Source organism: Medicago truncatula, chromosome 4, assembly GCF_003473485.1.
Source record: "Medicago truncatula cultivar Jemalong A17 chromosome 4, MtrunA17r5.0-ANR, whole genome shotgun sequence".
NCBI classification, from domain to species: Eukaryota; Viridiplantae; Streptophyta; class Magnoliopsida; order Fabales; family Fabaceae; genus Medicago; species Medicago truncatula.
The window spans coordinates 1,591,622-1,645,398 of NC_053045.1; the positions used below are offsets into that span (position 1 = coordinate 1,591,622).

At 31.9% G+C, this 53,777-nt stretch overlaps 4 protein-coding genes and 1 long non-coding RNA gene across 5 annotated transcripts; 3 read left to right on the forward strand and 2 right to left on the reverse strand.

Moving 5' to 3' along the window:
* Positions 1-205: 205 nt before the first annotated feature.
* Positions 206-4,149, reverse strand: LOC120575842 (GATA transcription factor 28). The gene is made up of 5 exons (XM_039833861.1): positions 3,675-4,149; positions 2,866-3,033; positions 1,373-1,504; positions 1,090-1,195; positions 206-612 (listed from the first exon to the last, which is right to left on the reverse strand). The coding sequence occupies exons 2-5, from the start codon at positions 3,030-3,032 to the stop codon at positions 586-588; spliced, it is 432 nt and encodes a 143-aa protein (XP_039689795.1). The 5' UTR covers position 3,033; positions 3,675-4,149; the 3' UTR covers positions 206-585.
* A 3,660-nt stretch (positions 4,150-7,809) lies between these two features.
* LOC25491237 (KH domain-containing protein HEN4) lies at positions 7,810-12,125 on the forward strand. The gene is made up of 7 exons (XM_013599120.3): positions 7,810-8,363; positions 9,494-9,880; positions 10,445-10,693; positions 10,827-11,222; positions 11,351-11,424; positions 11,539-11,653; positions 11,734-12,125. The coding sequence occupies exons 1-7, from the start codon at positions 7,911-7,913 to the stop codon at positions 11,875-11,877; spliced, it is 1,818 nt and encodes a 605-aa protein (XP_013454574.1). The 5' UTR covers positions 7,810-7,910; the 3' UTR covers positions 11,878-12,125.
* Positions 12,126-12,209: 84 nt separating this feature from the next.
* LOC112421184 (uncharacterized) lies at positions 12,210-14,218 on the reverse strand. Its single transcript, XR_005645965.1, has 5 exons — positions 13,902-14,218; positions 13,686-13,822; positions 13,267-13,357; positions 12,633-12,701; positions 12,210-12,539 (listed from the first exon to the last, which is right to left on the reverse strand). It is a non-coding gene; the product is annotated as an uncharacterized lncRNA (long non-coding RNA).
* Positions 14,219-26,872: 12,654 nt separating this feature from the next.
* On the forward strand, positions 26,873-33,808 carry LOC25491240 (mannosyl-oligosaccharide 1,2-alpha-mannosidase MNS1). The gene is made up of 14 exons (XM_013599123.3): positions 26,873-27,398; positions 28,467-28,514; positions 28,875-29,063; positions 29,300-29,412; positions 29,876-29,941; positions 30,072-30,243; positions 31,023-31,112; positions 31,216-31,340; positions 31,489-31,554; positions 31,839-31,947; positions 32,048-32,146; positions 32,582-32,662; positions 32,736-32,906; positions 33,122-33,808. Exons 1-14 carry the CDS (start codon positions 27,234-27,236, stop codon positions 33,359-33,361), a joined length of 1,734 nt encoding a protein of 577 aa, XP_013454577.1. The 5' UTR covers positions 26,873-27,233; the 3' UTR covers positions 33,362-33,808.
* Positions 33,809-35,101: 1,293 nt separating this feature from the next.
* LOC25491241 (metal tolerance protein C4) lies at positions 35,102-40,315 on the forward strand. The gene is made up of 13 exons (XM_013599124.3): positions 35,102-35,555; positions 35,654-35,711; positions 36,534-36,666; positions 36,949-37,004; positions 37,362-37,476; positions 37,616-37,673; positions 37,764-37,882; positions 38,406-38,525; positions 38,610-38,711; positions 38,792-38,864; positions 39,512-39,579; positions 39,929-39,989; positions 40,068-40,315. The coding sequence occupies exons 1-13, from the start codon at positions 35,333-35,335 to the stop codon at positions 40,196-40,198; spliced, it is 1,317 nt and encodes a 438-aa protein (XP_013454578.1). The 5' UTR covers positions 35,102-35,332; the 3' UTR covers positions 40,199-40,315.
* The last annotated feature ends 13,462 nt before the right edge of the window (positions 40,316-53,777 follow it).

The following is a 53,777-nucleotide window of genomic DNA, read 5'->3' on the forward strand; positions in this document are numbered from 1 at the left end:
AAGGAAAATGCTCGAAAGAAGATTCAAGGGAAATGCTACCTTCTATTGTTGAGTTGCTGAAGTTCAACATATTGGTTGAGTAATGACATAATTTCAATTTTTTGTTTACTTTGTTCTAGTAAAAATAGTCTCATCTTTAACATATTGCAGTAAATGGTTCAATTATTTTGTGCTACATAATCTTATAGAAAGAGGATCAATTCAGTGCTACAGAAATTGTTTCATAACCATGGCATAAACTTATGTTTATGGTATTCTGTGTCATCATCGTCAAAACAATTATAAAAAAGAGGATCAATTCATAACCTTAATTCTTGTTCGAATTGTTACAGCTTGCAAACACATAACATAAACTTTCATTCAATCAACACTAGAATTATGTAACATATAACTTACATAACTCACAACAAATTACATTGAATTGTAAAAATCCAAGACATCATCAAAGCCATCCATCATGAGTAAGTTCTTATTTTCCCTCTCCAACTTCATTGGATGGAATTGTATTTATTCCATTAACAACGTCAAATTCATCATCCCAACCAACAACTTATGCATATAACCTTAGGTTGTACGGCCAGTCTTCTAGTACCTCCCATTTTTCCTGCAAATCTGTAAAGAAGGCATGAAACATAAGCCCAATCAATAGTTACGAACAGAAATCGTTAACATTAGCCATACGATTCAGTAGAAGATGAAGCAGAAACGCGATGACGATGAAGCAAAAAATGTGAAGATGCATAAACAGGGTTTGAAGTAGAGATGAGAAGAAACAATGAAGGAGAAGATGAATGATCGAACCTAAACCAAGAGGAAGAATAAGAATGCCAGGTGGAATTAATAAAAACATAAAATAATGATATATTCCAAATCAGTATGCCACTTTAACACATTCATAATGACAGATAAATGAGGGGAAAAAAGTGGAGAAATGAAATCTAAATTTTTTATTTTATACAGACCAAAACCGAATTGGCTCAATATTACAGGGACCAAAATCATGATTAACCCGTGGTAATTGTATGGAGCAACATTGGAAAAACAAAAGGATAACAATTGACATGAATAATTAACATAGTTCCCATTTACCTTATTTGCCCACATAAGTCCACAAGCATTGCAGAGGGTTCTTGGCCCTTCAGGTCCACGCCGCATCATTGGCGTGCACTTCTCACTGATGTTACATTGCCTACAACTGATATGAGTTGAAAGAAAGACCATTTATCAAATAATATAAAGAACAATTTCAGTATAGGTTGAAATCTTTCCAAATAAGACTTTATTTTCAAGCTATCAAATCAAATATAATATATAGATTAGAATACTCATTCAGTTATTCTTCCCTTGTTCAAAAATAAACCAGTCTGCTTACACATTATCTTGCTGTTGGGATCCATCGTTGTCTGCCATCAAACCTTCACTTGTTCCGCAATTCATTTCAGCCGATGCAGACTCATCATTCTTGGACTTGGCAGATGTAAATCGGCCTTTATTTCTTTGCATCCTAAAGAAGTTACTTGTATATGTTAGCAAGTGTTGCACATAAAACAAAATAATGTCGGTCAGAACATGGATTTATACATACAAAAGTACACACAGACATCATCAACTCAGCATATAAACTTGACAGGTAGCATATATTCACTACATATAGACTATTACACTGCTTTAAGAAAGGCAGAGCTAGAAGATTATCATTAAGTACGGTGTTAAGACAGAACTCCATTTGAGTGTTAGGGTCTGTTAACTTTCGAGGTTTCCTGTTTTCATTTCTACTTCAACTAATAAATACAACAGAATATAGATTCAATATTTCCCTCGCCATTCTCGTTTATTTCATAAAACAGATCTAGCATTTTTAGAAGCTTTGAAAATGTCAAAACACTTTTTCATTGTTTCTGAAAATGCGTTCGTTGACTTCTTTCTAGTTTGTTTTCTATCTTCTCTCTTCACATATGTTTGCTACATAAGTTTCCATTTCCTTGTTAGGAATTTAAAATTAGCACAAATTTTAGAACATAAAATCTAAATGTTTTCAGAAAGAAAACAAGCCCAATGTATCTATCAAAATCACCACTTTAAATTTGTGAAGTTATATCATTCTTTATGGCATAAGGAAATTTATAGATGCAATATATCAGTTAAGCTTTAGATGGTCTCGTCAGCGAAAAAAGATCCAAGTCCTCGACTAATATGAACGGAAATTGAAACAACCTATAGTTCATTGATTTTGAATGAACCAGAAATTTCCCCAAAAGAAACACTGAGTCTGAGTCTCCTTTTAAATCTATGATTGCAGACTGGTCAATGAACTGCCACTATGGACTCGTTTGGATTGAATTATTTTTGAGCTTATGAAAAATAACTTATGCAAATAATTAAGCTTTTATGTACGAAAATTGTATCTTCATAAGCTGTTTTTTTCATAAACTACCATGAGAAGCTTATGAATCATGCATAAAAACTTATTTATTTGCATAAGTTTTTTTGCATAAGCTCAAAAATAAGCCAATCCAAATGGGTCAGTGTTCTGTTAGGATTGGCTTAATTGAGCTTATCTACTAGCATAAATTTTGTGATTCTGTTTGGGAGAATATATGAAAACAACTTATGACAATATTCATAAATTATTTTCAACTTATTTTCATAAAATCTCCAATATAACTTATAACATATACAAAAATAAATGTAAGCAGGAAACATTGAAAGTAAACAATGTTAGGGAATATTTGTTTGCTTTTCAACTATAAAAATAGCTTATGCAAGTTTATACATAAACACTCGTGCTATAAGATGTTTATCCAAACAAGCCAGTGAACATACTGATTTGATTTCAACACAAGCAAATATTCCCTCGAAACATACCTTAATGCTACCTCTCTACGAACATTATACCGAACTCTCTTGTTTTGAACACCATTTTGAAAACCATCTGCAGATTCTTCACTCTTTACCTCGCAACTCATTTCAGCCGATGCAGACTCGTCAAGGTTGGACTTGGTAGATGTAAATCGGCCTCTACTTCTTTGCATCCTAAAGAAGTTAGGTGTATTTGTTAGCAAGTGTTGCACAGATAATAAATAATGTTGGTCAGAACATAGATTTATACATATAAAAGTACGCAACATCAGCAGATAAACTTGAGAGGTATCATATATTCACTACATATAGATTATTACACTGCTTTAAGAAAGGCAGAGCTAGAAGATTATCATTACATACGTGTTAAGACAGAACTCCACTCGAGGTTTCCTGTTTTCATTTGTACTTCAACTAATAAATATAACAGAATATAGATACAATACTTCCCTCATCATTTTTGTTTACAATTTCTTAAAACAGATCTAGCATTTTTAGAAGCTTTGAAAATGTCAAAACACTTCTTCATTGTTTCTGAAAATGCGTTCTTCCTAGTTTGTTTTCTATCTTCTCTCTATCACATATGTTTGCTACATAAATCTGTTCTATCAAAGATTCATTGAAAAAAGATTTTTGTTATCAATCTGTAGTATAAAAAAAAAAAAGACTTTTTTTATCAGTAGCATCAGAACTAAAAAAGATTCATCTACAAAAAAAAATTTACATCTCTAGAAATAAAACAAAATCACATCCAATTTCATATTTGTATTGTTGTTGTTGCATGTAATGGAAACAAAATATGTAAAGAACTTGACCTTGATGAAGACAACAGCCCAGTTTTAAGTGTTTGTGTAAAAATTCTGACCCAGATCGGGATGAAAACACGTAAGCTCTTTCCCGGGGCGGTGGTTGCAAGCTCCGGCGTGGTGGTCACCGGCGAAGGTTGTCCGTTCCTGATATTTTTAAATGGGTTTTGTAGAGAAGATGGAGGAGACTCTTTTTATGGTGATGGATTTTCAAAAGCTTGTACGTGGATGTCAAGATCTAGCCGAAAAGATGGTCGTAGGGAAATTTAAAATCATCTTTGACTTGAAATAAATTTGATAGAGTATAATTACAGATGAAAAGGAGAGGATGAAGATGGTGGAGCAATGTAACGACCGCCGGAGACACACTGAGGGAGGGAGGAGGCGGCGGCTAGGGTTTGTTTGAGAATGAGAGAGTTTTCCAGATTTCTTTGGTGAAGAGAGAGAAAATTAACTTTGAAATAAATATGGTGTGTGTGGAATAAAGTTAAATGACAAAAATAGGTGGCATCTAGCATGCAAAAGTGCATATTCTTGTGTATGGTGCAAAAATGAGTTTTTTACCATTGATTTATTATTAAACTATTCAATGGTTAAGATTAAAGAAGGGCTACTTGAATAGCAGGTTTTTTGTTATAATTTGGTATTTTCAACAAGAGTATTTCACAATAAACAATTGCAATTCTTTATTTTTAGAAAAATAAAAACTTAGGAATCAATCTTTATCACTTTTTGCACAAACCAACTACAAAAGAAAATCCAAATGAAAGATAGGATTGCATTTTTTTCTTCTTTTCTCTACCCGCCACCTCTCTCTTTCCATTGTTCTTCTTCTTACTATTATTCTTTGATTTATCTACCTTACCGTCAATATCGATGTTTCCGTCTCCGTTCTCAACTCCGGTTGTGAAGTTTAGATAGTGTTATGTACAACATCGATTTGTGAGGTTGATCCTAGTATTTTCTTGTTGTTGTTGAGGTGGATTTATTTGAACGATGAAAGAAAATAAAAAAATCAGATCTAGTTTTGTTTTTTTTTTTTTTTGAGCAAAGATCTAGTTTTTTCTTCTCAAATCCAGATCTGGTTTATTATCAAAAAATTAACAAAAATATATCCAAGTCAATCCTGAGAATATTCAGCTATCGTGGTTCTTTGAAATTTTGCAATGATGTTTTTGGATGTTTTCCAATTTATGTTTTAATAAATAATTTACTCATTTAATTAAATAATATGATTGTATACAATAATAATGTTTTAATTTGTTTAAAGACGTAAATTGTTAGAAATTTTGCAACGAAGCTTTCTGGATTTGAGTTTAAGCTTCAATATCGATGAAGAATAGAGCACGATCTGGTGTTAAATTGATAAATTAACGGGGCTAATCATTTGGGTCATAACATAATAAATGATATAATAAATAGCTGGTGGTATATTTGATATTTCTAACAATAATATTTAACTTTGGTAAAAAAAAAAAACAATACTACTCCCTTCATCCTTCAATAAATGACGTAGTTGACTATGACACACATACCAATGCATATGTTTTATCTTTGATATCTTCAATTCTCTACTAAAAAAAATTATAAAAATTTTATATTTTAAAAATACTCATCGAGACGAATCCAACAACATCTTACATGATATTATTTATATTTGTGAATTAGTATAAAAGTATGTCAAAGTATGTCAAGTCAATAATGTATATTGTCAACTGGATCATTTATTAAGGGACAGAGGGAGTAATATTTAACTTGGTGGATATATTTAAATATTTATAACATTACCTAGAAAACCTGTGACGGTTGAAAAAAGAGTAGCAAGAACTGTTTGCAAATATTAGATTGCGACAGTCTTTCTTGAACGATGCAAATCCAGTGGTGCAAAATTGCAAAATTTAGTAAGGGTTTGTCTAACACGTGCAATATTACACATGTTAAAGTAATTAAAAGTAGTACTCCCTTTGTCCCGCAATAAACGACCTATTTGAAAATTTGCAATTTTGACCTATCTTACTTTGACCATATTTTTCTACTAATATACATAGATAAATAATAGGCTTAATTGCACTTTTGAACCCCTATCTTTCCAAAAGTTGCGGTTATGGACCCCTAACTAATTTAAATACAAAACAGCCCCCCTATGTTTTGATTCTTTGGCAGTTTTGGACCCCCAGTCCATTAGTGAGGTGCCACGTGACCCCCTAAATAATACACGTGGCACCTCGCTAATGGATTGGGGGTCCAAAACTGCCAAAGAATCAAAACATAGGGGGCTGTTTTGTATTTAAATTAGTTAGGGGGTCATAACCGCAACTTTTGAAAAGATAGGGGTCCTAAAGTGCAATTTAGCCTAAATAATATCATATAAAATGTCGTTAGATTCATCTCAATAAGTATTTTTAAAATATCAAATTTTCATGGTTTTTTCTAACATATTATTCAAGATATTTAAGCTCAAAATTATGCATTGGAATGCGTAATGGAGTCAACTGTGTCATGTATTAAGGGATGGAGGGAGTAATTTGTTATTGAAAACATCAATTATTTATTAAAATGTTATATATTTAATATTAAATGTACAAGTTTCAAGATAAATTTACCATTTTAAATTTCTTAACATGTGCAAATTGCACCTGATAGAAAAACTCATTTAGTAATATGATTCTGCCAAAAAATAATTAAAGTTAAATTAAATTATTTTAGTTAATATTCAATTCGTTAAATTTACTCGAAAAAGAAAATCATTCCCTTATTATTTATTTTTTTTAAAAAATCACACCCTTTTATTAGTTAATATTCTCGTTTCACATAATAAATAACAGTAAGTCTAACGTATTTGCATTTACATTTCACGTAAACAAATTTTTCTATAATAATATTATATTATTGTTTTTATTAAAAAAATATCAACTTCAGCGACGAGAACAAGGCTAGGGCACAAACGAAGACAAATATAATTAATTGGATGAACTATCCCCTCAGAACCGCAACAAATATAATCAACTTAAGAACTAGTTTACTCCGGGTACCTAAATGTGGCTATAATCTGAACGGCAACAAGTACAGTCAATCTGACCGTTCAAAATGATCTTTTTAGACCTAAAAGGATATAAGAACCGGAATTGCTCAGATCGGGTTCCCGGAGGTATGCCGATTGGATGAACTATCCCCCCATAAACTAGTCAACTTAGGAAGTAGTTTACTCCGGGGACCTAAACGTGGCTTGAATCTGAACGGCAACAAGTACAATCAATCTGACCGTTCAAAATGACCTTCCTAGACCTAAAAGGATATAGGAACCAGAATTCCTCAGATCGGGTTCCCGGAGGTAAGCCGATCGGATGAACTATCCCCTCAGAAACTAATTAACTAAGGAACTAATTTACTCCGGGGACCTAAATGTAGCTAAAATTTGAACGGCAACAAGGAAAACCAATCAGACCGTTTAAAACGACCTTAGTAGACTAAGAAGGATACATGAACTGGAATTTCTCAGATCGGATTCCCGGAGGTTAGTCGATCGAACGAACTATCCACTCAGAAACTAGTCAACTCAGGAACTTTACTCCTATGGGGGCTGAAACGTGGCTAGAATCTAAATGATGACAAGGAAAACCAATCAGACCGTTCAAAATGACCTTAGTAGAACAATAAGGATACAAGAACTGAAATTTCTCAGATCGGATTCGCGGAGGTTAGTCGATCGGACGAACTATCCCCTAAAAAACTAGTCAACTTAGGAACTACACTCTTCCGGGGATTGAAACATGGTTAGAATTTTAACGGCAACAAATACAATCAATTAGACCGTGACCTTAATAGACCATTAAAGATTTATGAAATGGAATTTCTCAGATCGAATTCTCGAAAATATGTCGATCTTACAAACTATCCCCTCTGAATTTCGTGTTCGTACTTCGTTCTTAATCTTCTTTGGTCTTATTCAACATTTGAATTATTTATATAGAAGGGAAATATTTAGTTGTACACAACCCCAAATAAAAAAAATTATGTCACACGCCCACACAACAATGATAATAAAATTAAAAATAAAATAAAATTAGTGTGGTGCAAGCTTATCACATCTGGGAACAACAATTCTCAAAACAAAAAAGATAAAAATTTGATGTAATTAACACTGTGTACTTTGTAACTAAACTAATCGTGAGAAGTGTCTGCGTTCGTTTGAGTTGGAAGTGTAACTAAGCAAGTAGTTTACACTGACATCATACAACGTGCGTGATGTCAAACAACAACAAGCGACGCTATCATGTTCCTCCGACACAACCCGACACCGTTTTCCGCATTCTCTGTCCCGCCGCTAAATCCGATTCTCTACTCTCCCTCTCCGGTGACGGCGTCAAGATTCTAATTGACGACTTCGCCGGAGATGTCACTTCCTCCGATGAGCGTATCGTTGTTATTATCTCCGCCGCGGCCGAGGAATCCGCTGCACAGCTTGCTTTGATTAGGGTTTTTGAGAGAATAGTGGAGAAAGATAATAATGAGGAGAATAATAAGAAATCGAATTCTTCGGTTGGGTGTAGATTGTTAGCTCCTAGTTATCAGGTTGGGTGTGTGCTTGGTAGAGGTGGTAAGATTGTTGAAAAGATTAGGCAAGAAAGTGGTGCTCAGGTTAGGATTTTGCCTAAAGATCATTCTCCTATTCCTCCTCCTGGTGATGAGTTCATTCAGGTATTATTCTCTTCTTTTCTCTTCTTTTTAAGCTAATATATATTATTAATTGGATGTTGCATTGGATGTGTTGTTAGACCTGACACGATAGAATTAGAATGGACAACATTAGAGAGAGAGTTGGGATAACACCTACCGTAGAAAACATGATAGAAACTCGGCTTAGGTGGTTTGGGCACGTAGAGAGAAAACCTGTAGATTTTGTAGTAAGGACAGTAGATTAGATAGAGTGTAGTTAAATTACTAGAGGTATAGGAAGACTTGGGAAATTTGCAAGAGAAACCATCAAAAAAGATTTAGAGATTAATGAGTTGGTTAGGAACATGGTATATGATGATAAAACATTATGACTTTGTTTGATCCATGTAGCCGACCTCACTTAGTGGGATAAGGCAAGGCTTGGTTGTTGCTGTTGTTGATGGGATGGAGTGTTGGGTAGTAATGAACTCAATGTAGCATACATAAGATTAATGTTGCATTGAGTTGAATGAGAGGAAATACTAGACAAGATAGGATTGGGCATGATATTATTAGTGAGAGAGATGGTGTAGCACCTATTGTAGAAAAGAGGGTTCAATTTGGATTAGATGTGAGAAAGCATCTAAGCCAAAATTGATCCCTCTTTGGCTTAGATGGGTAGTAAAAACCAACACGAGAATAATCTCAATGTAGCAGATACTAGAATCTTGCTGAATTAGTGGAAATATTAGACATGATAGTATTGAGAATGATATTACTTATTGTAACAAAAGAATGGTATTACTAAAGAGAATCAACATAGTGCCTATTGTAGAAATGAGGGCTAAGTTTTGACTTAGGTGGCTTGGGCATACGGGGATGAGATTTGTTAATTCTGTAGTAAAGAGGGTAGATTAGATTGGAGAGAAGTCCAGTTGCTAAAGATACGGGAAGGCTAAGAAAAATCACATGTAAAAATATGAAGAAAAATTTGGAGGCTGATAGTTTGGCTATCGACATCATTGATGATATAACATTATGATGTCGTTTGATCTATTTAGCCAACACAACATAGTGGACTAAGATTTGGTTGTTGTTGTAAATTGTAGCGGTCTTACTCTATTTTTTGCTGAGCCATGGGAAACTAATGTTGAGGTTTATGGTGTATTCAGATAACCGGAAATTTTAACGCAGTAAAGAAAGCACTTCTCGCAGTTTCAAGCTGTCTTCAGGATAATGTAGGCAATTCTGGTGGTTTTAAATCGTCTGGCGGTGCTCAAGTTGAACCTTATCCTCAACGGGGTCCTCATCCTCCTGATCATCATTCCAGAGGTTATTCTTCTTTTCCGGGTTCTGAGAACGCTAGACCTGCTCATAGAATGTTTGTGGAAGAGGAAGTTGTCTATAAGATGCTGTGTCAGCAAGATAAAGTTGGTAGTCTTATTGGGAAAGGTGGTTCTGTGGTGCGGGCTTTACAAAACGAAACTGGTGCATCTATACAAATAGTTGATGCTGGACCCGATTCAGATGAGCGTGTGGTCGTCATCTCTGCGCTAGAGGTATGAGAACTGCTTAAACGTCTTTGATAATTAGTTATCTATTAATCTGCACCTTAACCGTACTTTTGTACATAGGATAAGGATATCATTTTGCATGAAGAGGCCAGTAACTTTGCTAGGTTTTGTGTGTAATGTTTCTTTTTAATTTTGTTTCATTAGCGTTAAATTGTTCCAGCTCTTTGGCATTATGTCTCAGAAAGGTGTGCAGTCTGTCACTTTGAATGATTGTTGATACTATTGATAGCTGGCTCTCCGGTGTTAAATTATTCTGGGGATCATTGTTAAAAAAATCTAAAATATGATTGTTCTTTTGTCATAATCAAACAGGCAACGTTTGTCTGATTTTTGTGGCTGGGGTCCATCATCAGATTGTTTACTCTCTGAGTTGCTGTTGAGTTATTCTAATCATGGTAACTTTTCTGTGTTGATAGTTTTCATTACGAGCATGTTGGCATCTGTTGGGAGAGTTGTAGAAGACTAAAAGAAAATATTATAAAATCTGACATACAATGTATATGATATTTGTTAAGGAAACTGAACTAAAGATGATATAAAATTTTGCAGAATTCTGACCAAAAGCATTCTCCTGCTCAAGATGCTGTTATTCGCGTTCATGGTCGACTTACAGAGATTGGATTTGAGCATAGTAATGCAGTTGTTGCTAGGCTCCTTGTGCGTTCACCACAGGTAGGGTGCCTCTTGGGCAAGGGAGGTCATGTTATCTCAGAAATGCGAAGAGTCACTGGTGCCAATATACGTATCTTTTCGAAGGAACAAATTAAGTACATTTCTCACAACGAAGAAGTTGTACAGGTAATTTGCGCTTTACACATTTGCAATGTTAAATGTATACGGCTTTGATGCGATATAAATCAAAACTTGATGGTAGTTGATTAAATTGTTATGTGGTTGTTAAGAGTTTGTTATTTTGCTTTAAATTTGCCAGGTTATCGGGACCTTACAATCTGTGCAAGATGCTTTGTTTCACATAACCAGCAGAATTCGAGAAACTATTATCCCAATGAAGAACACTCCTCCAAATTTTGGTGCACCACCACCCGTGCCACCGTTCCCCGATACACCCCCTCCTCCTTTATATAGGCCAAGAAATCACATGTTACCTTCTGGACATCCTCCTCCTCATGGGATTGACCATCCAGCTGGTCCCCCTATGCCTCCTCCACCTCCTCATGGAATTGACCATCTAACTGGTCCCCCAATGCCTGTTGATCATCAGCATGCATTTTCACATGGTATGGGTCGCGGTCCGCCAAACATGGATCGAGTTCCTTATCCTCGTGGTTATGAAGGACCCAATTCTCCAAGATCACGGAATCCTCAGGTCAGCTTTACTTTTAGTTATATATAGTCCAATCATTTTTCTTAAGAGACAAAGCAAAAATTTACCTTCTTGTGCCTGCCGTTTGTGCATTCAAGAACGTGTTACAATTCTTTAGGTTTGTGTTTCAGGCAGTTAACAGAGGAAATCCAGGGGCAACAGCTGATACTTTTAATTTGACTTCAAGAAATGGGAATCCTGGAATGTAAGTTTAGGACTTTTAAAGTGACCATATATTTTATACAAGTTGTTAGGTGCTTCAACATACGTCAAAATTGCTTTACCTGATATTTTATGTTGATATGTCTGTTATTTCCAGGACTGGAAACTCATTACAGAATCCAAATAACTCACCCGTTGAGATTACCATCCCTCATATGTATTTAATCCATGTGTACGGGGAGAACAACAGCACCCTAAATCAAATTCGCCAGGTCTGTTTAAACCTGATTATCGATCAATTTCTTATCGGCTTTTTACAGTGTTTTGACTTTTAGAGTTTTCTGATCCTCAGATCTCTGGTGCAAACGTGGTTATTCATGATCCAATACCTGGGGCAACAGAAGGACTGGTGATTGTATCTGGAACACAAGATCAAATTCACTCTGCTCAATGCCTAATTCAAGGTTTTATTTTTTGCGGACTGACTGCACCTTAGTCTCCAGTTTTAGTTTAAGGTCTTAAAATTGTTGTATCATCATGAGAAGTTAGAGATGCTTGTATTAGGGATGTCTTGCCATTGTGTGAATTGAACTTTTAGTTGACATAGAGTGCAATAGTCGTCATGTTTTTGTTGCTAGTTTTGATCATTCCATACGTAAAATTTGGATGATAATCCATCTAAGTTTCTGTGTTAAAGAACTGAGAAGGTTATGTAAAAATCACTCCATTTCCTTAAAAAAAAAATCTCTATAAAGTTGGCTTAAACCTTTCCTGTCATTCTCTTCTGAATTTTTGAGTTGTTTCATTATTTAAACAAAAAAGAACAAATTTCTCAAAATGCTGCATCATCTGCAGCCGCCGACAGTGTATATAAAACTGTATACAAGAGTGCAAAGGAGATGTTTGGCCACTCAATCAAAATCTCCAAAAGAACTAGCAGTGTAATATGTAAAATCAAGTACATAATGATCATCTAATCAATTTCACCAAAAAGGTGTATAACTACCTCTCCTATACCTTCTCATCAAGGGGAAGGCGCTCTCTACCATGTCCCTTGTTTCATGGAATCGCCTTCCATCGGAACCAAAATGTAAAGGTCTGTCATGAGGGTTCAGCGGCATCTCTAAGCACTATCTGATTGGCCTCTAAATTATTATTCTGAGAATAGAAAAATTGAATATGTGAAGATCTAAGTTCTTATGTTGGGAAGAGAAACATCAAAATGAATTTAATGAATGCATGATTTTCAACCTCATTCTTGTTTAATGGAGAAGTTTGTGCCGGCAAGGTTGCTGCCCTTGATAAGTCCCTAAGCGCTCCCTGTGGTTCAAAAAATGAAAACATATAAACAAATAAATCAAAAAGAAGGCACAGTTGTTTGTTGAAAGGCACAATGTAGTATCTACCATTCGAGGATAAAAGCCAAATCTGAATCAAGTTGAATGGATCTGTTTACGATGAATTTGTATACATGTAAATTAATAAATAAGTATCAAAATGGAAGGAAATAAACCACATTCCACAGCCATGGAAGTTTTCGATTATTTTTCAGACATTAATCAATAATTTTATATAGCAACATAGGATAAACAAAAAGATAGCAATTGACATGAGTCCACAAGCATTGCAGAGGGTTCTTGGCCCTTCAGGTCCACGCCGCATCATTGGCGTGCACTTCTCACTGATGCCACAATGCATGCCTACAACTAACATAAGTTGAAAGGAAGACCATTTATCAAATTACATAAAAGACAGTTTCAGTATAGGTTGAAATCTTTCCAAATAAGGCTTTATCTTCAAGCCATCAAGTCAACCATAATATACAGATTAGAGTACTAATTCAGTTTTTCTACCCTCTTGTTCAAAATTGAGGGAGTCAACTTACACAGTATCTTGCTGTTGGGATCCATTATTGTCTGCCGTCAAACCTTCACTTGACTCATCAGGATGTAAATTGGCCTTTATTTCTTTGCATCCTAAATAAGTTATTTGTATCTGTTAGCAAGTGTTGCAAATATAGCAAAATAACGTTGTCGGTCATGACGTGGATTTAGGCATATAAAAGTAAGCAGACATCAGGAACTCAGCATATAAACTTGACAGATATCATGTATTCACTACAACTATACTATTGCACAGCTTTAAGAAAGCCAGAGCCAGAAGATTATCAAGGAACTTGCCACTATGTCCTGTTTTCCACCCTTTCACTGGTATCGGCAACCAAAAGCATTTACGAATATAATTCAACGCAGACAAATATTCGAAACAAGTTCAATCTAAAAATAATGTTAGTAAGAACCATACCTCAATGCTACTACTTCTTTACGAACAGTATAACGAATTTTTTTGTCAAAATTTCGTTCCTTCCGCTTTTCATGAAATCTAATCAACGAAGCTAATCTCTGAGGGACGCTAAATTTTTCTGGCGTACCAATAAATCCCTAATAAAATGTTTCATGAGCCAGATATTTGACCAGCAAAAACTATCAATCAAACTCCAACCAAATAATGTAGTAATACCTGGTTATTTTCGTCCGGAGAAATTGGCATGGAAGGTAAGGTTGGAGGTACTTCACGCCCTCCCAATAACAGTAGTACAGATTGAACCTAGCAATGATACCTAAGATTATTACCCTATGCAGGGAATAGTCCATAACATGATTAACAATGGATCAAATCATTAATTATCTTAGATCATTTATAACACACGCCTCAAGGCACGTTAAACTGCATGCATACTATTTATGATAAAATAAGAGGGTTTATATATAGGGTTAATAGGTCTTTATCCCTGTAATATAGGTCATTTCTAGTTTCCCCCCTGTAAAATATTTTTGTTTTGATTTATCCCTTAATAGGCCAAACAAAAACCAATTTTATTTTATTTTTTCAAGAATTTTTCGTTTTTGTTTGGCCTATTAGGGGGGTAAATTAAAACAAAAATATTTTACAGGGGATAAATCAAAATAAAAATTTTACAGGAAAAAACCGGAAATAACCTATATGACATCCATCTCATTCCCATTGCTCATATGGTGCAACCCATGATGTTCATATGGCATATGTATAGGATGTTGTCCATCACTGACCTGCATCCCCGAATCAACACCATGAATACCATCCATGTACTGGAAGAGCCAAAATTACCTAACAAAGTGACATAAAAGATTATTAATGGCCGCCAAAGAAAATCAACAACAAAAATAACATAAAAGAACATAAAATGAAGGCGTGTTCGTGTTTTGATGTTCCGATATGTGTCAGTGTCACACACCAACACATGTGATTATATTCAATTAATTACTTTTCTCAAATTTTTACTCGTGTCCGTGTTTGTGCTTCATCATAGTATCATAACGAAGGTAAATGGATAAAATTTCATTCAAATTAAAGTACATTTCTAGAGATAATCAGAAATAAACTTAAATGAAATGAAAAACATTTGAGTGAAATTCAATCATTTGAATCAGAAAAAATAATAAGAAAAACAAAAACATGCATGAATAAAAAGAAGACATGTTTGTTTAAGGAGAAAGAACCAACGGATTGAAGATTGTAACTTGATCTGCACAAATCACAATCATAACAAAGAAGCATGTGATGGCACGTGATGTTGAGGTGAGTAAGTGAAGATGGAAAAAGAAGAAGAAGATGAAGATTGAGTAAGGGGCAATAGAACGACAAGGAATGAGATCAGAGATAGACAGAGACATGCAAAGCCTTTGTTTGTTCCCACAAATATTTCATCATTCTATATTTTTTTATCATTAGATAGATAAAATTATTATATTTTATTTAATTTAATAGTAAAATTTGTTGATCCAATCATATAAAAAACATTGTGTAAAGTGCAAGATATATTTTGTTTAGATTTTGACTTCAATTTTATTTTTAATCTTTACTTTTAATTATAAACTACTTTTTCCATTATTCATTAAAGTTTAATGTATATTTTAATTTTAAACTTAACCTATGTATTCAATTATTCATTGTCACATGCAAAGTTGTTAAATCACCGAGTTAACTTTGGTCCATGAATGAGAAAAGAGTAGTCATTTTAGTCCATGAATGCAGAGAAATTACAAAGCAGTCCTTGAATGTATATTTGTTAGTCAATATTAGGGACTAAAGTGACTAACGAAGTCTACATTCCGGAACTAAATTGACTAACGGGGTTTGCATTCAGGAACTAAAGTGACTAACAAAGTCTACATTCAGCGACTAAATTGACTAACAGAGTCTGCATTCAGGGGACTAAATTGATGAACAAAATCTACATTCAGGGAATATTTTACAATTTATCTGCATTCAGGGCCTAAAATGATGATTTCTTTCCTATTCAGGGACTAAAGTAACTAATCTCCTTTTAATATAATAAAATAAATCATCAAATTAAATTTACAATATTAGATCATATAAAAGAGTTAACTTCCCTAAAAAAAAAAAAAAGAGTCAACTTAACTCGTACTTTAACTCTCTCGTTTCTGTGCATTATCATAACATTCATAAACTTTCCATTTTATTAAAATATTACAAGTTTACGATTCTATATTTTTTGTGTGTACAAATTCTACATATTTTATTTTAAGAAACTAAAATGGAATTATATAATCAAACAACTTTACTTTCCTGACATAAGGAGTGCAAGAAAGAAGTAAAAAGATAAGTGTAATTACATCAGAAAACAAAATAAAACACCAAAAAGAATACTAAAAATTAATTGCAAACATAAAATAGGATTCAAGTCGAAAGACATGATCTCATCTCTCTCATATTTTCTTAATCAATCTTTACTTTATGTTATTTAATCAAACCAAATCTAATGCCTAGGCGAAACCAAAATAACTTTTATACATCCTATTTAATAAAGCTATTGAATTATTGAGATTAACACAGTCCTTGTTGAAACGATCTTATTTTATTACTTCGATAATATTTGGTGCACTTGCTTAAATTGTCTATCAAATACATAATATTTTTTTCCGGAGGGATATAAAATATAGTATATCATTCATTTCGTAGCAACCATTTTTTCTCGACGCCGACTCTCGGACCGAGTACCTCGAGGTTGAAAAGATAAACTCTCAATCAAGTGATCGAGAGATAAGTAACAACCATTTTCTCTGTACCCTCATTTTTTAACTTTTTTATTTCATTTAAAATGAAAATAAATTAAAATGTTGTTATTTGATCATTAAAAAAAGATGGATCAAGCGTACTTTGGATAAATACAATAGAGACACGAGTAAATTACTATATTTACAATAACCTAACTTTGGAATATATAATATAATATCAATTTTGTTTTTTAATAATATTTTTCTATATAAAAGTTTCCTAAAAATATTTTATGTATTTTAAATTTTTTATTTCAATTAAAATGAAAACAAAATATTTTTTTTTACTCAAAATGAAAATAGAGATTTTTTTGCAAGAAAAAAGAGAAGAAAATAAAGATGAATCAAGTGTAATTTGGATGAATATGAGAGACACTTGTAAGTTAATACATTTACAAATCCTTTCCTTATAATATAATATTTATTTTGTAACAACCATTTCTATATAAAAATTAAAAATTTCCAAAATTATTATATATGTAAATATATATATTTAAATGAAAACAAAAAAATAAATGATGTAATTTTTTTTTTTTATAATAGATCATGTAAATTTAGATGCATAGGAGAGAGACATTTTTAAATTACTATATTTTCAATAACCTTACTTTATACTATATACAATAAATTTCCAAAATAAAATAAAATTATATACTAAGAAAATATATAATTTTTTTAAGGCAATAACCTTACTTTATACTATATACAATAATATATTTTATTTTAATAGATAGGTGGTGTCATTTTAATGAAGTATTATTACTCAAAAAAATGTTCATGAAATATCAGTTTAGTGGTAAAAGATTAATTTTATAATTTCAAGAGACAAAGTGTGTGTTGCTTCAAAAAAAGAGACAAAGTGTAAAATTGTTAATCATCGTCAGCGTTTTTTCTTTTTTAATATCATCAGTTTTTTTTTTTTTGAAGGATTAATATCATCATTGTAATAATTTTCTCTTTTCGGAGTTTCAAAAATTAAAAACAATAATTGGTTCCATGAAGTACTAATCGTTTCTTAAAAAAAAAAATAAAAAAAAAAGTATACGTCGTGCCAAACACTATCAATTTTATCAAATTACCTACCTTCAATAAGTTTCCAAAAAGAGAAAAAATATGTGGCATAAGTTTGACCATATCATTATTCATTGATAACAATTTCCTTCAAAAACAAATTTCTTTTCCTTAAAAAAAAATTTATATAAAAATTTCCTAAAACAAATTTCTTTATTTTAATCATTAATATTATATTGAGAATTAACAGTGGTAATTTTTGTGTGCAAACGTGACAAAGAGTCTTATATAAAGGCCATGAGTACATGTGTTCATTTCAATTCAACCTCTCCATATATTTTTGTGATAGTAACAATGAGTATGTGTTTTTTTTTTTTTACTCTTCTGCTTTTTTCTTTTTCTTGTTTTATGATTTCTCTTTCTACTGCTCTAAACAATGGCTTTAGTGTTGAACTCATCCACCGTGACTCTTCAAAATCACCACTCTACCAACCTACACAAAATAAATACCAACGTGTGTCAATGCCATGCATCGTTCCATTGATCGTGTCGATCATTTCTACTAACATTCCCTTACTAACAAACCTAAATCCACTGTGATCCCCGCTAAAGGTGAGTTTCTTATGACCTATTCAGTCGGTACCCCACCATTAAAGTTATTATATGGTATTGTTGATACAGGTAGTGACATGGTTTGGCTTCAATGTAAGCCTTGTGAATCTACCTCTTGTAATAAAAAAAACTTGCGAATATACTATTAAGTATGGTGATGGATCAATATCACAAGGAGATCTTAGTTTGAAAACTCTTACATTAGATTTCACCTCTGGTTCTTCTATTTCATTTCCTAAAACAGTGATAGGTTTTGGACATAATAATACATTGTCATTTGAAGGCAAGAGCTCTGGTCTGGTTGGCCTTGGAAATGGACCCGTGTCTCTTATAAATCAATTGGGTTCATCAATTGGTGAAGCTGCTATAGTTTCTGGTCATGGAGTTGTGTCAACTCCTTTATAACATTGAAAGCATTTAGTGTTGGAAACAAAAGAGTAGAATTTTCAAAGCAATCAAATGGTAGTGTTGATGGTAACATCGTGGTTGATTCAGGTACGGCAGTGACAGTTGTACCATCTGGTATTTATCATAATTTGAAATAAGCTGTGGCAAAATCGGTTAAACTGAAGTGTGCAAAGGATCCAACTGGTGGTATTTTAAACCTTTGTTATTCATTTGCATCAAATGAATATGATTTTCCTATAATCACTGCACATTTTGAAGGTGCAGATATTAAGTTGCAATCTATTAGCACCTTTGTTCAAGTTGCCGATGGGGTTGTTTGTTTGGCTCTTGTCCCATCTCGAATCAATAAAGGCATCTTTGGGAATAAGCTGTAGACTTTGTTTACTTTACTCCTTGAATTTATAATAATAATAATAGTAATTCATTTTTTACTTCATCTCTCTTTGTTATTAAAGTTAATATACTTTGGGTTGGTCCATTATTTTTATTTGACAATATTTGAAAAGGACAATAAATATTAATTAAAATATCAAAAGTGTAGTGCTTTATTAAGACACTGCTCACTAGCCATGTATTTAACTATTAATTACTACAAATTTACATAATTCATATATAAAAGTCAACATGTTTGTTTCAACATTACTTGATATGTTCTTATATACTCTCTCCGTTCCTTTTTATTTGTCACTTTTTGACTTTTTACACAAACCAAGATACTAAATGTATTTCACTACTTTTGATACAATAACTTATGTTTTACGTATAATATCCTTAATTATTTAATATCATTTTTCACATATTTCTCTCTCTACAATAAATTACTAAGGACATTATAGGAAAAACAACATTTAGTGTTACATTGAACTTTGAAAGTGACACTTAATTAGAAACAATTTTTTTTTGTAAAAGTGACGGTTATAAAGGAACGGAGGGAGTAATGTTTAATTGTGATCCTGCACATCCCTTTATAATTTATTTTTTGAACAAGCAAAAATGAATTATATTACCACGAAGAACAAATTCTACTCCCTAGCATAAAGTTTACACAGAAGAGCAGAGCAAGAGTACAATAATGAATCGTAAAGAACAGAAAAGACAATCAACCAATCTCCAAACAAACCAGGGATTGCTACATATCGTAACCAAAAGGAAAACAAACATTTTTAGCTTTTAGCCAGCCTAAGATAGCCATTTAAACTTTATCCAGAAGTTGCATAATGGATTTAGCCTTATTGGAGAAAAACATGTTATTTCTTTCATTCCATAACACCCAAATAGTGCAAAGCCATATAAGCTGCAAAAAAAGAACGACGAGATTTAAAGACATATGAAGAGTAAGCAAACTGAGTAATATGATCCATAATATGTTGGGGATTCACTTAATGCGCTTCAATCCACGCCTTGGCATGTTTCTAAAGAGATCCAAAAATACGACAATGAATGAAAAGGTGATCTGCTGATTCAAAATTACCACAACCAGATACACACTATCGAGCCTCATTTGGAATATGATGCTAAGAGAACATGATGCTTATACTAAGAGAACATGATGCTTATACTTGGAGAAATATTTTCTTTGTCTGTTGTACTAAGAACATGATGCTCACATTTTTAATATTTTTATGGATTAAGTAGATTTTCTTTGTCCTTAAAAAAATAAAGTAGATTTTCTTTGTATTATAAGTCAAATGTCTCCCACGGTCCTTTAAGTTATATATTTGTAATAAATTGGTCCTTTTCAATTTGTTGTGTAATGATTTGGTCCTTTAAAATGTTTACACTATTACCATTTTTCATTCAACTGCATTAATATGATCGAAAAAGACAGTATAAAAAAAATAGATCGAAAACAAAAATACTTCGCCTTGATATGGAATTCAGTCTGCAAGGCAAAACAACTTTTTATTGATATTAGATAGGGATATAACATCTTAACCTTCCTCCAGCTCATTCCTTCAGCATCAAGGTTTATGAGGATGAATGTCCCTTTTTACTTCTCTATGGTCGACAATTGACAAAAGCTATCAACAAAAAAACACCAAAAGAAAAATAAAAAAAAATAAAAAAAAATGAATAAGAAAAGTGAAAGAAGAAGAAGTAGAAGAAATAACTTACCATTGATATGAGACACAAGATCATGGATTTTGACTGCCTCATACCCAAGAAAATATCACATAAATATGAGCCATAGTCTCCGATTGTTGTGTGGACGAGAAGCAAGAGCTCCATGAGGCAGCGACCCTCCTTAAGTTGGTGGAGGAATCTCCGGACCTTGAGACGGATATCCTTGAGCTACTGGTGGAGGGTTCTCTGGAGGTTGTTCGGGGGTCTTCTTCTTCATCAAAGAAATTTGGGAAGAGACCGGATCCCAAGGGATTCAAATAGAATTCACTCATTGTTTCTCTCAAAAGTAGCAAACCCTAGCTAATAACTTTTGGAAAATTGACAAAGAATTAATTAATAAATAGAAATAACAATCAAGAAGTATAGCGGCAATTATAAATATAATTCTCAGTAAAATAAAGAAGAAATGAAGAACTTATCGCTCGTTGACTGAAGCGTGCAAATATACTAGGTTTAAGAGCATTTCGCCACCACATGTCAATCACCTAATGCAGTTGGCCTCAAAGCTAGTGCATCACTTAAATATCAGTTAGTGCACAGTACAATAGTGGACAGCTAAATCACATTAATATATTACCACCGAGTGCAAAAAAACAAAGTTTAAAGGAGATAATTAAAATTATTTTCAAGTTTATTCTCATGTCCACATACCAAACACACTATAATTAATTATATGCATATTATATAGTTAATAACAACATGTATGGTCAGAAACCAATTTCTCCACAACAATTGATGAGATCAAGAGCTCATTAAGCATGTGGAAGGAAACATATAAAAAAATGAATATTTTATTTATTTTTTAATGAGATTTCTTCATATATAAATGAAACACTACTCAACTCATCATCTATTCATGGGCTTGATATGCAACATATAAACAATTTACTGAAACATCAACCAATTATATGAAGAAGATGAATAGAAACTAGTTCTTTCAATTCTCACAAAAATATTCAGATTAACAAGCTCTACACATTTTGAATACATACATTGACACAAAATAAATACTTGACACAAAATAAACATCAACCAGTTTTGAAAAGCTTATTGAAGAATTATATATGTTAACATTGACACAAAATAAATAAATACTCTACAAGAAAATAGGATTTTCATATAAATCTAGCATGCATATCAATCATGGTTCAACACATATTTTCCAAACTCACTTGTTGATTAAATGTCGCAAAACCTGTCACGTTTCTATAATTTATGCTCAATAAAATTTCAGCTATAGAAAGCTTATCTCAATTCTACACAATCAAATCAAATAAACTATTGAGAGTAAATAATATTGAAACTATTCCAAACAGGATTATGAGTGGACAAGTTAAGGATACATATATGAAACCATTCCACACGCACGTGCAAACACCAAAACTTCTAGAGATATAAATTAAGTAATCAATCAGTTGTTTGACAATAGTTTTCAGAACTCTCATGTCGAGTTCAATAGGAGGCAAGCTAATGGGGTCGTTCATGAATTAGCACAAGTAGTCCCCATCTAATGCTAGCTCCCACATCTATGATAATGCACATGCACCTTCATATATTTGGCATTTGATAGCTAATGAAATACAATGAATCTCTTCCCTAAAAAAACCAGTTTTGTTTCAAATCAAGATTGAATAATACACCTATGAATCATATTTTTCAGAGCAGTAAAATTGGAGCTACCAATTTAGCATTGGACCACGTATCATTTTTTTAACCAAGTTTATTGAAAAAAGAGTAATGGTGCTTACATTTTATGATTCAAAGGACTAATATGTTGCATAAAAAACTTAAAAAATTAATTTGTTACAAACATCTAACTTAAAAAATCACATGAGGTATTTGACGTATATTTTAACTAAATGTATACTTATTTGTTGTTTATTAAAAGTGAAATTTTTGACATCGAGGTGTAGCAATTTCTAAACCATTTACAGAATTTTAACCACGATTCCAAACGAATGCCCACAATATTTAAATTTATATTGGAACACAAGTTGTGGTTAATAAATATGATGTATATTTAAATACTTGAAAATCATATAATTTAACATAACTTGCATGATTAATAGATTCTCTATATGTATATTTGTAAATTTAAATATTGTGGACATTGACAATGAAAATGATAACTAATTGTGTTTAGTTGATGATTAATTATATTTATACAACAATTTCCTAATAACTTTTGGGATAAAAAACATGAGAGAGAGAGAGAGAGAGTGGGCGACTTAGGCACGGTGTAGGGAGGTCACGCCTCTAGTCACCAACACATAGTCAATCGCCAGACGAGAGATACATCGGAAAGGATGGGGATTTTTATGGTGAGCGAAACACTAGGGAGAGAGAGCTTTTGGTCCGTGTTGATACATCGACGTCAAAAAGCGGCTCAACTGGGATTGAGAAGACAAGACAAGTTTGTTTTATTCAAGAAAGTATTGCGACGACGACAAATTCAAGTGGAACGCTACAACAAAGTGTTCTAATGGTTCAATCGATGTCGTTTCTTTTTATTTCACAAACTTTTCGAAAACCATAACTCACTCAGAATTCAGGGAAGCATTTAATCCTTTAGGGTTTTTGTTGGATGTTTATCTTTCTCAGAAGAAGAATGAATTAGGCAACGTGCTTGGCTTTGTTTGGTTTCGTCGTCATGTTAACGACAATGCAAAGATGGTGCAAGCTCTGAACAACATCTATTTTGGGGATTACTATCTGCGTGCGAATTATGGAAAGGAAATGCATCATGTACTCCAGGTTCAGCAACTATTGTGGAAAGAAAATAATGTTGAGCAGGTGAATACCATTACCACACATACAACAACAACTCAAGATGTGAATAGCTCAAAATCATTCGCATATTATGTAGTTAAGGGAGGAGGCCAAAACTATAACAATGAAAATTTAGTGTTGCGTTATTCTTCACAAGTTGAAGATGTATAGTGGGCATGCCAAGGGTTGATAGCAGAGGTGCATGATTTTTGTGTTATCCCAACGCTGGAGCAACGTCTTCTTGACGGCAGACTTTCGTCTTTACGAATTGCACCGATGGGGGAAACATGTGTTCATGTATTAATAATGAAGCAAAATAATTCTTCAGTTATTTTTTCGTTGCGTTTGAAGATTAGCATCCACAATTTGTTAAATTAAATAGGTACTTATGGCTCCGGGTTTCAGGCGTCCCTTTGCATGCTTGGACTTCTGAATTCTTCAACAAGGTGTTGTTAGCTAAGGGTACTTTTTTGAGAATGGATCTTCACATGCATGGATAATAAAACATGTCTCGATTGCGCAAACGTATGCATGAAAACTTAATGTTCCAGGAGGAAAGTAATCATGTTGTACTTAGCAAATGAGGGGGAGATGAGGGAGCTAACAACCATTTGTACAACACTATTCGTCGAGTTACTTGTTCGACAACTAATTCTGAATGTGGCTCGATAGGAATTAGTGGTAATTTCTTGATATAGGAAGTGTCCCAAGTAAGTTTATTGTGAAGGAAAATGCACTTTCTATCGAGCCACATTCAGTAATGGTTCCTGACCCTAATTAGTTGAGATGAGTTTACAGTCTCAGTTTCTAGACAATATTTTTGTGGGCCATCCGAAAGATGATGAGGTGATTTCGTGCAATGTTTGTTTCGACAAGAAGATGCACGACCCAAGTGGTGATGGCAATATCAGCTTGCTCCTTAGACTTTCCATTTTCTGGGTATAATGTGGGGACATTTTCCATTATTAGGATTTCCCACTTATATTTTGCATATAATACACTCCTTTTGGGCGAGAAAAATTGGGGTAATTTTAGAGCTAAAGGCAAATTTTATCCTCTTTGAAATCATCTCTGGTATTAAGCTTAATTTTCATAAGAGTTTGTTGGTAGGCATTAATATGGAGGAGTTAAGGTTACTAGAAGCATATGTGGTGTTGAATTGTAAAGTTGGTCAACTTCCGTTTACTTATAGGGGCGTCCATATTGGTGGAAACTCGCGTCAATTTCCCTTTTGGTACCCTTTGTTGGACAACGTCCGTAAAATATTATCTGGTTGGAAGAGCAAAAATCTTTCATATTGGTTGGAAGAGCAAATATTTCTACTTATAATTTTAATCTATATAAATTTTTTATAAAATATTGTTTGTAATTTCACGCAAATTTCAATAAAACATCGTTGATAATATACTTGTGTTAGCACAATATATAAAGTGGAAAGACGGGCACACGAGTACTTGTCTTTTCGCTAGTTATATATAAAGAAAATAACATGTTTGGGCTCTTTTGGGATTACTTTTTTTCATTTTAAAACTGCCCTCAATTTTCAAATAGCACATGTAACAAATAGATAAAAGTAAATATAAATATTAAAATTAAAGTGTAACAAACACGATAGAAGTATATATATGTTCAATTTTTTTTTCTTCCTTTATCCTTTAAAAAGTGTAACAAACTAGAAGAGTATATTTATAGTAACTTTTGTATTATCGCAATTATACCCTTAAACAAGTTTTTCAATAATAAAGATTGTCGTTGGTGTCATTAAAAAAATAAGAATTTAGATTATATTTTGTTATATTTTGGTGTCATCGAAATAGATAAACATGGTTAATTTGATTTGTTATAATTTGAAAGAAAAAAACATTTATATTTTTACTTTTAATCAAAATCAAAATTTAATAAAAAAAATATCATTCATAATTTTTAAACGTTAACGCAATAAAAAAAAGCAGAAAGACGGGCACGTGGCTACTCGTCTGTTCGCTAGTAATATTTAATTTCAATTAGAAGGAAGAAAAAAAAAAGTTAAACTCAAGAATAAATTTGAATGACTATATAGTCAACTATCATATTTAGAATAGCTATTAAAAAAAAAAAGATTATACTTAGAATAACATTAAATTATAGACTTAATTACACTTTTGATCCAACCATTTTGACCAACTCATAAAAATGGTCCTATCTTTTTTAAATCGAACAAAATCGTCCTTAAACTTGCAAATATACTATTGACTATGGTGATGGATCAAAATCACAAGGAGATCTTAGTTTAGAAACTCTTACATTAGATTCCACCTCTGGTTCTTCTATTTCATTGCCTAAAACTGTGATAGGTTGTGGACATATAAATATAGTGTTATTTGAAGGCTAGAGCTCTGGTGTGGTTGACCTTGCAAATGGACCAGCGTCTGCCTTATTATTACAAATGGGTAGATGATTGTATCATTTGCGTGTGTTATCGCCTTTTAGAGTTTAGGGTGTTACACACCAAATATGCGAACAAGTGTGAAACTAGATTACAATCACCAAATCAACGACGAGCCCAAACAAACCTGAACCCATATCTTGAATACTGTAAACATGGAAGCATATCCACTAACTAACAACTCATTGCCTATGAAAACGACAACAACAAGCATCAACAACCATCAAATGAATTGAAATACAAAAAACATCCAAAGTGTTGAGCCAAAGCCTTTTCAAGTCAAAGTGACTGAAGCTAATTTGAAGGAAGGAACACAATAATTGCAGTAAGGAACTGAACAAGAAAACAACAACAACATGACGTAAATCGTCCAAATCGTAAATCTGACAATCTTAGCAACACAAATCCCACCTAAGATGTTAGCGCGGGCTGCATAGATGCAAATGCTTCACTCTAAATCCTTGACGAGTTATGACATATTCCGAACCGACCAAAACCTAGTTCCATAAAACAAACCAAAATGAGATCCAAAAAGGGATAGATCGTACCAGATGAATGAGCAAAAGCGTGGAGAGCAACCCTTAGAAGGGCGAAGAATAACAACGAACCTAAATTCAAAAAACAACACATCTGAAAATGCCACGACGTTACTAGATACACCACACCTAAAAACATGAATAAATAGTCAAACAATAAACTGATTCGTGTTTTCGCAAAAACAAAATGTGTAATAGAAATGCATTTCCCTAAAAAAAAAATACAAATGCATTTGAGAACCACTAGAGCAAGAGTAAGAAATGATGATGCCGACGATGAGATATCGCCGTATCATCATGCGACGTTGAGTGATCCTAGGGTTTGATGTTGATCGCATTACGATGAAGGCGGTGAAGTGGTCGAGTAAATTAACTTTCAATTTAATTTAATTTAATATAATATATTTTTTTATTAAATATGTTTAATTCCTATAGTTTGAGTAAAAAAAAAAGGAAAAAAAAAATGTGTTGAATATTCTTGGATGAAATGAAATGAAATTGTGTTGAAATCGAATTCAACATGAGCCCCATTCCGTAGAAAACCAAAGTCAAGTCTTCTTCAGAGATGCTTCGCATTTGAGTTTTCATCTTCTTCATTCAATTTCGAAGCCATTCCTTTTGGATTGGCTTCGTTGTCACAATTCATTTCCTACCAATTTTTTATTCAAGAAATCAATATAAAATTCAAAAACCTCATCAAGAACCACATCAGACAAATAAATTCGTAGATTACAAGGCAAATTAACAAGATCTTCTTCAATTTCGTTTGTCTTTTAAGGTTGTCTGGTTTTGCAACAACAACAATAACAACGTTGTTGTAAATTCGAAAGATTTTATAGATCTTTTGGAAATGGCGAGAGGAAGTAGATCAGTGAGTAGTGGTAGCAGTAAATGGAGATACTGTAATCCAGCTTATTACTTGAAGCGTCCTAAGCGTCTTGCTATGCTTTTCATCGTTTTTGTTTCAGTTTCTTTTGTTGTTTGGGATCGTCAAACTTTAGTCAGAGAATACCAGGTATTTCTTCATTTGCTTGTGGATCTCATTTTTTGTTTCAATTGTGTGTTTTTGGATATTGCTAAGACCAATTTGGATTAGCTCTTAGTTTATGGGTGCTTCTTACTTCTTAGATAAAACAGGTTTATGATTTTTCACTTAGGAAGAGTGTTGTTAAATAGAGGCTACGATGGTGCTATCGAGATATAGTGTAGTGGAATTTTACTAAATTGATATTGTTATGTGATATGATGTTTGATATTAAATGTTTTCAAATAGTGGCTATGTAGCTTTGTTGTGTAGCGGAATTTGAATAAAACGATATATTCTGCGATCCGTGATTGATAACACTGCTTAGAAAGAACTTTTCATAAGCTTGTAGATATTTATGAACCGGTAAATGAGAGAACTTTGGAAAATATTGAGACGCAGAAGCTAATTTTATCCTAGTAGAGAAGCGGTTTTAGTTTTTTTTTAATAGTTATTGCCTATGATGATGAAGTACCAACACAGACAAGTACACCAGACATGACATTGATACTGACATGCGGACATCGGTAATGATTTGAGAACATGTAATAATTGAATGCAACCACATGTGCATCAACACATGTCGTACGCCCGACGCACCTTCAATTTGAAGCATCGTTGCTACATATTGCAAGATTCGTTTAGTATTTCTCTTTCATAAGTACTTCTTGAGAAGGTTAATATTGCAATGATACTTTGAGAGGTTTTTCGTATATGCAAAATTGAGTATGGTGCGGCTGAAATCAGACTATAGATTTAGAATAGGGTTTACTCCATTTTTATTCGATTATACTAGATAATGAGTAGTTGTTGAATTTTCATGTTCCACTCCTGCCAAACAACCAAATTGGTAGTTATAGAATACTACTACGGCAGGTGCTGATTATTTGGCAAAACTTTGTATGATATATTGTGGGAGTGTTTTTAGTGTATGATTTAGTTTTGTTATAGGTGTACCTTTATTTTTAGAGGGAGGATGAAAATATTTTTGATTTTTTTGGCACTTGAATAACTTGGTTAATTTCACTGCCAGTAGATAACTGTTTTTATTAAATACAGGTTGAAGTTGCTGAGCTACAGAAAGAAATAACCGACTTGCATAATTTGGTAAGAAAATATCATATATGCTTAAACTTTTGCTGCTACATGTGCTGTGATTTTAGTTCCTTAAAACATTCCATTCCATTTCATTTTGCCAATAAATAACAATGAAAAGAAGGAATGAGATGGTCTGCATACATTTGGCACACCTGACACCATTCCTACTTTGTTCTGATTGAAAACCTCCGATGTGAATTTTCGTCTGTCAAACAATCTGGTACAAAACTAAATCTCATATTTTCCATTAGCAAGTGAACACTTTCCTTGTGGCTGTGTTACAGGGCAGAGTTCTTATTTGAATGATTGACTTTTGAAACTATTTTTATTATTTTTTCTTTGGGGGCTAAGCAATTGGAATTGTTTCAGTTGGAAGAGTCAAATAAAGTGCACGGTGGCACTGTCAGGAAGCTTGACTTGAAGGGAAAAACTAACAAGTCCACTAAAGAAGTCTTGGATGATCCCATTGATATCCAGAGAAGGGAAAAAGTAAAAGATGCAATGCTTCATGCTTGGAGTTCTTATGAGAAATATGCATGGGGACAAGATGAACTACAGGTATGGTTAATCTCTATTGCGAACACTCAGCCTTTTAATTTTTTGTTTTATTGCATAATGATCTAATGGAGTGATGTGGTTATTTGGTGACACTTATGTTATATGTTCTAGTAATGATTGTATGTCTTGAATGGTACGTGATATAAATTTGTTTGTTTTTAGTATAATAATCAAACACTTTTCCTGTTAAATTTACACTTTTCTTAATTAACTGTTTTTATTGTTGTCGCTACCAGCCACAGTCAAAAAGTGGTGTCAATAGCTTTGGAGGTCTTGGAGCAACTTTAATTGATTCTCTTGATACACTATACATTATGGGTCTCGATGAACAGTTTCAGAAAGCCCGAGAGTACGTGCAACCTTTTCCCCTGCATATGAAGACCTGATTGTTGTTGTTTTTTGCTTCCACTTCTATATTCATTTTAGAATCATAGTGATCGGGTTGTTTCTAATATTATATTTGGCAAAGGTTCTTGCATATAGAGTAGAAATTTTACTTTTTTTTTTGTTTTCTATTTTTATCTTTCAATTTAATTGCTGTTCTAGATGAACATTTCATGGTTATAGTGTTTAACTTGTATGGTTTGCCTTGTCAAAAAAAAAAAACTTGTATGGTTTGATTCTAATACATGTACTTTTTTGTCCTATTTAACTCTTTATTGCTGCAAATTTTCCTAATTCATATATAAAAGTTACATTAACTTGCTTTAATTACTTTCTATATCTGTATATCTAATGTTCAATTGTGAATTGTGATACTCCTCGTTAGGCTTTATTACATTTCTTGTGACAGTAATACATTATCCTTACAGCTGGGTTGCAAACTCTCTGGATTTTAACAAGGATTATGAAGCAAGTGTTTTCGAGACAACCATAAGGTTACTTTATAAGGTTTACATAGCAGTTTAAAGTCCCTTCCAATTAAAAAAGTATAATAAACTTAACTTGCGTGTTTCACAACTAATGTTTTTTCTTTTCTTTTTTGGATCTATTTTCACCACAATCCAGAGTAGTAGGTGGCCTTCTTAGTACATATGATCTTTCAGGCGACAAAATTTTCCTTGACAAAGCTAGAGATATTGCAGATAGATTACTGCCTGCATGGAACACACCTACAGGAATTCCTTATAACATAATCAACTTGTCACAAGGACGTGCACACAATCCTGGATGGACTGGGGTAAGTTTCTGCTCATGCATTTCAATCCTACTGAACAGTGAACACTTAAGATTTAGGATATTGCTTTCATGTTCCATAGGCCTCAATGCTAAGTTAACTACAAGCCATTTTTTACAACTTTTGTGTCCATAGAGATGTGGCTTTTGTGGGTTTACTCCTTGATCTTAACCTTAAAGCTTGGATATCTTTCATGCTTTATGTAACCTTTCGAACAAAATATAGTACTAGCTTGACATTGGATCTGCTATTTTGTGGCTTGTTTGGATGAGTTTTTAATAGAAGGCTTTTTTATTCCTCCAGTAGTCAATAAAAAACATAAAAAAAAAAAAAAAAAAAAAAAAAAGTTTAGATGCAACACTCTAGAAGTCTTTTTTTTTTTTTTTTTTTTTTTTTTTGTGTTTGAAACTTCTCCATGTTTTCATGATTATCTTTTGCTTGGTCTTTTTCTGTTTTCTTTCATAGACGTGAAAAAACAATGCAGGGACCTTTCTTGCTAAGTATTGGTGAAAGCAATTACTGCTTTCTAATTTTATCCATGGAAAAATAGTATTTCATTTCCATATTTGTATTAGAGGCATGGATATTGGCTAGTTAATTTTGCAAAGATCATTCACATGCCTGATTTTAGGTCAAAGGCTTTCTATGTTAGTTCTACGGGAATATGATTAACCAATTTTAACTCTTATACTAGTTTTGTATTCCTGACTCTGGCTGTGTTGGTCACGGACACTTGAGCTGCTGTATGAGTTTCTGATTCCTTTTTGTCTTCATTTTTCAAGGGTGAGAGTATTTTGGCAGATTCTGGCACTGAACAACTAGAGTTCATTGCTCTATCTCAAAGGACCGGAGACCCAAAGTATCAGCAGAAGGTTTTTAAATTCAACTCCATATATTCAGTTTTTTTTACGGGGAAGGGAGAGGAGTTACATTTTTCTAGCAATGCATCAATTGATTTGCTCCCGGCTTTTTCAGGTTGAGAATGTAATAACAGTGCTTAATAAAACATTCCCTGATGATGGATTACTTCCTATCTATATCAATCCTCATAGTGGAACAACAGGCTACTCTCCTATCACATTTGGCGCCATGGGTGATAGGTAGTAACACAATTTAATGACCATCTTTTTACACAATAAAAGCATAACAAACTTCTTCATTAGTTAGTACTATCTGGGCATTGTTAACTTCTAATCATCTTATTCTCTGTGTTAATTTGGTCTAACTTGTGAATGACACCAATTGCAGTTTTTATGAATACTTGCTTAAAGTTTGGGTACAAGGGAATAAGACTCCAGCTGTAAAACTTTATAGGTGAGAATAATGCACCGCCTACTTCATCATGTTTTGCACCCTTTGGTATGAATTATTTCATGCGTTCATTCTGTAATCAAATTGTCATTTGAATGATAGCTAAAATGGATTTTACTTCTTTGGATCAACGAAATAATTATGTTTTTTTGTATTTTAATTGTCATGGTTAAAGACCTTACAATTTTTATTTTCAAATAAATGTAGAATAGGAAGATAAAGAATTAGAAGTTTGAACTGTTCTTTGACTGATTTTTTCTTCCATTTCTTTTTAATCTCCACAACAGAGATATGTGGGAGAAATCAATGAAAGGCCTGTTAAGTTTGATTCGGAAGTCAACGCCGTCTTCCTTTACTTATATATGTGAGAAGAGCGGAGGATCTCTCACCGACAAAGTATGATATTGCATTGCAATACTGGTGTTGCCGCGTTTAATATTTACCATTGATGTATTGGATGAAAGTATAATTTTTTCATTCAACCGAGTACCTGCAGATGGATGAACTAGCCTGCTTTGCTCCAGGGATGATTGCTTTGGGATCGTCTGGTTATGGTCCTGATGATTCACAGAAGTTTATGTCACTTGCTGAAGAGGTTTGTTTTAATAGAGCCATTTGAAAAGCCTTAATGTGCTTATTCTGTTGACTAACTTATTTTATTCTTGACCTATCAATATACTAAAGCCATGTTTGGATAAACAGCTTAATTAAGTGCGTATACTATAAGTGCTAATCATATATAAATGCTTTTTTATAAGCTATTTCTATAATAAAAGATAAAATAAGGTCAAATTGTTTTCACTTATAAGTGGTTTTCATAAACTATCATGGAGAGCTTATGAAAGTAAGCTGAAAACAAGTATGGACGTATCATAAGCTATTTCCATAACCTCTTCCAAACCATCTCATAAGTATTTATGATAATCAATTAGTTCAATTAAGTCAATCCAGACTCACTCTTATGTTTTTCACATCAACTTAGTTTAACCATCTTTATGAAGTTGTTGTACTCATGAGACTTTATTTGCAGCTTGCTTGGACATGTTATAACTTCTACCAATCAACTCCAACAAAATTGGCTGGAGAGAACTATTTCTTTCATTCTGGAGAGGTTAGTTACTAGTTTATTTAAGATATGCAATTTGAAAATTGTGTGATCTGAAATTCAATTCTGAATTTTTAAGGACATGAGTGTGGGTACATCATGGAATATCCTAAGGCCAGAGACAGTTGAGTCACTCTTTTACCTTTGGCGCCTAACCGGCAACAAGACATACCAAGACTGGGGTTGGAATATATTTCAAGCTTTTGAGAAGAACTCTCGCATAGAGTCAGGCTATGTTGGACTAAAGGATGTAAGTACACCTCAGTTTCACATTTAATTATATGTTTGTGCTTGCGTTATTGTTGTTTTGTACTCTCTGTCTTGAGTGTCACTTTTGCAAAAAAAAAAAATGTCTCACAATAAGGGCCACTTTGTTTTTTTTTAATATATCATTACTCCCAAATCAATACTATGTGCATCACTATTTTTAGCTTCTATATCACATGTTGTTGTCTCACTTTCAAGGTTAACACTGGCGTTAAAGACAACATGATGCAAAGTTTCTTTCTTGCGGAGACACTGAAGTATCTTTATCTTCTCTTTTCGCCTTCTTCGGTCATTCCATTAGATGAATGGGTATTCAACACAGAAGCACACCCTTTGAGGATTGTGACAAGGAACGAAGCGGAACCTGTTAAGAACTCAAATGAGAAGCAAAAATCTTTTCCTAGAATAGGTGGCAGAAAGGAAGGTCGGTCGGGTTAGACATCTGTTCATGCTTCTCTACCATGACTAGTTGATGAACCACTTCAACCAAGATTCAAAGACGAGGAATTTGTTCCATTATGGAAGCTTGTAAGATGTCAGAATTCCTTCATCGGGAAGCAATTGTGAAACAGGTTGAGAAATAAGTTCATGTTGCTTCAAATGATGAGTAATATAGGAAATAGAAATAGGTCTTCATATCTTGCAAAATGGGTTTATTCAAGGTGACTTGGCCTTTTTGTTCATTACTGCTTCTTTTAGAATCTTGACTAAAATAGGTTGTGGCCCTTAATTTTATTTTTTGGTGGAACCAAATTTTGAGTGCATTTCATACATGATTTATGTAACTGAGGTCTATACATCTGCGCATTCCATAGAAGACAGATACTATAAGCATTCAATATCTGAGATATACAAGTAGTGTTTTACTTTGATTGTTATTTTAAAGCGATTCTCTGTTTTCAACCGTTTTCCGTTTGTTTCCTCATCAAGATAGAAAGAAGAAAAAAAAAACTTGCATCGTCTTGTTATTGTTGGGGTATAATGGTGAGATTTGATTTTTGTGCACGATGTGATGTATTCAAATTTTGAAATCACCGTATTAGTACATCTTATAAGAAAGATTACAGTACACAATTGTTTACAGTTAAATATAGCAACCAGTATGCTAAAAAAATATTGTTTGCCAAACATATGAACGATTGTGTATTAGATTAGATCAAAATAAAAATATGTATTGTAACATCACTTGCATGAAAAAACAAGAAAGTGAAAAAACAAGACAAATATAATTGAACACAATTTAAATTATTGATGAATATATGTGCATTTGAACATTAGAAAAATTGTGATTGATGACGTTCAAAATTGACTAGAGTCCAACATTAAAAGAAAATAGGCCTATAAATGAATTTATAAATTAGGACGGTTATTACCTTAAAAATCGATTTTGTAAAGATGGGTTAGGTTCGGCTTAAATTCTAAGATTCTCTACGTAAAAAATGTAGTTAATTGTATCTAGTAAATGGTTATTGAGGTAATAGCATCTTGTTATATTAACTAATTATCCACTAGACAAAATTAACCATATAGGGTTGAACCTAACTTTTCACTATATGTTGGTCATCATTACATCATACCAAGACAAATCTCTTTAGTTGAGCGAACACATGCTTTAAATCATATCTTTTTAGCCACGTAACATAAGGTTCACTTTTTAGTTTAGTTGACTGAACTGGTTTCATGAGATATTTGCATATATATGGCAATGACATCTTTGATTTATCCAGACATCTTTCAAAATGAAATTGTAGATGATGCAAGTGTAAGATCAATTTATTTGTGCATGTTAGACGAAACATAAATTGATTGTGTAAACTGATTTTACATTGTTATCTATGAGAATTTGTGCTCGTTTGAAACCACGACACATTTGTTCTAAACGTGAGACATATATTTTATACATGAAATACAAATTTATGAGAATATTAATTTTTTTAATTATATTTTCAAATAAACCAATCAACCAATCCAACACTAACCAAACAAATTAGTTTAGTTCAGTTTCTTTTTAAAAAAAGAATGAAAACCGAATCAAACCAAATGAAGATTTCATCGGTTCAAACTTCGGACATTTACATTTTTCATTTTCTTTTTTGTCATGGTGTAAATAGGATTGCACAAAATTTACAAGTGGCACTTTCCTTTCCATAATTTAGATCTACATACATGGAATTGAGTGAGTGATGATTTGTAAATGAAGGATTGGGTTACTTTACTTAAGTGGAATATTCTAGAATACATACATCACTTTTCCTTCTATCTCAATCTTCATGTTAATGTTAGTGTACACTTTCTACACTTCCACTTCCACCTGCATCTTCAACCTTCAATTCCAAATGCAATAACACCAAATCCCTAATTATTTCACCATCACACAAATTTCGCATTATTTCATCACCAAAGTTCGTAATGTTAACATCCTATAACCTTCTTCGTTCTCGCTTTCGTTGTTCTCATCAACATTGGTTTTGTACCATTGTTGCTCTCAAACCTGAACCTCCTCAACCGCCACCGTTCACCGTCACAACCACCACCACCTCCTCCTATTTGCTTCCTTCTAGACGATTCCTTTTTCTCGGATTTGATTCTCGCCGACATCTTCATCATAGTCATCATCACTCTTTCCATCGAAGTGCGTTTCTCTTTTCTTCTAACGCATTTTTCTCAATAATCGATTATTTTAAGCTTATCCATTGAATTGTTATATCTTTTTTTCTCTCTCTATTTTAGGTTTCTTTACAAGAGCTAAACCAGCAGCTACAATTATTGAGTTCAACGATAAACACAGGTTTTTACTTTTATTTTTTGTTTTTGTTTAATTTGGCATTGTGTTATTATATACTCCTATAACCAATTTAAGGCTTTGTTTGGATAAGCAACTTATATCACAAACGCTTATTATGGCAAGTGCTTGTGTAAAATATTTCTATAGCAAATAATAAAATAGAGTTAAATTGTTTTTGTGTAAGCTGCAAGCTGTTTTCATAAGCTATCTAGGAAAATTTATGAAGATAAGCTGAAAAACAGCTTATGAAAAATGTCATAAGCTGTTTTCTCAAGCTCTATCAAATCGTCTCACAAAACTTGTGTATGTAGATAAGCTCAAATAAGCCAATCCAACAAGTCCTTATTTCTGTATCAAAAGATAAAATGAACTTAAATTGTCTAATTTCATAAGCTGTTTTCATTAGGTGCAAAATAGACAGGGGATTGCATAAAATTTAATTTGGCATTATGTTATTATATAATGAATTTAGGGTCTGTTTGGATGAGCTTATATATATAGACATTAGCACTTATGAGACTGTTTGAGAGAATTTATGAAAACAGCTTATTACATGTCCATAAACTCTCGAAGTTAGCTTATGAAAGCAACTTATAGATTATACGAAAACAATATAACGTTATATTATCTATTGTTATAGAAACAGGTTATACGTAAGCGTTTATGCTATAAGCTGCAAATCAAGCTGTTTATCCCATCATAATTGCTATGGAAAAATGTTTCGTGTTTGTCATTTCTATATGATGTTACTTTTTCCTAAATGTGTGATGTGAGTGAGATAACGCTACTTGTATAACTTTTGTTTTGCTTTTTTATTTATTGTAGTCAGCGAGCTGTAAAAACTGCATTGTGGTGTAACTTTCTTGTTTTTTCACTCAAATTTGGAGTATGGTTAGCTTCCTCTAGTCATGTTATGTTAGCTGAAGTTGTGCATTCGGTTGCCGATTTTGCAAACCAGGTAAATTTGTTGTTGTTGTTTGATAGGTTCCTTAGGCTGTGTTTGAAATTTGAATTGATGGAATGGAGTGGAATAATAATATTATGACCCTTTGTTTGAATTTGTTTAAAATAGGATTGAAAGGAACATGATGGAATGCAACTCCATTCCATTTCCATCATGCCCAACATTTTATTAGATAGTTTAGCATCTCTTTTCATTATATTCCACTCCCCAATTAATGTCCACATGGCCATAATGTAATTCAGAAACTAATAATATGATACATATCTTATTTTGTAGGCGCTACTTGCTTATGGTCTATCTAGCTCTAGGCGTGCACCAGATGCTATTCATCCGTAAGTTACATAATTTTGATTGCATATTGTCAACCCCCCAAAGAAAAACAGAACATTTGTTACACATTCAGTGCCAGGCTATTTTCAATTATTAGATATGCATTTACATGTGGTGTGATTCATGAGCTATTATTTATGTAATGAATGAATATAGTTAAGCCTTATCTCTGAAATTGTGCTTCCATTACTAACTGTGCAGTGCAAAATTTAAGAAGCCTCAATGTATGATGAAAATTTATTCTATCCATTTCTATTTCATGGTATTAATATGAATTAGGATATGGCTTCTGTCTTTGCATTACGTGGGTTTGTAATTTAATACATGCGGCGTAATGGTGATGTCTTCTATTTTTACAGTTATGGATATTCCAAGGAAAGATTTGTTTGGTCATTGATATCTGCTGTTGGGATATTTTGTCTTGGTTCTGGTGCCACGGTTGTTAATGGAGTTCAAAACTTGTGGGTTGCACAGGTATTCAACCAAACTGATATTTGAAATGTTTTCATTCAAATTCTTTCATCGCAAGCTTTTTTCATTTTTCTTATTTTGATTATTGGTCTGTGAATTGTCTCTTATTTACTTTATTGACTTTGGAGAAATTCTTTTCCAGGCCCCTGAGAATATGCAATTAGCAGCTTTGGTGTTATGTGGTTCATTCGTCATTGAAGGTACTATTGTCTGCATTTGCAATCCGGTGCAATCTAATCTCCTTGATCTGCTCTACACCTTTCATTTTTTAACGGGTATTTTTTTGTTAGGTGCCTCTCTTATTGTTGCGATTCAAGCTGTCAAGGAAGGTGCAAATGCAGAGGGAATGAAATTAAGAGACTATATTTGGCGTGGACATGATCCTACATCTGTTGCAGTAATGACAGAGGTGAGCTAGGATTCTCAACAGTGCTGCACCCTCTGCAGCAGCAAAAAATGTATAAGAGAGAGAAGATAGACAGTAGACGGGGAGATAATGAAGAGAGAGGGAGATAAAAATCATGAGGGATGGAGAGGTTGATAGGTATGTAGAGGACGGTGTGCTTCAAAGGATTCAAATGCAGGAGGGGGTGGGGGGAGGAGGGTTTTGCATAAATCACTTATCACAATTCAGCTATTTTTTTCGTCGGAAACTTTTAACTAAAGCTAGGCACATATTTCCAGCTATCTCACTAAATGGAACTTCATTTTATACACTCCTCAAGGGCCATGATAAAGAAAATGTATTTTTAGTCATTTGTAGGGGGAGTGACTTGAAGCTTTTATCGCCAACAGTTGTTTATTAATCTCTCTACTGGGTTTTGCGGCAAGATTTTGTTTGGCTATTTAGTTCTTTTTCTTCAAATTCCTTTAGTAACGGATTAAGATTCTGTCCTTGCATTCGTTCTTATAAATACTTGCAAATTATGCAGGATGGTGCTGCAGTAACTGGCCTTGCTATTGCTGGGGCATCATTGGTGGCAGTGCACTATACCGGAAATGCCATTTATGATCCCATAGGCTCAATCTTGGTTGGCAACTTACTTGGAATGGTAAAGAGGGTTCACAAGACAGCAAATGTTCCCAATTATTTGGTATCAGTTTTTGTTTAATATTGTGCTGAATTAACCATGCAGGTAGCCATATTTCTTATCCAAAGAAACCGACATGCTTTGATTGGTAGAGCTATGGACGACCACGATATGGAAAAAGTACTCCAGTTTTTGAAAAAAGACCCGGTACAACCATTCTAATTTCTACTAAAACTGCATTATAACTCTTCGGCATTCATTTTACTAATGTCACTTTTATCCTTTAGGTTGTAGATGCTCTCTATGATTGCAAAAGTGAAGTTATTGGGCCTGGATTCTTCAGATTTAAAGCAGAAATAGGTTATCCTTCATTGTTGTTCTCGACTTCTATCTAGTTTAGGCTTTGGAAGTAATTCTAAACTTTACATTTGTTTTAAATATGGGCCCATTTAATGCTTTTTTAAAGAGATAAAACTTTTTTAAACTAAAATATATTTTAAAAAATTATAATGTATGGTCTTGGCAGTTATTGACATGAAAGATCATATTTTATGTCAATGATATATGAGATTCTTGTATATTTGACATCCTGTAATCATTATGGTTTATATCATGTTATTGTTTTCAAGTTTCAACTTAAATAGGATTACTATCTGTACACAGTTCTTTTTAGCATTTTCCATTCTCACTTTCTATTATAACTAGTGTCAGCTGTAGAGTAAAGGTACTTGTGATGCTGAATGAATGAAGATAGCCACTTTTGTGATCGATTTTTATTTTATATATTCCTAAGCTAGTCCTTTTTAGTTGTAGGAAAAAGCACTAAAACTTGAGATTTTCGCCCCAACCTCCCAAAAAGTTTTTCTATTTTTCACAAACTTTTTAATTGAAAAGGCACTTCTAAAATTGCAAGGATAAACAAATGACCCTAAGTTGGAGTATTATTATTGTATATAACAAATCCATTAATATTTCAAATTTTTAATCTGATCATCTTAATGGAACAGATTTTAACGGAGAGATGGTGGTGCAAAATTATCTTCAAAGGACTGGACGTGAGGACTGGGCCAAACAGGTTGATACTCTTTATAATGTTCATCTAAAACCTTAAACAATGTGTTGTATGTTCTGTTGTCGTGTCTATTGTTATTCACAGATGTTTTTGATTGAATGACACCAGTTTATAATATGTGGTTGGTAATGTACATGAAACTATCCTTGGGCAACACATCACTTTGAATTTAATATAATAAAGGCCAGCTCTTGGTGCATCACTATTGACTAGTTTAGGTTATCCCCTGTCATAATCATTCTACCCTGCTTCCCCTGCCAATTTACATTTTAATCTTTAGATATATAACTATTGTAAGGTTCTAGTTGATCTAGTATTACCTCTCAGTTTTTAATTTTATTATTATTTACAGTTTCGTGAAGCTGCAAAGCTGAGTGACGATGCTGCCTTGACAAACATTATGTCAAATTATGGTATGCTGCAGTAAACTGACCCTTATAATCTAGCTGATTGAGAAATAATTACATGCTTACCACTGTGAGTTTATGCAGGTGAGGAAGTAGTTACAGCATTAGGAAGTGAAGTTGATAGGTTAGAGAAGGAGATCCAGAATCTTGTTCCTGGTATCCGGCATGTCGATATTGAGGCCCACAATCCAACAGAGTCATCTTTGTCAAGTTAAAATTTTCAATATATTAAAGATCTCACTCTCATTTATCTTGTCAGTGCATTTATGAATGTTATTTTGCTTCATCCATTATCACGAGTTAAGTTTCAAATAACATAGATTAGTTCAAAACCGGTGGATCCATTTTTTCCTCATAACCTAAACATAAATGATTTTTGGACACAATTTTTGACATCAGACACCGTAGTTTTGATTTTATATTAATATTTGCTCCCACCTTGGATGATGAGAAAAAGGCACTAGCGTGTATTTTATACGGTGTCCCACATATGATGTCAACTTTTTGTGTCCAAATAACAGCTCATTCAGGATTTGTGAAACAAATGTCGGTACAGCCTTGGGTGAGATAGAGCAAAAGTCATAGATCAGAGATAAATTTTTAACGCTAATCTCAAAATGAATAAGTGTGTTTGGATTTTGCAATATTCATATTGGTGATGCACGATTTGGCCAAGACAAGCTGCAGTCCCCAAATATGCACCAAGTTGAAGCTGTGGCTTTTCATGTGTTGGAATTCCTCTCACTTGCAGCAAACACCATACATAATTCATTCATTTAAAACATATATAAGTCATTTACATTAAACGTTGGTAACCTACTTCATTTTATACTCTAGCCTTTACTTTGGATATAGAATCTGTGATCATTGCTTAAAAATTGAGATTTGACTAGAAATGTTTGGTATGATTAATCGACCAGGGAAGAAGAAAATTAAATAGAACACTGGGGTGTACCATACAATTAAGCGGATAATGCTAAGAAATAGAACCCACGTTTGCTGAAGTCGCTGACGATGAACATTCATGCAGTCACAAGATCTGTAATGTCGATTGAGATCGTTTGGACAGTCTAAACAACAATAAGTTTTTGATATTCTTTTCTTCAAACTAAAATTAAGAAAATTGAGACATGGATCATCTATCTTATTGAGATCAAATAGAGCACATACCCTAACTACGTGAGTTTCTGTCTGCCATGTCTTCAAAAAAAACTAAAAAATTGCAAAGAAGTCACATCTTCATCTATCTTAGCCATTGTCTCAATATGGTGGCACTGGCACTGGCACGAGCTCCCTTTATGAATAAGAATAACTCTTATTCCCTTCTTGCAATCACCAAGAAAATCACTTGTAATTGAAAAATCGCATCACTCTTTCCCTTTACTCTCAACATGATTTGAAGCACAAAATATCACGGGAAATTATTTTCCATCATTTAACCTTTTCGTATGCCCCTATTTCGAACTCTAAAATTCAAAAAAATGGAGGGTTTATGAGTGTTTTACATTTTGGAATGTATAATTTAAAATTCAGTATGGCACATGAGAAACCAATAAGATGAGATAAGAAATTTTTAAATATTACTAAGGTGTGTGAAGAAGAAGAAATAATCAAAGGAGAACTAGTTCTCGTATTTTATTTGGTACAGTAAAAATGAAGTATTTATGGGTTGTAAATTTGTGTGTTCACATCTAAACTGATTCAAAATAAAATTGTAGATTGATCTAAAAAAAACTGTAAATCGCATAGAACTGAGTTTCGTTTATTGTATTTAAATGTGCTTTTGTGAAAATCGTTTGAATCTAATTTCATATTCATTTTTCAAAACTTAACCGAACCAAGTCGCAAACATATACATAATTAACATATTTTTATTAGGATAATATATTGTATTAATATTTTATTTGTTGACTTTTCATATTTTTAAATAAAACTAAGTTTAATATTTTTTTTTACTATTTTATATGTTTCAAACACAGTCGATCATTATCATTCACAACTATTAATTTTTAATATATTATATGTTACATTTTACATCAAACCTATGGTTTGTGGATAATGTTACTAATAAAATATAGACATTAGGAATGCATTGTCTTGATATGAGTCATGATTGAGTGTGGTTGTTTAAAAGGATCGATTCAATAAATTATTATCGTTGTATAAAAATGTATCTGTGAAGGATATGGTGTTTAGTTGTAGTTTAGAGGAAGTTTGTTGGAGTTAAAGAAGAAAATTATTTCTTTGGGAGGTAGAGCTAGTAGAGGCTTGTAAAGCTTTATTATCGAAAATTACTTTGCAAAGCTTTATTTCGTCGACGTTTTTGATAAATATGATTTAATTATTATAATTATAGGTGATAGAAAATAATTTTTCTCTTAAAAAAACACATTTAACTATTAATTTAATGATTTGGTGTACCAATACACTCAAATCTTTAGGTGTGCCATAAAATTTGCCTTTTTTAATATTGTTTCTCTTCAAAATTAACACTTCTTGTGTTGTGATTGTTTTTTTTTTTTTTTTTCCTTTTATATATTATAGTTTGGCCTTTTGAAAAAAAAATGCAATAAATTGGACTGGATCTGATTCTTTTAAAACGAGTCATCCAAATTGAACAACTTGTAATTTTATTTTTGGATTGGATACTTTTTATCCCAAAATTAATCTAAACTACATGACGAACAACCCCACTTTACACGATGTATATAGGGGAAGAACTCCTCTTATGGATGGTCTCCTTGATAGTGGATTTAACAATCAAACTATAACCCTCGTGGAAACGATACTATACTTACTCTTATTACTTGTTAGTGACTATGTACACTTGCTCATTTGTTTCGACGACAACTATTTTGTATTATCAAGAAGGAAAAAATTGATTTGACTAAAAAAGAGTTAGTAAAAATGTAGGATAAATATCTGTCACTAGAAAATCAAAGAAAATATATGGATCATACAACAGCCATGATCAAAAGAATTTGAAGTTTTGGGTCTAGATGGAAAAGATGAAGATTTCATATTGTATCCTCAAATATTATCATACAACTATTAAATTACTTCAAAGTTTAGTGTGAACTAAAAGTATTATCACACCAATATTATGCAATAATACTTTCACTTCACTGATTTTGAAGTATTCTAATAATAGTGTACACTATTTGAATATACAATATTTAATCCAACTCTCCCCCATCTAGACATAATAACTTTAAAATCTTATGTCATTACTATAATATAGAAAAAATTGATTTGACTAATAAAGAGTTAGTAAAAATGTAGGATAAATATTTGTCACTAGAAAATCAAAGAAAATATATGGATCATACAGCAGCCATGATCAAAAGAATTTGAAGTTTTGGGTCTAGATGGAAAAGATGAAGATTTCATATTGTATCCTCAAATATTATCATACAACTATTAAATTACCTCAAAGTTTAGTGTGAACTAAAAGTATTATTACACCAATATTATGCAATAATACTTTCACTTCACTGATTTTGAAGTATTCTAATAATAGTGTATACTATTTGAATATACAATATTTAATCCAACTCTCCCCCATCTAGACATAATAACTTTAAAATCTTATGTCGTTACTACAATACAGAAAAAATTGATTTGACTAATAAAGAGTTAGTAAAAATGTAGGATAAATATTTGTCACTAGAAAATCAAAGAAAATATATGGATCATACAGCAGCCATGATCAAAAGAATTTGAAGTTTTGGGTCTAGATGGAAAAGATGAAGATTTCATATTGTATCCTCAAATATTATCATACAACTATTAAATTACCTCAAAGTTTAGTGTGAACTAAAAGTATTATTACACCAATATTATGCAATAATACTTTCACTTCACTGATTTTGAAGTATTCTAATAATAGTGTATAATATTTGAATATACAATATTTAATCCAACTCTCCCCCATCTAGACATAATAACTTTAAAATCTATGTCATTACTACAATACAGCCCCAGAGTTTGTTTGAATTTCTTACAAACATATATTTGCCCTATTTTCTCAACCAATTCTTTGTTAATCATATCTGATTTTTCCTTCTTGACAATACTAAATACTAATTTGACAAATAAATGTGACCCGTATTCATTTATCTTTTTAAGATATACTTTTCTACAAACGCAAAGTTTTGACACGCAAAGAATGGAATGTCAAGGGAGTGACCTGACAGTCATGCTAATTTATCTTTTTGTCCCTTGGTTTCAACACAACTTTGTTCGTTTGCAACTACTATTAATCCACTTGATCTACATTAGTCCACAACAATAGGAAAACAACACCCATGAGAGACAAATTCTATTGAATCTCCACAAGAACCAATTTCATAAATAAGCAACTAGTTAAAAAATCAAAAGACGTAAACATTTAAAAATAAGAGAAGTAAACCCCATAACCAATGTTTGAAAACATCAACATTTTAATTGACTACAATCACTTCAAGATGAAACGATTCCCAGATCAGGTTAAAAGTGATAAGATTTACAAATCATAAAATATTACACCAGTTTTTTTTTTTTTTTTTTTTTGTGTGTGTTAATGAACTGCATTCTTGAAGTTAAAGCATTAAAAATTAATCATTTGACCTTGAACATTCTCTTTCATTCAAAATCCACTAGGAAATACAATACAACCAAAAGAACCAAGTTGTGATTAACAACACAACAAATGTTATATCATCATGCATTAACAATAAATCGTTTAAAAAAAAAAAAATCCATAATGTAAACCCTACACTTTTATTCCCCTCTAAAAATTGATTCAAACAAATTAAATTTAAAATATCTCATTTCATCTCCCCTCCACAACTCCCAACTAGATAGAACCTTGTGGTAAACAGATGATTCTTTAAGTCACATTACCCTTTCTAGTGTGTCCTAGCCTTAAACGTAGGGAGTTGCTCATAAACAATGAATTTGCCACAAACATAACCCATTCTACCATTAGAGAGAGAAAGAAATATAAAGAGAATAAATGAAAGAAGTGATAGGTTGATGATATGAGTGTGTAAAAAGCAAGGGTGTACAAATATAATTGTTTCCAATTATAACGGTAAGAGTAGTTTATTACTATTTTGTTAGTAGAAAAATGATTTATGATATTTTTATCATTTCAACTCAATGGTTGCAAGAAAAAGTGAAGAAACTCCACGAAAGAAGTAAAAGGTTATGGTGTATTGAATGAATGTAAACATACACAGAAAATGTGTATTTATAGTACTACGCTAGTCTATGTGAACCTCATGCATATCATATGTATTGTATCTAGCCTAATTCTAATTGCTTCAGTTTTATCTTCACCTAAATTTTCTTTTAATCCAAGAGAGAGAAGAGAGAAAAGAGTTAGTTAATCCAAGAGAGAGAGGGAGAGGGAGAGAGAGAGTAATAATTTTTGAGAGATAAGAGTGCAAAAATTGGATGAGAGAGGAGACCAAATGCATAAGGTACTTCTGCATGCAACTCTCTGATTGTTTTTTAGTAGAAAATGGAAAAAGTTAAAATGAAATGAGAAAGAAAAACTAAGATGATGATGAAAATGTCAAAATAGTAGTTGAGATGTTGTCCGGTTTGTCCTTTAATTTCATAGTATAGTTGATCATTCTGTTTTTTTTTTTCTTTATTATGTTTTTGAGTTTTTTTTATTTGATAAAACGATGTTTTGTCTTGAGATAATATCTTATAATATTTTTTTTTTTTGAAGAGGCTAAAATAATATCTTATAATTAGGGGCGAATTCCTTTGTATTGGTGTGGTAGCTTTGGCTACCCCAAAATTTTTATTTATATTCAATAATTGAGTATATTAATATAGTTAGCTACCCCAATAATATATTTTTAGCTACCTCAAACAAATTCATTTGCAAAAAATTAGCATAAATTAAAAGGCTAAAAAATTATTACTTGATTAATAAACTTATTTGTTTTATTTTGACATTTCGGTCTCTAGAAACAACTATAGTAACATTTTTAGCAATAAAATTTATCAAGTGTCAAACAAAATGAACGATAGTTGAATACACATAGCTTATTTATTTACGTCAACAAAAAATTGTCAGTCTATTTACCAAATATTCAATTATGAATATATTTAACACCTTGAAGCTTGATTTTATAGAGATTAAACATATTTAACTCTTAAATTTAATATATTAATTTTTTTTTAAAAAAATCTTAGCTTAAAAAAATTTCGTTGTATTTGGCCTCTCATAAAAATTACTCTAGCTTCGCGGCTGCTTATAATATTATAAAAAGAAATCTTACATTCTTACCTTGTGAAATTGATGAGATAAGTAAGCTTAGATTATGTTCATTGTTATAGTTGAGGAAGAGATTATTAAACATTTGATTTACTATTTTAGGGGATATAAGATTGATTTGGTGACTAGGGTAGGGCAAATTTGGAAGAGGCCAAAACTCAAACCAGTGGTTGCAAAAAGACTTGATGGAGCATGTGAGACCTTTCAATCACAATTGGAACTATCCTCTCACTCATATATAATGATACTTTTGGGATTTATTGCTGTAATGTTCAATTATTTATTTGCATTTCAATAAATAGACACACTTTTTAACCTGTTTGCAAATGAGGAGTTATGCAAAGGATAAGGAATCCGTCTAGGCAGTTTTCAGAATTTTGATGAAATTTCAATCTATGCTTGATTTAGTTTTTTAACTTCTCAGTTTTTGTTTTTAAAATTGGAAAGTATGCATAAAGAGTTAAGCTTAATAATTTGGTGGCTTAATTGATTTTGTACTTTACTAATGACTATTGGTTTGATTATAATTAGTGTTTTTATATATCTTGAGTCGTGCTTAGTGTATCCATAGTAGTCTTTACTGATGAATAATTTCTTGTAGAAATACAGCTAAAGTTGGACAAATAAAGTTGAATTCTTTTCTTCAAATTAGATTTTCCGCATATGCAATAACCCACTTATTTGAGTAAAATTAATGTGTTCATATTAATCAAAATTTAATTAGTTTGGCACTATGATTAATTTTACTTCAGCTAGAAAATATCATTTTTTTTAAAGAAGAAAATATCATTTTTAAATGTTCACGTCTTTGTCTTGAGTTTGGTTTACAAAATGGTTTTTTTTTTTTTTTTTTTTTTTTTGTGGTGGTCGAGGTTTGAGCCTTGAACCTTGCATTTAATCCTCACATTTTTATTTTGTAATTTTGATCCTCTAAATTATAAATCACACAATTTCAATCACTCCGATCAATTGTCATCCAATTTTTAATGGAAATGATGTGTCAATTACATGCTGACGTGATATTAATACATTCTTTTTAGGTTGTAGAATGTTGATATGACATTTTATTGACCGTTATATGTGAAACTTAGGTGGCTCTAAAATTTTACAAATTTTTTTTAGGTTAAATAAATTTATGGTGGATAAATATATCAAATTTCATTTTTATCTCCTCTAAGTATACTTGTTACATACGTCTAATTTCTTTTTTGTTATACCATATAATTATACTTTTGTACTTTTAGTTAGTTTAAAATAGCTTTACACCTAAAAATTAGCTTGATTATCCTCTAGTATTAAATGACAGATTTTACAAAATATCATACAAAATATTTACCCAACTCAACCAATACACTGATTTTATTCAATAGTAGTTATTAAATGTAACAATCCGAAATTTTACATTTTTTTTTAAGGAAAATCGAAATTTTACACGTTGATTAAAATTATGAGGACTGCTATTCATCACGACAGATTTTATCAAGAAACGCTCCCGAAATGGTAGTTAGCCAATCAAAATCCTCTCTTGTACAGATCATGCTATCCGGATACTTTCGGGACAACCACTTCGCTACATGCAGCATTTCTCTAAAATTATATGTATCGCATTATGCAATCACTTTGTTACTAAATTCTTGAGTTTTGGCTAAAGCCCATTCTGCTTCCCTATTTTGCTTCCTCTGGAACAATATTTCACTTCTTCACCCATCTCCTCTATTATTCATTACACACACAAAAAAAAAATGCAATTATTACAAAGCTCTGATGCATTTCAATAATCGTAATATAGAACAAGTTGAAAATCATACTGAAAATGAAAAACACGGTGGATTTAGGATTCAGAAGGAAAAAAAAAACGAAAACAGTGTAAAGAGTGAAAGAGGATTCAGAAATTAGGAAAATCAAAATATTAGGACAAACTTGGTCCCTACTAAAAAAGCCTTCAAAAAAAGGGAACAATTGAGTTCTTAACAATAATTAAAAAATAAATAAATACTAAGCCTATTCAACGACTCAATTTTTAGTTAATAATATTGCTATTTGTCATTTAATAAACTGTCTTTTTTTTAGTTAAATTGTCATTTTTAAACTAAAAGAGATAATTTGTTAAATGACAATTAGCACTTTTAAGTTAAAAAATATCATTTTGTCAAAAAAAGAAGTTAAAATACCCATATAACCCTTTACTAAATGTTTAGATTTAACAATAGGGTAGTATCATTTAGGACGATGGCATAATAAATTTCTCAACCATGATCAAATTGTATTTTGACCATTAGAAAGAACACATATTTTATATTAGACTGTGAACAATAGATCCCATTTTCTTCTCCTTTCTCCTCCTTGCCATCCCCTTCATTATTTCAAATCTCATTTTTCCATTTTACTACAACAACAACAATGATTTTTTATCCTATTTTTTCTTAATTTTGCAATAAACTTTCACCAATTGAAAGAGTTTATGGTTTAAAGTTAAAATTGAATTCTATTAAAACTCATGTTTTGCCAAACTCTAATTGCAACTCCATGCAATGCTCAATGTATATGATCCTAATTTCATTGCTCTCCTCTGCAGCATTAAAAAAAGGAAAGCAAAGAAATATTATGAATCAACTTGAACCAAAGGAAGAAAAAAAAAAAAATTATATTCAACTAGAATGATAAATGAAACAATTGTTGTCCTTCAATATAGAGAAATGCGTTTGTCTTTTTAGTTGATTTATATACTTTTTCTTTTCCCAGTTGATTCATATTTTGAGATTGGTGAGTTATATTTCTATTAAGAGTATGCATCCTTGGTTTATATTTTAGTACTTACCTATTTATTTTACGTTTTGTTGGTGAGTCTAAAGTTTTATGAAAATGTGGTCTTATGTTTGTAAATTCAATGTTTTTTTTGTTGTTGTAAAGTTCATTTCAAGGTTGTAAAACTACATTCTTATAAATTTTAAACTTAATAGCAGTTTTAGCCCCCTAACTTTTCCAAAGTTGCGATTTTGGCCTCCTAAAAAAAAAACTACAAAACCGCCCCCTAAGTTTTGCAACTATATCAGTTTTGGCCTTTAAGGCCAATTTTTGATAAAAAAAAATAAAAAAAACTAACACGTGGCACCTCACTTAGGGTGCCACGTCAGCGTTGACCGAGTCAAAATTGGCCTTGGGGGTCATAACTGCCACAAATGCAAAACTTATGGGGCGGTTTTGTAGTTCTTTTTCTTAGGGGACCAAAATCGTAACTTTGGGAAAGTTAAGGGGCTAAAACTGCTATTAAGCCTAAATTTCACTACAAATTTCAATTTATTTTTTATTTCTTTTGCACCCTTTAAAGTTATTTCTTTAAAATATAAAAGCATAAGTTTGGACGTTACATAAAACGAGTCATCCAACCGAACAACATATACTATAGTTTGGTCTTTTAAAAAAAAATGCAATAAATTGGACTGGATCCGATTATTTTAAAATGAGTCATCCAACTGAACAATTTGTAATTTTATTTTTGGATTGCATACTATTTGTCACAAAAATAATCTAAACTACATGATGAACAACCCCACTTAACATGATGTTATATAGGGAAGAACCCTATTATGGATGGTCTCCTTGCTAGTTGATTTAAAAATTAAATTATTAGTTGTTACTGATTGATTAAACTTGCTCATTTGTTTCGACAACAACTATTTTTTATTATCAAGAAGGAAAAAATTGATTTGACTAATAAAGAGTTAGTAAAAAATATAGGATAAATATTGGTCACTAGAAAATCGAAAAAAAATATATGGATCATTCTGCAGCCCTGATCAAAAGAATTTGAAGTTTTGGGCATAGATACGGGAGATCTTCATCCACATTATATCTTAAGATATTATTATACCACTACTAGATTACCTTTAAATTGGTGAAATAAAAGTATTATTACACCAATATTATGTAATAATACTTCCACTTCACTAGTTTTGAAGTATTCTAATAGTAGTGTATACTATTTGAAGATACAATATGTAATCAAAATCTCCCCCATCTAGACAAAAAAAACTTAAAATTCTTATGTCCATGACTACAATATATAAAGCCCCAAAGTTTGTTTGAATTTCCACAAATATTTGCCCTATCTTCTTAACCAATTCTTTGTTAATAATATCTGATTTTTCCTTCTTGACAATACTAAGCACTAATATGTCAAATAATTGCGACCCATATTCATATCTTTTTAAGATATACTTTTCTAACAAACTGAAAGTTTTCACACGTAAAGAAGGGAATGTCAAGGATGTGACGTGACAGTCAGACTAATTTATCTTTTGTCCCTTGGTTCCAACATTACTTTGTTGGTTATCGATTTCATGGTGCTACATATATGTTGGTTTGCAACTACTATTAATCCACCTGATCTACATTAGTCCAAAACAATAGGAAAACAACACCCCTAAGAGGCAAATTCTATTGAATCTCCACAAAAACCAATTTCATAAATAAACAACTAGTTAAAGAATCAACAGACGTAAACATTTTAAAATAAGAGAAATAAACCCCATAACCAATATTTGAAAACATCAACACTTTAATTGACTATAATCCCTTTAAGATGAAACGATTTCCAAATCTGATCAAAAGTGATAAGATTTACAAATCATAAAATATTACACCATTTTTTTTTTTAATGAACTGCATGCTTGAAGTTAAAGCATTAAAAATTAATCATTTGACCTTGAACATTCTCTTTCATTCAAAATCCAGTGGGAAATACAATACTACCAAAAGAACCAAGTTGTATTAACAACACACCAAATATTATATCACGCATTGACAATAAATCGTTCTAAAAAAAATCCATAATGTAAACCCTACAACAGTAGCAAGGATGTGCTTCAAGTAAAATATGGTTTATAAGGTTTTTTTTTTTTTTTTTCCTTTCCCTCCACTTTTATTCCCCTCTAAAGAATGGAATCAAACAATTAAATTTAAGAAAACAATAGTTGTTGAAATAAGAAAAATATTATTGATGCACGCCAAAATCAAGCAAGCAACGGTAGATGGCGAAGCAACAAAAACCATCCTCATCACATCTTTAAAAGATACAATGAAGACCTTACACCATCGGTAAGGATCATTAATTAGTGTAAAATTTATGTTAACTTTAAAAAAAAATTCCCTTTATTAATAACGCAATAAAAACTCAAATTAAAAAAAAAAATTGTTTTAGTTCCCTGATTTGAATGAAAATATATTAGAATAGAGAGGAAAATATGAAAGTTCCATTATTTTGTTTGGCAAGAGCAATGAAAATTTTTGCTAAAAAAAAAAAGCTATGGAGATTTCAAAGGTACGTAATTCTTAAGTTGAAAATATTTGTAATTACAAAACTAAAATAGGATTTATCATAAAGTATGAAATTTGTATAATGACATAATTATAAGTAGATTTGACGTAGTCACTACTTGTGTTAAATATATTTTTAAATTAATCTTGTGATGAACAAATCAAAACAAGATTTGATATAGTCATTGTTTATATCCTTTTTAAATTAACTTTAGAGATTAGAGGATGCTCACAATAGCCAAAGAGAAAGTGTATCTAAAATGATTATCATTTTGAGCTACTTCACCAATAACTTCTGGTTTCACTCTAAGAATCAGAACACTCATTACCTGTCATAAAAAAAATGCTTGCAAGAAAGAAGAAGTGAAGAAACTCCATTGAATGAATACACTGAGAATGTGTATTTATAGTACTATGCTAGTCTATGTGAAACTCATGCATATCATATATATTGTATCTTAGCCTTTTAATTGCTTCAGATCTTCACCTAAATTTTCTTTTAACACTCTTGCAAATGAAAGAGAGAAAAAAAAATTAATCCAAGAGAGAGAATAATAATTTTTGAGATATAAAGAGTGCAAAAATTGCATGGCTTAGAGAGAGAAGACCAAATGCATAAGTTACTGCATGCAACTCTCTGACTGTTTTTTAGTAGAAAATGGAAAAACTTAAAATCAAATGAGAAAGAAAAACTAAGATCGTCCTGAAAATGTTAAAATATTAGTTGAGATGTTGTCTGTTCTGTCCTTTTATTTTATAGTATAGTTGATCATTCTGTTTTTACTTTTTTATTTTATTTTCTTTATTATGTTTTTGAGTTTTTTATTTTATTTAAGAAAACCATGTTTTGTCTTGAGATAATATCCTATATACTATATTATAGATAATGAACCTAATATTATAAAAAGAAATCTTACATTCTTACCTTGTGAAATTGATGAGATAACAAGGAAGCTTAGATTATGTTCATTGGTACTTGAAACGAAACTATTAAAACACTATCAAAAACACTTGACTTGGCCTCTTGAGTTCGGTTGACAAAGTGGAATATAATACGGTAAAACATTTGATATAGCAGGTAAGACTACGTGCTATCAAAGTATCAATATCTGCAACTAAATTCTCAGTTTTTATTTTGCAATTTTAGTCCCTCTATATTTTAAATCACGCAATTTCAATCTCTTTTTGCAATTGTTATCCAATTTTTAATGGAAATGTTGTTGTGTCAATTACATGACGACATGATACTTAATACATTATGTGACATTGTTGTGGCCGTAGAATGTTGATGTGACATCTTATTGACTGTCACATGTAAAATTTAGGTAGCTCTAAAATTTTACTTAAATTTTTGGGTTAAATAAAATGTTGGTCTATATAATTATATCAAATTTTGTTTTTATTTACTCTAGGTATATTTCTTAGTTCTTATCTACATATAATTTATATTTTGGTTACACCATATAATTAATCATACTTTTGTACTTCAAGTTAGTTTAAAATAGCATCAAACCTAAAAATTAGCTTGATTATACTCTAGTGTTAAACGATTTTCCAAACTTTTCTGATTTTATAGGTAATGATCAGGTTAAAATTTCAACAAGACATCATTCAATATATGTATCTAAGTCAACTAATACACTGATTTTATACGATAGTTAACTATTAATGAGAATCCAACATTTTATAGTTATGCTAACTTATGACCTAAATTTTGTAGTATTGAAAATTAGAAAAAATTTTGTATTAAAAATATAAATAATTAAACTTTACAACATTGAATACACAAGTTCCAAGAAAATATTTTTATCTTTAATTTTTATTTTTAGAAAATATCTTTAGTTTTTTTAACTTGTGAGTTAGCATTTTCCAAGTTATATGTATCACATCATGCAATCACTTTAATTTGCTAAAGCCCACTATTCATTAAACAAAAAATAAAATGCAATAATAACAAAGTTATGATGCATTTCAAGAATCGTAATATAGCATGCATAATGAAAAATCATAAGATAATGGAGCAAGTCGAAAATCATATTGAAAATGAAAAACACGGTGGATCTAGGATTAAAAAAATAAAAAAAGAGTTATAAAGAGTGAAAGAGAAATTAGGGTTACATACCGAGGAAAATCAAAATAACAAATTAGCAATCCTTTAAAAAATATATTAGGACCACTTGGTCCCTACTTAAAAAACCGGT

Bases quoted from the DNA above. Each gene is read 5' to 3' on its own strand.
- LOC25491241 (XM_013599124.3), top strand. From the start codon at position 35,333: ATGTTAACATCCTATAACCTTCTTCGTTCTCGCTTTCGTTGTTCTCAT. The intron at 36,667-36,948 runs GTAAATTTGTTG...CTTATTTTGTAG, and splicing joins TTGCCGATTTTGCAAACCAG to GCGCTACTTGCTTATGGTCT. The intron at 38,712-38,791 runs GTACAACCATTC...TTTATCCTTTAG, and splicing joins AGTTTTTGAAAAAAGACCCG to GTTGTAGATGCTCTCTATGA.
- LOC25491237 (XM_013599120.3), top strand. From the start codon at position 7,911: ATGTCAAACAACAACAAGCGACGCTATCATGTTCCTCCGACACAACCC. The intron at 10,694-10,826 runs GTAATTTGCGCT...TAAATTTGCCAG, and splicing joins ACAACGAAGAAGTTGTACAG to GTTATCGGGACCTTACAATC. The intron at 11,654-11,733 runs GTCTGTTTAAAC...TCTGATCCTCAG, and splicing joins CCCTAAATCAAATTCGCCAG to ATCTCTGGTGCAAACGTGGT.
- LOC120575842 (XM_039833861.1), bottom strand. From the start codon at position 3,032: ATGCAAAGAAGTAGAGGCCGATTTACATCTACCAAGTCCAACCTTGAC. The intron at 1,196-1,372 runs GTAAGCAGACTG...AACTCATATCAG, and splicing joins TCCCAACAGCAAGATAATGT to TTGTAGGCAATGTAACATCA. The intron at 613-1,089 runs GTAAATGGGAAC...CCTTCTTTACAG, and splicing joins GACTTATGTGGGCAAATAAG to ATTTGCAGGAAAAATGGGAG.
- LOC25491240 (XM_013599123.3), top strand. From the start codon at position 27,234: ATGGCGAGAGGAAGTAGATCAGTGAGTAGTGGTAGCAGTAAATGGAGA. The intron at 29,064-29,299 runs GTATGGTTAATC...TGTCGCTACCAG, and splicing joins GGGGACAAGATGAACTACAG to CCACAGTCAAAAAGTGGTGT. The intron at 32,907-33,121 runs GTAAGTACACCT...CTCACTTTCAAG, and splicing joins GCTATGTTGGACTAAAGGAT to GTTAACACTGGCGTTAAAGA.